This window comes from Puma concolor, chromosome A2, assembly GCF_028749965.1.
Source record: "Puma concolor isolate L17-30 chromosome A2, mPumCon1.1.hap2, whole genome shotgun sequence".
Taxonomy (NCBI): domain Eukaryota; kingdom Metazoa; phylum Chordata; class Mammalia; order Carnivora; family Felidae; genus Puma; species Puma concolor.
This window is the reverse complement of record NC_141668.1, coordinates 161,154,852-161,208,078: the sequence shown is the minus strand read 5'-3', so window position 1 is coordinate 161,208,078 and position 53,227 is coordinate 161,154,852. Positions and strand designations below refer to the sequence as shown.

Below are 53,227 nucleotides of genomic sequence, written 5' to 3'. Positions count from 1 at the left end.
ATGTTTTTTTTTTTATTTTTGAGGGAGAGAGACAGAGACGAATTATGAAGGGGGGGGGGTAGAGACAGAGGGAGAGACACAAATCTGAAACAGGCTCCAGGCTCTGAGCTATCAGCACAGAGCCCAATGCGAGGCTCGAACTTGGGAACCAGGAACATGACCCGAAGTCAGATGCTTAACCAACTGAGCCACCCAGGTGCCCCTGTGAAGAAATTATTCTTAAGAAATCCAGGCAGTTCCATGAGACAAATGAGAACTCCTAATTTTCTCATATCACAGCTTGTGAATCAATTTAGAAATAAAAGAAAAAGATGAAGGAAAAAATATGTGGATCACACAGAAGGGAAATCTTAATAAAATGAGGAACTAAGTTGTACTGAGTGGTTAAAAAACTAAAAATTCCAGGAAATAAATGGTAGACACAAACTCTATGTCTACAATCTCCTTAAAAAAACAAAACAAATTTCTGACGCTAAGACTTTGAGGCTTGCAATCCTGGGAAATTATTCAACTGCAGGACAATTGGACCTTTTCTAACTGCCATCGCAGAGAATCTCTTCAGAGGCCCCTTTATATCTTTGTTCCTCAGGCTGTAGATGAAGGGGTTCAGCATGGGCGTGACCACCATGTACATCACCGAGGCTGTGGCACTTGAGTGGGAGCTCTGGGTAGCAGCAGAGCTGAGGTACACTCCTAGACTCGTACAAAAAACTAAGGAGACAACCGAGAGGTGAGATGCATAGGTGGAAAAGGTCTTATACTTGCGCTGAGCTGATGAGATCCCTCGTATGGAGGAAACTATCTTGGAGTAAGAGTAAAGGATCCCAACGAAAGGACCACCACCCACTAGGATAGCTGCAAAATACATCACCACGTTATTAAGAAAGGTGTCAGAACAGGCAAGTTGGATCATCTGATTGAGTTCACAGAAAAAATGGGGGATTTCCACGACTGTACAGAAGGACAGCCACAATACCGTTGAAGTTTGCAACAAGGAATGCAGGACACTCGTGATCCAGGACACCAGGACCTGTCTACAGAGCTGGGGGTTCATGATGACCGTGTACTGTAAGGGGTGACAGATGGCCACAAACCTGTCATAAGCCATAATGGCCAGGAGGCAGATGTCCAATCCTGAAAAGATTATGAAAAAGTTCACCTGTGTGATGCAGTCCTCATAAGTTATGACTTTGCTCTGGGTCTGGATGTTCCAGAGCATCTTCAGGACGGTGGTGGAGGTGAAGCAGATGTCTACAAAGGACATGTTGGCCAGGAAGAAGTACATGGGCGTGTGGAGGCGGGAGTCAGAGCTGCCGGCCAGGAGGATGAGCAGGTTTCCAAACACAGTGATCAGGTACATGGAGAAGAAAAGCCCAAATAAGAGGGGCTGCAGTTCTGGACCGTCTGAAAAACCCAGAAGCAGAAATTCTGATATCCGTGTATCATTTCCTGGTTCCATGAGGTTGCACTGACCACGAGGAAAGACGAGGGGAGACACCATTAATTTTCAACTGAACAGTATCACTCACATTGTTGCAATGCTACGATTTGTATTTTGCTGTCAAGAAGTTGTAGTGAGGGTCAAACATATTCCAGGCATTGTGGAGGCAATGAGTCCGGGAAAATCAAAAGCCAGTATAATCCAGTGATGGAGAAGGAACAGAAGGAAATTAAAATATCAATAGGACAGCAGAGGGTGTCAAGTGCTGTGAAGAGAACAAGAGTAGGTGTAAAGGAGAGCGTGGATACAAGTGTCATTTTGTAATTGGTGTTCAGTCAAGAACAGTGAACAAGGTGACAATGAACAGAGACCTCAGGGAAAGGAAGGCAGGAGCCACGAGCATCTCTGGGGAAGTGTGTGCTGGCTGAGGGAATGGCCTCTGCTAAGGCCCCGAGGATGATCCTACTTTGAGCTATTTGGGTCCCAAACAGGAAGCATGTGTAGGAAGGGGAGTGAACAAGGGAAATCAGAGACGATGTCAGGCAGTTTCAAGGAAATGGGCTCTGCTGGTTAACCCTCAAGAAAACAGAGTCACTCACCCACACTATGTACTGTTTGTATTTTAGACTCTACTTGCAAAGTGTCCTGTAAATTGACATCGATCCCTCCTGAGTACTGTGTGTTGATTGAGTTCTGGCTTCTGTATTCACCTTAGAACATATTAGACCGTGTACCCCTGTTCTGAGGATGAATCCCACTCCAAAAAGCACGCACGCACACACACACACACACACACCACAAACGATTGTTTCTCTGGCTGTGTTCTTACCATGACTTCTCACCCCCAGCCCCCGTGATTAAGTTTGGAGGGAGTATAACTCAAGCTGGCCAGATCCATAATCATTCCCCTAAACAATGTAAAATGTTACCTGAATTCCAATGAACAAGCTTCCCGTGAAGAAATAACATTGACAAGTCAGACAGGCATGTTCATTTTCTTTCCTGTATTTGAAGTTTAAGGTTTATTTATTATTGAGAGAGAGAGAGAGAGAGACAGAGCGTGAGTGGGGGAGGGGAGGAGAGAGACGAAGACACAGAATCCTCAGCAGGCTCCAGGCTCCGAGATGTCAGCACAGAGCCCGACGCGGGGCTCGAACTCACAGACTGCGAGATCATGACCTGAGCCGAAGTGAGACACACACCATTCAGCCTTTTATAATACACAAAATCCCATGCAGGCTCCACGCTCGGCATGGAGACTGATGCATGGTTTGATCTCACGAACCATGAGATCATGACCTGAGTCGAAAGCAAGAGTCAGATGCTCAACGGACTGAGCCCCCCAGGCACCTCTGTATTCCAATTTAGTTGGTGAAGGTTGTTTCCTAAAGGCTGGCACAGGTGGCTATCCATCTGAAAGAAAAGAAGTTTTCCCTAGTATGCACATTTTAACAATTCAGAGGGATTAGAGATCTTGAAGTAAATGGAAACAGTACATTTTCAGTGAACGTGCATAAAAACGCAGATACAAGCCACAGGTGAGCAAAATCATTGTAATTAAGGCAGGAAAGTCAGAAGTAAGAAGATAGATACATTTAGCTCTATAAAATTTAAATCATTTTGTGGACATAATATCCAACCCAAGGCAATAAACTGTAATCCGTGAACTTCATGTGAAATGCTGCTAGCTGCAGAATAGGCATAGACTTTATGGACATATAATAACAACAGACATGTAACAATGAACCTGGTGATCAAACACGTACATATTGGCTCAAATTCAGTAACGGTTGATGAAAAGAAGATCTCTCGAGCTGACTGGGTTGAAATTTTTAAACAGGTAGAAAAAGAGATTCTCTAATTTTTCTGGGAGGAGTGTGAACCACTGCGATGTTGAGAAAACAACCTGAAGACAGCGACAAATGTGAAAACACAGATATGCTTTAACTCAGAGATTCTCAGTCTTGGCACCCTTGACGTTCTGATCCAGGTTGGTCTCTGTGCTGTGTGTCCTGGGCTTTGAATGTGTTTAGAGCATCCCTGGCCCTTCCTGAGCCGCCCCCCCCAACCATGTGACACCCAAATAAGTCGTGTCCCCCTGAGGGAGAGTGTTTCCTCCAGTGGAGAACCAGATTTTTCACATAACAATCTCAAAATATTTTTGTAGAATTGTCATAAGAGCAATGCATCGAGAAAAGCTAGGAAAAGCTTTCGAAGTGTGAGTAGCACAGCCTTATCATGAAATATTATGCAGACATTGAAATAAAGAATCAGCCTTTCCCTAGTCGGTTGGAGACAAGTCCATGAGGTAGTTTTGAGGAAGAAGGAAGAGTGGACGCACGTAGAAGAAAAGACTACCCTAAAACCTAAAGAGCGTTTATGTTGTCCACAGCCCGCTATTCATTCATCCGTCTGGTTATGAATGTGTATGTGCGCCTAAGATAGGAAGAGAAGCTTTATGAGAACTGAAAGAATAAAGACTTCCAGGAGGAGTGAAATTAGGGCAAGTTTCAAAACAACTGTGGGAAACAAAATTATGTGAGACTCTAAAAGCGACTTACAAAAGGCATAAAATAATTTAGTGGTATCGAGGTGGGCCACTGATTTCAGATCACACTTCCAAACACGTGGGAAGAAAAGATTGCGATAGAATCACCTTTATCACTGGGGAAGGGGCCGTCTCTAAATGATAAATATTTTCTTATAACGATACATGGATTCAAATATGCTTATGGAGGGTAAAGGTGATCTTCAGTCAAATGTAAAGAAGCCGTGGTAGTCAGAGATAACGCAACTTCCAGAAATAGACCTTTTCACAACGGGCCAAAAGGAACTGCAGGGAATAACAGAGATGGGAAGGCACGTGGAAATGTGTACAGACAGTGATTTGTGAGCAATGTACAAATTACCACGTATGCTCCTTTTTGTCTATAGCAAGAATTTGCAAGTGAAGAGTGTTAATGACAGCTCAGTATAGGAGAATGAAGTCAGGCAAATAAATAAATATGTAAGTAAGTAAATAAATAAATAAATAAATAACAAGAGAGAACACAGTATAACCGAGTGACAGATTTGACCCCATATTACTAATGAACACAGTCCTATATGTCTATGTCACAGTGCGTATATGTCTACATGTACACAATAGAACTCAATGGTAAAGGGCAAAGTGGGGAAAATAACACCGAACACCTCATCCACTTCCTTTTTAGAAAGAATGCAATCAGAAATGGAAGTAGCACCTCCTCGACTCCACTGTACAAATGCAAAGACCCGTTAGAGACAATGCGTAAATGAGGCAACCAAGGAATAACTAACCACAAATATAGTCAACGTCGTAGATAATGAAATCACTGCAAAGCAAAGCTAGGTAACCATAGTTTTTACTTATCACATCATGGCGGTCATACGAATACCCAGAGCAAGAGCACGCTGTGAAAAATATGTCTCATGAATTAATGTTGCGAGGTCGTATATGCAAGCAGTAAATTGGTCTAGATATGTCTCATCAATATGGAAAAGTAGCCCAGTATGCCCCATTTGTTTAATGTTTTGTTATTTATTTTGAGACAGGGTGTGTGAACGGGGAAGAGGCAGAGAGGGAGAGAGACACAGAATCCAAAGCAGGTTCCAGTCTCTGAGCTGTCAGCCAGAGCCCGATGCAGGGCTGGACCTCACAAACCATAAGATCATGACCTGACCCGAAATCAAGAGTTTGCAGCTTAACCCACTGAGCCACCCAGGCACCCCCCAGGATTCCTCATTTACACACAAAAGAGAAATGTCCTGACTTCACTGCGCATCCCTCCATCCCTAATTTTCCTACTCCCTTCAACTGCAAAACTCATTGGACGTGTTCTACTTTTACTGGAAGTATTTCCTGCCTCCCCTCCCATCACTTCACTGGCAACAATCACCCATGTGTGGCTGAGTTCAATGTGCAATCCTTTCTGTAACATCATCCACGAGGTCATTAAGTAATCAGGTAACCAAATGACCATAGAGATCTCCAGGTTCTGGGCTAGGCTGGTGCTTGTGTGGTGACCTTAGGTAAATGCACCTGGCTTTGATTCTCCCTAATCTTTTCCTGAAGATCCTGCCAGGTCTCAGACTCACCTGGATGGGAGCTCTGAGGGAGAGGTCTCCTTGTGGCTGTCTGAATTCCCTCCAGATGGTTATTGGTGGCGACTAAACTCTGTCCCCACACAAGATGACAGGAAGGAGGCTAGCATGAATCTCCCAGCCAAGCTTCAGACTCCAGAAGCAACAACCAGGTCCCATCAGCCCAAGGTTGTACAGGCAGAGGGACGGCACACAGGAGATATTTATAGTTTCCTCTGTCTGTTCATGAGGCACGTTCCTCTCCTGCCTCTCCAACCTACAGCACATGATTTCCCTGGAGGACACTGGTCTGGAGACAAAGGAAAGATTTTTGGAGATTCCATATTCCCAATAGACTGTGACCCCAGTGTTAAACACTCCTTCCTCTTGAACTCTGCTCCTCTCAGAGGGCAGACATCCCCGCATCTCATCCCAACCCTGATTTCAGCTTTTCCCCCAAGTCTAGAACTGAACAATCTTTGTGGATTAGATGCCTTGGATGTCCAAACACTTGGCCTGTGGTGGAGACACAGCTCCGCTATCTATGGAACATTCCTATTTCCATTTCAACGAGTTCCTTTGATATGAACCCCAAGTACTACATACCTCAGCTTCATGACACATTTTCCAAACATTTAGGAATTCCATAATATGTCACAAGTTAACAGCTGCCATGTAGCCCCTCTGTGTGAAGCATTTGTCAGTTATATAAAATATATTTAGATCATATTTTGCACTATGATATGAGCTTGGGATAGAAAAGTAAACAGATTCTTCCCTGTAGCTTCCAGAAGGAACCAAGCCTTGCAAACATCTTCATTTGAGACCCATGAGAACGACTTCAGGCTTTTGAGCCCCAGAATTGTAAGAGCATACATGTGTTTTAAAACACTAATGTAGTCATTGTACATTAGCATTAGGACTTGAACACAAACATTTGTCCAATAAAATTTTGTTAAGAACCTGAGACTAAGCTTCTCCTTTCATTCACTATAGCTCCCCCGGGTAAAGGCATTTTGTGTTGTAATCCCATCTTTAAGTAGAAGAATTTTAAAATCAATTGGGAGATATTCGTCCTCTTTAGCTGGTAGAGAATTTCTCAGGGCATAAATACAAACGTGCTCCAGATTTTATTGTCTTTGACGCATTAGCAGAAGAAAAGTAATTCATCATTTGAATGTATGTCTATTGTTTATACTAAATTGTTGTGTCTACATGTCTACATTCTCTCAATTGCATATTAACTCAAACATTTATTCTTTTTATATCAACACTCTTCAAATTTCACTCATTTCCTTTCAACATAAAATAAGAGGTCATAAATGAGTCTGTGTTCAGTTTTTAAATTTTTGTTTGAGAGTAAGAACATGTGTGAGTGGAGGAGGGGCAGAGGGAGAGATTGAGAGAGAGAGAGAGAGAGAGAAAGAGAGAGAGAGAGGATCCTAAGCAAGTTCCATGCTCAGTGTGGCGGGGAACCCAATTCCACGACCCTAGGGGAAATCAAGAGTCAGACATTCAGCCAAGTGAGCCACTCAGGTGCCCCATTGAGTCTGCTTAAAATGAATAAACAAGCATGCAAAACACCAGAATCCGATCCATAAATACAGAGAATAAACTCGTGGTTGTCAGAGGGGGGTGGGGAGGATGGGTGAAGGGCAGTGGGAGGTACAGGCTTCCAGTGGTGGAATAAATGAGTCACGGAAATCAAAGGCACAGCGGACAGAATATAGTCAATGATATTGCAATGGCCCAGTTGGCTGACAGCCAACAGCTGCCTTTGTGCTGAGACCGCATAATGTACGGAGAAGTTGAATCTCTACGTCGTACACATGAAACTCGTGTAACATTGTGTGCCAAGTACACTCAGATAATAATATTTTTAAAAATGATTCTGTGTTGGATACCCATGTGTAGGTGTGTTTATTTGAAATAGAAATGTATACAGAGAAACACATATATGCATAATACAACTTTACAGCTGAGCATTTTCTTCAGACTCAACGAAATATGTCCGCACACCTCATTTATTTCTTGCAACATCCATTTGAAGTTACGTTTACGGTCCCAAATTACTTTCAGAAATAAAGAAGCTGAGGCCCAGGGGGATTACATTTTAACAATTGGATTAAGAAGTCATCAAGGTTGTGCATTTTCCTGAAGAACATCAAATAGGAATGTGCAGTAGGTACTTTAGTTTTTGTATGGCTCCCTTAATTCATCAAATCATACGTTCCGAATAGATGCAGTTTATAGCACATGATTATACACCCACTAAATTAGTTAGAAGGGAAAAAAATCTAGCAGCGTACGGATCAGTGTGAAATATACAGCAGAGGTAGCTGATTCATACTGAGTCGTGACAGGAGCTTTTTCTTCTCAGTAGGAAGAAAGCAAAGTGTCATGTATGAATACAGGAACAGTAGATGTAAATTAAAATCATTCACTTTTGATATTCTTTTTTCCCCTGTAAAACAGAAGATAAAAATGCACTCGGAAATCGAGTTAACTGATCATATACTTGTTCAGAGGAGAAGTGCCCCATGGTCACACTTGACATCATGGATGAGCCTTAGGAACAATGTAGAGGAGAGGCGCCTGAGTGGCTCAGTCGGTTGAGTGTCCAACTTCGGCTCAGGTGATGATCTCACAGCTTGTGGGTTCAAGCCCTGCGTCAGGCTCGGTGCTGCCAGCTCGGAGCCTGGAGCCTGCTTCGGATTCTGTGTCTCCCTCTCTCTTTCTGCCCATAACCCACTCGCATCCTGTCTCTGCCTCTCTCAAAAAGAAATAAACTTTAAGAAAAAAATTAAAAAAAAAGAAACAGTGTAGGGTCTCACAGCTCACTCTAGACTCACGAGGAGACAGGCAGAGCTCAGAACAATCCCCAACATACAATATCATTTGGTAATAAAAGCATTACATTAAATCATTTTCTTTTAAATGGCTTGTTATGCAGCAATGGCTAACTGATTCAATGATCACGGTGAACAGAAGTAAGGACAATGATAATCTGCTGCTGACTGTTCTTGGTATTGATTCTTGTATTTGAAGCCTGCATTCATGGTACCTCTGTTATTTCAGTTTAGTTCAGACAACTGCATATAAAACCTCCCACTGAGAAGCACCTTAGTGGCTCAGTCGGTCGAGTCTCCAACTCTTGATTTTGGCTCAAGTTGTGCTCTCACAGTCATGAGATCAAGCCCCGTTCAAGTTGGAGCCTGCTTAAGATTCTATCTCTGTCTCCCTCTCTGCCTCTTCCCCTCTCTCCTGCTCACGCCCCCTCTCCCTCTCTCTCTCTCTCTCTCTCTAAAAAACAAACAAACAAACAAACAAACAATAACAACAAAAACAACAAAACAACTACCTCTCATTGAGGTTCATTTCCCCATAGCAGAAAAGATTGAAAATGTATGCATTATTGTGTTCGAAAACTGGTGTCCCTGATTCACATGACCAGACAGGAATGCAAGCTCCCTCTTATGTCGTTCCTTGAACATAGAAGATGAATAGAATCCTGAGCCTGAGAAACATGTATAATGGAGGATAATGACCATTCGACACCCCTTTCATGGTTATGACAAAATTTAGAAGGAAGGGGGATAGATTTCTTTTACAACAATGAAAGGAGTCATACCAAAGGCAGCGTAAAGATTTCAGGAAGAAACAAGGAGATAATTCAATAAAAGTAGAAAAATGTCAATCAGTCCTTCCCCCATTTGGATAAGCCGCCTTACACATGGCCACCAATCCTCCATACTCCAATGAATAGACATACAGCATGAAGAATAAATATTTTAAAGAGCACAATTTGCGATTTAAAATAAAATAAAATTTTGCTTCATCATATTAAAGGGCATCTGGAGTCTAAGGTCATATTCTAAAGTCAATCTATCTATTAAAGTTTGTTGTTCCATGAAGACTTCTCTTGGAGATGCGTATTTGGTGAATGCTTGAGTAAGCAAGTGACTGTCGTACACATTGTGGACAACAAGGTACTAAGAGACCAGGATCCTAATGAGGAGAATAAAACCCATCTATACGACACATTAATATATTAAGTGCCCACTATTAAGAAGAGCAGTTAAGATACTGATATACAAAGGAGCTTCAGACATATAAGCGAAAAAATATGCCTCAGATATTGTTCTACTTTAAAATCATATATATTTGTCATAAAGTGTGGTTGTTTCCATAGGTGGCGTATCAATCATGACAGTTCTTTTTGTTTGTTTGTTTCAAGTTTTTATTTAAATTCTAGTTAGTGAACATGTAGTGTAGTGTTGGTGTCAGGAGTAGAATTTAGTGATTCATCACTTACATACAACACCCAGCGCTCACCCCAACAAGTGCCCTCCCTAATGCCCATTGCCCATTTAGCCCATCACCCACCCAATTCTGCCCACCAATCCTAAGACATACAGAGAACTAACTAGTGGTAATCGTGACATTAAAAAAACACGTATGGAAGAAAAATTATTTGGTGTGACACAATTGTTTGAGAAAGATTATTTTTTAAAAACATCTATGTTGCCTCAAGGTAAATGAACATTTCCAAATAGTTCAGATCCATGGTTGGAAATAAAATGCAGAAAGTGGGAAATACAAGGGAAAAATCTGTAGGATATCAGAGAGAGAAGAGCTTCATAGAGTGACTTACATACATGGCATATGGAAGTTGAGGACAAGGAAATAAACAGAAAGAGGAATACTACATCTACAGTCTGAATAAAGACCACAATCTCTGACCCAGAGGCTTTGACCCCTGCAATCATAGGCACTTCTTCAATCTTATGACGATTGGCCATGTAAGGGTCTCCTTCCCAAAGAATGCTTTCAGAGCCCTTTTCATGTCTTTGTTCCTCAAGCTGTAGATGAAGGGGTTCAGCATGGGCGTGACCACCGTGTACATCACCGAGGCTGTGGCACTTGACCGTGAGCTCTGGGTAGCAGCAGAGCTAAGGTACACGCTGAGCGTCGTACAGTAAAATAAGGAGACAACCGATAGATGAGATGCACAGGTGGAAAATGCTTTACACTTTCCCTGAGCTGATGAGATCCCACGTATGGAGGAAACTATCTTAGAGTAAGAGTAAAGGATCCCAATGAAGGGACCACCAGCCAACAAGACAGCTGCAAGATACATCACCACGTTATTAAGAAAGGTATCAGAACAGGCCAGTTGGAGCATCTGATTAAGTTCACAAAAAAAGTGGTGGATATGCAAGTGTGTACAGAAGGACAGCCGCAACATCATTAAACTTTGTAACAGGGAATTCAGGACACACATGATCCAGGACACCAGAACCAGCAGCCCACAGAGCCGGGGGTTCATGATGATCGTGTAGTGCAGGGGGTGACAGATGGCCACAAACCGGTCATAGGCCATCACACTCAGCAGAAAGATGTCCAACACACCAAAGAGTATGAGAAAATAAATCTGTGTGATGCAATCCTCATAGGTTATGACTTTGCTCTGAGTCCGGATGTTCACCAGCATCTTCGGGACGGTGGTGGAGGTAAAGCAGATGTCTACAAAGGACAGGTTGGCCAGGAAGAAGTACATGGGCGTGTGGAGGTTGGGGTCTGTGCTGATGGCCAAGATGATGAGCAGGTTCCCAAACACAGTGATCAGGTACATGGAGAGGAAAAGCCCAAATATGACGGGCTGCAGTCCTGGTTCCTCTGAAAATCCCAGAAGCAGAAACTTTGAAATTTGTGTTTCATTACTTGGTTCCATGTGGTGGAGGTGGCTTCTGGGAAAGAGGGAAATAAAAAAACACAAATTTGTATTACTCACAAAATTGAAATGCGACTGTTTTTTTTTTCTTTTGCAGTCCAGAAATTCCTTTTAATATGTTGTGTACGGATATGGTCCCCTTTAGGGAATCATCGCTGCCACATCTGATATATTTTTATTATCAATCAGCTTCTTTCCTAAGAAATCATGTATTTTATCCTTTTCCTGAGAAATGCTTCAAGTATTCAGGAATCTAAATTGAGTGCTGACCAGCTTTCAGCCACTATCTACGCAATGAGTATAGAGTGCTGAAGAACAAAAATCCCTACAGCGATGGAGAAAAAATATGTAAGCAAAGAAGATAATTATTCAACTATCTTTGTGCTACAATTATCTTTTGATTATCTCACCTTTTTGATGGTGAGGTGTGCTGTGAAGAAATGGAAAACAGGGATAAAGCAGAGAGCAAATAGGGCATTCTATTTTAATGGCATTTAGGCAAATTCTGTACACAGGTGGCATTGGAACCCAGACATCATGCAAGACAGAGACATAGACACAGGATTCTGGGGGAAGTGTGTGCCTGGCAGGGGGAATGGCCAGAGCAAAGGCCCTGAGGAAGGTACTTGTTTCAAATGTTCAAGCGAAAAAGCAAAGCCAGCGCTGCAAGGGGAATGATCTTGAGGGACACTGATGACAGACTCTGTCACACATGTGAGGAGGGATGTGGCCTCTCTGCGACAACTGTGACCTCAAGGCACAGGGCCGTCCTTGTCCACACTGCTCCTCCCTCGGTATTCATCGTGCTGCAAAGCCATCCCATGAATTGACACAGATCCCCGTCTTGGTGCCTGCTCTTGACTGAGTTCTGGCCTGTCTATGGTGTCAACTTGGGATTGAGGAGTCCTGGCCCCTGTTGTGAGGACTGCTCACCCTCACAAGTCACACACGCATAGGACACCGTGGTCTTCTGGGTTGTGAATTTCCCTGTCCTCACAGCCCCCACATTCTTGGTTATGCTGGGAATGGATACAACCTAAGGAGACCCGATCAGCCATCTTTCCCCTGCAAAGTGTAGAAATGGTTCCCAGAAATGCTAATTCTTAAGCCTCCCATGGACCAATCACCATGGAGCTCCATACTGGAATGTTAATTTTCCGCTGTGATTTACACCAATGTAACAAAGTCTTCTCAGTAAATGAAAGAGACAGAGAGTGAGATACAGAGGGAATGAAATCGATGAGGGAGAGCAATGATCTCATAAGCTGGGGTGGTCCCTGAGAGACTGTGAGGAAGAACTATATCCCTTGCTTCTCCCCTGGTTACATCCCCTGATGCCCAGCAAAAATAATAAGAGAATGAAACAAACTTGTTTAAAAGACAGATAGTGATATATTCATGGTGTACTTGTACAAAACTATATAGATAAAAATATAAATAGATATAAATATTAACATATCCGTTTATATTATACATCAAGAAAAACGAACAAAGGGATAAACCAATACAATCAAAGTCGGGCATTTTTATATCAAGCCTAGAAGACATCTTCCTGTACCTCCTGCATCATTATATGACTGATTCATTTCTACGTGATTGATAGGGGATGGGGTTAGCTCCTTTCTCCCTGTCTTACGTGGCACCTTTTCATTGATATTCCTGGGCTTTGAGTAAAGATCTCTCTTTCTCAAACCCAGTGGACACCCTCTAATCCTCATTCTGGATCTCATCCAACAGGCAAAGGACTCCCCAGACCGTGCTCTGTAAATCCTGCCGACATCATGACAGTCTCAATGCTACACTGTAACATCCAGAAGAGCAGGGACTTTCCTCTCTGTTCATTTCTGTTTTTCTCCAACTTAGTTGAATATATGTTTACTATAAAAAGATATAAGACTATGAGAAGTTATAGAATGGAAAGAATGAAAGGTTCTGGAAACCAGGTTAAAATAGTACCTTGGAAACAACTGTCATAAGCAAAGTTGTATGAAAAATAAAAGCAAACTGGAACAGGTAAAAATAGCAATCATTAGTAATACCGACACGGATTAATAACTAAATTGTGAAACACCATGAAAGAATATGACATATAATGTCCCTAGAATGTTCTGGCCCATGGCAGATGCTCAGTTATTATTTGTTGAATGAATCAGGAATTAGGTCTCAGTGTATAAGGACATTTCCTATATGGCAAGGTCGTATTTCAGTTTCTTTGGGAAGAGATGAATTGCTAAGTAACAGCTGGAATAAATGGATATCTATCTGGAAAAACATTAAACTGGTCCCCTCCCTCAGACACATTACCGACACCAGAGGGATAATGACTTCAGTGGAAATGTAACCATATGATATATCCAACATCAAGAAAACTGCATATAACATTTACAGGTGGGAAAAACCACTAAAATAAAGCAAGAAACTCAGCAGTAACAAGATAGGAATATTTAAATCAAGTTAAACATTTTTATGGTCAAAGAATGTTTCCAAAGTCGACTGAGAAGCAATGATTTGAGGAAATCTTTTGAAATGCTAAAAAAAAAAAGCAGGGGAGGGGGAATAGCATATGGCCATATAATAATCAGAAAGGTAATCAAATATATGACATTTGCTGAAACTGAGGGATAGATTAAGAAACAACAGGAAATGTCTTCTTCACCCAGGAACCTAGGAAAAAACTTAGAGCAGTGTTACATTGTGTGTGGTTGGAACTTTTCTTTTAATGTTTATTTATTTTTGAGAGAGAGAGAGAGAGAGAGAGAGACAGAGTGCAAGTGGGGAGGGGCAGAGAGAGAGGGAGACACAGAATCCGAAGCAGGTTCCAGGCTCTGAGCTGTCAGCATAGAGCCTGGCACGGGGCTTGAACTCATGGACTGTGAAATCATGACCTGAGCCAAAGTCAGACGCTTAACTGACTGAGTCACCCAGGTGCCCCTGTGGTTGGACTCTTAAGCGGGTAGTCTTGGGGTGACACTGAATTTTCTGGTGGAAAAGTGGGTGTTACAGGTTGAAGGCAGGACCTGAAAGCAGCTATATTACAAATATTCATATTTTTAATGCAGGGTTTCTACGTCTCTGCCTATGGACATCCTGACCAGAGCCTGCCCAGTGCTGAGGTCTGTGTATCTTAGGATGTTTAGAGCATCCCTTTCATGGTAAAGAATATGAAGGACTCTCAAAAGTGTTCGTAGCAGCCATTCTGCGAAACTGGCACAGTCACTGAATAAATACATTCATTACCTCGCAAGCAAATAAACACAGTGATCACTTGCTATGGACCTTGTTGAATTGGCCCCCAGGTGATGATGGATTAATGTTCTCGGACAACCCTGTCATCCACGGTGCCCGGGGCTGTTGGACTCACCTGGCTGGGTGTCTGACAGGAAGGTGTCCGCGTGAAACGGAATTCCTCCCAGCACAGCAGGTAACAGGGACGAAGGCTCTGTCCTCAGCGGAGACAGCAGGGGGGACTGAAGCATCATTCCCAGCCAGAATTAGGACTCAGAACAAACAGACAAAACCCACTCGCCTTCCTGTCCAAGGTCGCACAGGCTGACAGGAGACCAGAGGGTATTTACACCTCCCTGTATCTGCTCATTAGGCGTGTTTCCCTCTTGTTACTCCAACCTCTAAGCCTATGATTCCCAATGGAAAGCTGCTCTGGACATAAAGGGTTTCTTCCTGATGAATCTCAGTTCCCAAAAGACTAGGTTAGAGATCAAGTGAATCCAGTTCTTTTCTTCTTTCTCCTTGTCCCTGAACTTGCCCTCTTCCTGTTATGTAAATCTCCTAGCACGTTATCTCAGCTCGGAGTTACACTTTTCTCCAGCTCTAAGAAGGAAGAACACACAGGGATTAGGTCTCTCTAACTTCAAAACCTTGACTGGTCTCGGGGACCCAGCCCTGCCATCTCCAGTGTCTGCTCTTCTCCTTCCCCTCCCCCTCTTCTTCTTCCTCCTCTTCCTCCTCCTTCTTCTTCTTCTTCTTCTTCTTCTTCTTCTTCTTCTTCTTCTCCTCCTCCTCCTCCTTCTTCTTCGTCTTCTCCTCCTCCTCCTCCTCCTCTTCTTCTTCTCCTCCTTCTCCTTCTCCCCCTCTCCCTCCTCCTCTTCCTCCTCATCCTTCTTCTTCTTCTTCTTCTCTTCCCTCTCTTCCTCCTCCTCCTTCTCCTCCTCCTTCTTCTTCTCCTCCTCCTTCTTTTTCTTCTTTTTTTCTCTTTCTTCTTCTCCTCCTTCTTCCCCTTCTTCTTCTTCCTCTTCTTCTTCTTCTTCATCTTCTTCTGCTTCATCCTCTTTGTCTTCTTCTATAGGAGAAAAAGTACCAAGGAGGGGCAGAGAGAGACAGGGAGAGAGATAATCATTAGCAGACTCCTCAGTCTCAATGCATAACTGATGGGGGCTCAATCTCCAGGTTCCTGAGATTGAGACCTGAGCCAAAATCAAGAGCGAGATGCTCAGCCAACTGAGTCACCCAGCAACCCTAGTGTCTATTCTTTAAAAAAACATTTTTTAATGTTTATTTATTTTTGAGAGACAGAGAGAGACAGAGCATGATCAGGGGAGGGGCAGAGAGATAGGGAGACACAGAATCCGAAGGAGGCTCTGGGCTCTGAGGTATCAGCACAGAGAAGCATAGAGAAATGGGTTCTTCTGGTAATAAACCTTGGGTTCTACACACACTGGCTTCAAGACACTTTTGCCAACACAATTAGGAATTTCTTACATTATCACAAGGTAAAAGCTGTCAGTTGGTCCCTTGTTATTAAATGTTTAATTATAACAGATGTATTTAAATATTTTACATACTACAATGTGAGCTTGACATCTCATAGGGATAGTTGGATTCAATTTTTATAAACATACCTAAGGAAGTACATTTATGAGCTCCATTCTACATTGCAGAAATGGCGCTTGGTCATGTCTAGTCATCTGTCTGATTTAATACCTGAGTATGTGGTGACCCTTGAGTTTGATTCTGTCAGGATGCTTCTAGTTCTCAAACTCTGGGGCACTGGTTCACAGCCAGAAATGAATTTTCCCCTGAAGATGTCTGTCAAAATCTGAAGGGAAGCTGCCAAACACCTACAATTCAAAGGGAAGCACCCCCTAAACTATTATCCTGCCACAAATGTCGATCATAAAAGGTGAGAAACCCAGCTACACCAGCCGTTCTCCAACTTCAATGCGCATGTGCATTCACACAGATCCCACTACAAATGCAGAATCTGATCTCGCACCCTGGGTGGCCCAGAGATTCTGCATTTCTACCAGCTCCTGGGTGATGCTAAACTGTGGGTCTGGGTCTGTGGGCCACTCTTTGATTAGCAAGGCTGGGATCTTGTGTTAAAGACAGGTGTAGGTATTTTTAAGTCTTCTGCACCAAATGGTGTCCTTGCATGCATGCAATTTTGAAGGAATAATGTATTCACTCTTTCTTCAGTCTGTGTCAATTCTGTGCTTATTGCTTTTCTAAGTGACAAAAATAATACATTTATGAAAAAGACTTTGTAGTGGGCAGAATAAGGCCCTTCCAAATATGTCCACATCCTAATTCCCAGGACCTTTCACATGTTATTTTTGATAGCAACGTAGGATTCAGGTAGCAGACTAAACAGGGCTGTAAATTAGCTGCCATGGAGATAAAAGGATCAGCTGGGATTCTCTAGGTGGGACTAGGGTAGTCAGGATGGTCCTCCAAATGTTGAGGATGGAGACAAAAGAGTTGATGTCAGAGATTTTGAGAATGCTCTCCTGCTGGCTATGAAGGTGGCGGAAGAGCCATGAGCCAAGAAATGCAGGTGGCCAGCAACAGAGACTGCAACTGGAAAGGAAACACATTCTCCTCTGAGCCTCCAGAAGGACCACAACCCTGCAGACACCTTGCTATTAGCCTGACGAGACTCCTTCGAAGCTTCTGACCCCAGAACTGTAAGAACCTGTATGTGTTTGTCTTCAGCAGCTAGTGTGGGAATGTTTTATAACAGCAGTAGGAATCTCACAGGGACATAGTCAATAAAATTATTTGAGGGAACCGAGTTTAAGCTTCTCCAAACATCAGCTTCCCCATTCATCAGCTTCCCTTGGTTAAGGTCAATTGACATTTAAAGAACCCACATTATGGAGAAGAAATTAAATCAATTTGGAGATATTCTGCCTAGCACCTGGTAGAGTGAATTCCTGGGGCATAAATGTGAGTGTGGTCTATGATGCTTTTGAGGTAGCAAGATAGGCAAGCAACTCCTGATCAAAATTTAGGTCACTCACATCTTCTTTATCCATTCATCAATCCACGGACATTTGGGCTCTTTCCATAACTGGCTATTGTTAATAACACTGCTATAAACATTGGGGTACATATGCCCCTTTAATGGATCAAGAGGATGTGGCATATATATATATATATATATATATATATATATATATATATATATAGTGAAATATTACTCAGTGATCAAAAAGAATGAAATCTTCCATTTGCAACAACGTGTTTGGAACTAGAGTCTATTATGCTAAGCAAAATATGTCAATCAGAGAAAGATAAATATCATATGATTTCACTCATATGTGAAACTTAAGAAACAAAACCAATGAACATAGGGGAAGGGAAGGAAAACTAAGATGAAAACAGAGAGGGAGGCAATTTATAAGAGACTCAAAAATACAGAGAAGAAATTCAAGGTTGCTGGAGAGGAAGTGGGTGGGGGGAGGGGCTAAATGGGTGATGGGCATTAAGGAGGGCACTTGTTGGGACGAGCACTGGGAGTTATATGTGAGTGATGTATCACTGGGTTCTACCTGTGAAACCAACACTCCACTGTATGTTAACTAACTTGAATTGAAATAAATAAATGTAAGGTGTGCTTGGGTGGCTCAGTCAGTTAAGCATCTGACTTTGGCTCAGGTCATGATCTCACAGCTCTTGAGCTCAAGCCCCATGTCGGGCTCTGTGCTGAGAGCTTAAATTCTATGTCTCTGCCCCTCTCTGCCCCTCACCAGCTCAGGCCATCTCTCTCTCTCTCTCTCTCTCTCTCTCCCCCTCTTAAAAATAAATAAAAATATTTAAAAATACAAATTGTTTGTTTTTTTATCTCTAATATTTTATTATGTGTCTCTAAAAGAACTCTATTTTTGGCATGCCTGGGTGGCTCAGTGGGTTGAGCGTCCAACTTTGGCTCAGGTCATGATCTTGCAGTTGACAATTTCAAGCACCTCATCAGGCTCTGCGAGATTATGTTTCTTTCACTTATATGTCCAATGTTCCTTTGATATCAGTATCTTAACTGCTCTTAATAGTGGACACTTAATATATTAATGTGTCTTATAGCTGGGCTTTATTCTCCTCATTAGGATCCTGGTCTCTTAGTACCTTGTTGTCCACAATGTGTATGATAGTCAGTACCTTGCTCAAGTGTTCACCAAATATGTATCTCCAAGGAAAGTTTTCATGGAACAACAAATTTTAATAAATAGATTGACTTTAGAATATGATCTCAGACTCTAGATGTCCTTTAATATGATGAAGCAAAATTGTATTTTATTTTATTATTTTCTTAATTTAAATTATAGTTAGCTTTGTTGAGTCCAAAGAAAATGTTCACAGGCAAAGTTGTACATATATATTGCATGTGTTTTTTCAAATAAACACATATATGCATATGTACATAAACACAAACTCACTTAAGAGAAATCTTATCTGAGTATAGTTGGCAAGAATGTTGCCTTAGTTTCGGGTGCACAACGTAGTGATTCAACTTCTCTGCCCATTACGCGGTGCTCGCCACAAAGGTAGCTCCTGTCTGTTATCATACAGACCCATCCAGTATCATTGACTGTATTCCATACCCCGTGCCTTTTTTCCCCAACACTCATTCATTCCATAACTGGAAGCCTGTATCTCCCACTGCCCTTCACCCATTCTGCCCATCCCCCCACAACCCTCAGGCAAACCATGAGTTTTTTTCTCTGTATTTGTAGGTATCATTCTGCTTTTTTGTGTGTTTGTTTATTCACCTAAAATTTTTTTTAGTGTTTACGCATCTAATTTTGAGAGAAAGGTGTGGGGAGAGGCTGAGAGAGGGAAAGACAGAGAATACCAAGCAGCCTCATGTCAACACAGACTCTGACATGGGGGTTGAACTCACAAAATGTGAGATTGTGACCTGAGCGAAAATCAAGAGGCAGGTGCTTAACCAACTGAGCCATCCAAGAGCCCCATCTTTATTCACTTTAAATGCAAACTCATACATAATCTCTTATTTTATGTTGAAAGGAAACTTAAGAGAAAGTTGCAGGTGTAGGTATTAAAAGAGTAAATGTTTGAATTAATATGCATTTAAAAGAATGAAGATGTGTAGACGCAAAGATTTCAAGATAGACATAAATGATAGGCATACATTTAAAGGATGAATTACTTTTCCTGTCATAATGCCTCCAAGACGTCAAAATCTGAAGCATGCTTGCAGTTACATACTGAGAAATTCTCTACCAGCTAAAGAGGATGAATGTCTGTAAATTGATTTTAAATCTCCTTTTCTACTTAGAGATGAGATTACGATGCAAAATGCCTTTACCCAGGGGAAACTCCGTGAATGAAGGGAGAACCCTAATCTCAGATTCTTAACAAAATTTCATTGGAACAACATTTGTCGTTAAGTCCTAACGCTGATGTAAAATAACTACATTGGTGTTTTAAAACGCATTTATGTTCTTACATTCGATGGATCAGAACCCAGAAGTGGTTCACCTTGGTCTAAAATGAAAATGATTGCAAGGCCTGATTTCTTCTCAAAGCTATTGGGAAGAACCTGTATACTTTTCTATTCCAAGCTCATATTATATTGCAAGAAAAAAAAAATCTCACCATATTTCATATAATTAAAAAATTCTTTACAAAGAGGGGCTGAACAGCAGCTCTTAATTGTGATGTGGAATGAAAGTCCTAAAAATGTGCAAATGTGTCATGAAACTGCGGTACGTAGTGCTCAGGGTTCGTATCAAGGGGCTGTTTTCTCCTCTTTGTTGAAAAGGAAAACCGGAATGTTGTGTAGATGGCAGGACTGTATCTCCAACACAAGCCAACAGCTTGCAGATCCAAGGGAGCTAATCCCCACAGATTGCTCAGTCCTAGACTTGGGCGAAACATTGACATAAGCGTTGGGAGTCGTTGCTGGGAGGTCTGAACTCTGAGAGCAGCGGAGTTCATGAGGAAGGAATACTCAACACTGGGGTCACGCAGGTATAACCTGGTCTATTGGGAACACAGAACCTCCAGAACAATTTCCTTTGTGTCCAGACCAGTGTCCCCCAGGGAAATCATGTGCTGCTCCAAAGAGGAGGAGGAGGGGAACGTGCCTCATGAACAGACAGAGGAAACTATAAATCCCTCCTGTGCACACCCACTGCGTGTGCCACTGTGGGCTGACGGGACCAGGTTGTTGCTGTGGAGTCGAAAGCTTGACTGGGAGACTCATGCTAGCCTCCGTTCTGCCGTCTTGTGTGGGGACAGAGTTTAGTCACCACCAATAACCATCCGGGAGGAATCCAGACGGCCACATGCACACCTCTCCCTCAGAGCTCCCAGCCAGGTGAGTCTGAGAGCTTGGCAAGACCCGGAGGAAAGAGCCAGAGAGAATCAGAGCCAGGCGCATTTACCTGACGTCACCTGACAGCCACCAGCCTAGCCCGGAACGTGGAGATCTCTATGGCCATGTACTTGCCTGATCATGCCCTTCTGAAAACCTACAGTGAACAAGGTCAGAGAGGGCCCCGCTCCTTTGGTACTTGCCTTATAATGGTGGAGTCATAGGACTATGAAAACAGTTTGTGTGGTGTAAGAGCCTCAGGCAGAAATCTTACGGAGATGGTGACTTAGAGCCAGAACGGTTGTCATGGTATGTGCAGAATTTTGTAGCGCAAGGTCTGAACAGAACTTTGCATGTTGTGCAAACCAGAAACAGGACCAGAGTGTGCCCAACACTCGGCCAAAAGATCACAGCACAAAGCCAAGGAAAAACAGAGGAAAGATGCCACGTCTAAAGAGTGAAAGGCACTTGTCCCACCTTCTCTAAGATCACAGGACATCCAGTTGGTCAAAGAAATAGCAAAGTCTCAAGGTGCTTTTTCAAAGAAAAAGCAAGTCTCTTACCTTCCATTATAACCTGCCCAACTTTTGCTGTGCTTTGCGTATTTCCTGTGCCGAATGGTTGATTTATTCCCTTAGCACACTTTTCTCTTGGAGCATTCACTCTGTAAGACGATGCACACCCTGAAGATCCCACTAATGTCGTCTCCTATGAATTTAATTTTGCTCCTTACTATTTTTGCTGGGCATCAGGGTGGTAACAAGGGTTGGAATGTTGTCAGAACCAGGGATGCGCTTTCTTCTTCATGGCCCCTCAGATTTCAGCGACCACCTGAGCCATTAGATCTTTTCTGCCACTTCCATTTTATTTCACTTTCTTGTTTCTCTCTCTCTCTCTGATTTTGAGAAGATTGTTTGTGTTTCGTTAAATACAGGAAAGAAAATGAGCATGCCAGTCTGACTTGTCAATTTTATTTGTTCATGGGAAACTTACGTCATTTGCAGGAATGATACTGGATCTGCGCATCTTGAGTTATACCCACTCCGAACTTAATTGTTGGGGTTGGAGTGAGAAGTCATGGTAAAAACACAGCCCAGGGATCACTAATTTGGTGTGTGTGTGTGTGTGTGTGTGTGTGTGTGTGCGCGCGCCTTGTGAAATGACATCCGTCATCAGAGCAGGGGACATGGTCCAATATATTCCAAGGTGATTCTTATAATACAGAAGCCAGAACTCAATCAACACACTGTATTCTAGAGGGCTCTATGTGAACTTACAGCAGACTTTGCAAGTAGATTCTAAAATACAAGCAGTACATACTGTGGGTGAGTGACTCCTTTCTCTTGAAGGGGAACCAGCAAGGAGGCCACCTATTTCTTTGAAATTGCCTGACACGATCTCTGATCAGTTACCTGCTCATTCCCCTTCCCATACATGCTTCCTGTTTTGGACTCAAATAGCTCCAAGTAGTATCATCCTCAGGGCCTTAGCTGAGGCCATTCCCTCTACCATCACACACTTCCCCACACAAGCTCTGGGCTCCTGCCTTCCTTCCCTGCAGGTCTCTGATCAAATGTCACCTGGTTTACTGGTCTTGACCAAACACTGATTACAAAATAGCACTCATATCCACGCTCTCCTTTATATCTGCTTTTGTCTCTTCATAGCACTTGACACCCTGTGATGTCTTATTAATATTTGTATTTGATTCTATTCATTCTCCATCACTAGATTATAGTAGCTTTTGGTTCTCAGAATCCTGTGCTCATGGCCTAGACAATACCTGGGACATGTTTGACCCTCAGTACATATTCCTCCAATGCAGGGAAGATATTCTTAGTAAAACAGTAAAATACATGACCTCTGCTGGGGAGTGTGGAGAATGAGACCAAAACACCTAATCTGAGATGAAACAGGAGGGAATCTCTTCAAAAGGACAATCCTTTGGGGACAAAAAGGACAAGATACGGAAATGAACTTCTTGACTGCACAATATAAATGGTAGCATTTCAACTATATGAGTAAACTGTTGATGTGAAAATTAATGATGCCCTTTGCCTCTTTCTGGGGGTCAGTGCAACCTCATGGAACCAGGAAATATCACACGGATATCAAAATTTCTTCTCCTGGGATTTTCAGAGAGACCAGAACTGCAGCCCCTCATATTTGGGCTTTTCCTCTCCATGTACCTGATCACTGTGTTTGGCAACCTGCTCATCCTCCTGGTCGTCAGCTCTGACTCCCACCTCCACACCCCCATGTACTTCTTCCTGGCCAACCTGTCCTTTGTAGACATCTGCTTCACCTGCACCACCGTCCCGAAGATGCTCTGGAACATCCAGACCCAGACCAAAGTCATAACCTATGAGGACTGTATCACACAAATGAACTTTTTCATAACCTTTGTGGGGATGGACGACTTTCTCCTAGCTGTGATGGCCTATGACAGGTTTGTGGCCATCTGTCACCCCCTAAACTACATGGTCATCATGAATCCCCGGCTCTGTGGGCTGCTGGTTCTGGTGTCCTGGATCACGAGTGTCCTGTATTCCTTGGTACACACCTTAATGGTGTTGCGGCTGTCCTTCTGTACAGAAGTAGTGATCCCCCACTTTTTCTGTGAACTCAATCAGATGATCCAACTTGCCTGTTCTGACACCCTTCTTAATAACGTGGTGATGTATCTTGCAGCTATGCTGCTGGGTGGTGGTCTGCTTGTCTGGATCCTTTACTCTTATTCTAAGATAGTTTCCTCCATACGTGGGATCTCATCAGCTCAGGGCAAGTATAAAGCATTTTCCACCTGTGCGTCTCACCTATCGGTTGTCTCCTTATTTTATTGTACGAGCCTAGGAGTGTACCTCAGCTCTGCTGCTACCCAGAGCTCACTCTCAAGTGCCACAGCCTCGGTGATGTACACGGTGGTCACGCCCATGCTGAACCCCTTCATCTACAGCCTGAGGAACAGAGACATAAAGAGGGCTCTGAAAAGAATCCTTGGGATCCAGTGATATAAGAACCAATCATCCAAAGGCTGGAGACATGACCATGATTGAAGGACTCAAATCCTCAGAGCCAGGAACTGCCACTCTTTGATCAGACTGTGGAAGTAGAATCTACTCCTTCTATTTCTTTCTTGGCATTTCCATTTGTTTGATCAACTTCTCTCTACATTTAAGGAACTCACTTCATTAAGCTTCTGCTGTGACTGAAATACAGACGGTTTCTCCTTTGTCTATTTTCAGGTGTCCCCAAAGTTTACCCCAACCTTGGGTCACGAATGCCTGAAGTTTCTGTATCTCACATGGGACTAGTTGGATTTCTTAAAATTAATTACATCTCAAATACTTATACCATGCCAGGTAAATTTCCCCTAGATTTCCTGAGATCATTATCATGAATTATACGCTTCATACGGAATAAAGGTACACTTGATCAGTAAGCCATTTCCATCATTTTACTGTCAAGGAGAATACAAAAGCACAGTTTCCACCTTGAGTCTCAGTCTTTTCCTTCACTTCTTTTAGGACTCCACCCGATGATGTGGACTCTAACATTGTTCCATTTAAGCCTCAGTCTATTGACACCCCGCTCTGGCTAGGAAAGCCCAAGGACACACCTGCGCCCATGTGCTTTCCACACTCCCACAGACCTTTCCCTGACCACAGCCTATGCTGTGGCTGCACCAGCCCTTGGGTTCTTATTGTGACTGCAGGACATACGTCAGCAACATCTATCAGAGAACTCTAATAACCCCAGGTTTATTACTCATGTATGCCGGAGGGCACATGGGATGGTCAAAAGCCATTCTGGGAGGTGTCAGAAGGGGAGAGAGAGTCAAGAGGAAGAGAGAGAGAGAGGAAGCTGTTGAGGGATCTGGCTTTCTCAAAGACCATGGCCAGGGTGGGTAGCTGGTGTTGGGCTCACACGTTCTTGGAGAATTGTACTGAGTACAATGTGTGGGCTGAAGGGGAAAACCTGATTCACTCATGTGTCAGTCTCTAGTCTATAAAGACTACGCTTTCTGAAGCAGTTCTTCGTGACTGGGGGTAGCCGAGGGCTTATCTGGTGATTGTGGAACACATCTGACGATATGTTTATTCAACATGGTTGTGTTCGAAATGGACCCAAGGAAAATACATCATTTCAGTCCCTTGCACTAAACATGCCCTTATGCTTTGTCAGCGGTCTCTTGGTTTTATTCTGTTATTCAGCTCGGGGTCCAGAAATTCTACCATAGTCACTGGGAAAACCTGTTTAGCTAATCTACATCTCCCAGTGCAGTGTACTTAGAAAGACAAATTTGAATAAACAGTTCGACCTGTTAAGTTCTTCGTATCGGCCTGACCAGAAATATGAGGAGGCAAACATTCCAAACACTCATTTCGTGACACACACAATATTTCTCTCATTTTTTAAAAAAATCACAGTTCGTGCTATGCACCTATTTATTAAAGCATGGAAGATGGTGTTCACCACTGAGGGAGTTTGTTCATCGAGGCGCAGGATTGCTTAGTGTCTTCTACGTTTCATCACTGAATTATCTTCCTGTTTCTGCTTGAAAACTTCTAATGCGATCCGCTCATATGATTCTTTCTGGTGTTACACGAAATAGCTTCCTTTTCCTGATATATGTCACAAATCCCACGCGATGGTGAATGCACAGTATCAGCACCATCTATAAAATACGTCCTTTCTGCTCTGAAATCTTTTCCATCTGCTTGATCAGAGGACGCTTCACGCAAGAACTGCATGTCCTGCTGGGGTGTGGTTCAGGGTTACCAGTTCTTCTGCACAAATGGGCACGTCCTTCAAAGTCGCCCAAGCTGACGAGCAGCCCTGTTCATTCTGCTGCATAAATCCCTCTTTGTTCTAAAAAAAATAATAACATGTGAAAGGGACTGGAGATTAGGATGTGGGCATATCTGATGGTGCCTTATTCTCCTTAGTGTAGAGCCTTGTTCATCAGGGTATTATTTTGGTCACTTATAAAAGCAATAAACACAGATTTCTCACAGCCTGAAGAATGAGCGAATACACGATCCTTTCACAATTACAGGCACGCAAGGACAAGATTTGGTGCAGAAGCCTTCATGCTACCTACACTTATCTCTAACACAAGATCATCTTCTTGCTAATCAAACAGTGGTCCACAGACCCAGACTTGCACATCAGCCTCACCCAGGAGCTTGGAGAAATGCAGAATCGCTAAGATTTTGCACTTGTAGTGGGATCCGGATGGATTCACAGGCACAGTGAAGTTGGAGACATGCTGGTCTAGCTGGGATTCTCACCGTTTATGGTGGACATTGGTGGCAGGATAACAGTATTTTGGGGGTGCTTTCCTGGGGATTGTAGGTGTTTGGCATGTTCCCTTCAGATTTTGACAGACGTCCCAGGGGAAAATTCATTTCTGGCTGAGAACCACGGCCCCAGGTTTGAGAACCAGAAGCATCCTGACAGAATCAAACTCCAGGGACACCACGTACTCAGATATTAAATTTGGATAGATGACAAGACACGACCAAGCACCATTTAGACATCATAAAATGTAGTTCATAATCTCAGGGATAAGATTTTATAAAGATTAAATCCAAACTCCCTGTGAGATGTTAAGCTCACATTGTAGTACGTAACTAGATCTCAATACATCTGTTATATTTAAGGACCATTTTATAACAAGGGACCAAATGACAGCTTTTAACGACTTATAAAACAAGTGACAGAAAAAGTGTCTGGAGGCCAAGCTCTGTGGCACCCAAGTTTTATTATCAGAAGTCATTTCTCTGCTGTATTATTTTTTCTTTTGTTTAATATATGAAATTTATTGTCAAAATGGTTTGCATACAACACCCAGTGCTCATCCCAACAAGTGCCCTCCTCCCTGCCCATCACCCACTTTCCCATCTCCCCCACCCCCCACCTACCCTGGGTTTGTTCTCAGTCCTCAAGAGTCTCTTATGGTTTGCCTCCCTCCCTGTAAATCTCTCTTCCCCTTCCCCTCCACATGCTCTTCTCTTTAGTTTCTCAAGTTCCACCTATGAGTGAAAACATACGGTATCTGTCTTTCTCTGCCTGACTCCTTTCACTTAGCATAACACTCTCTAGTTCCATCACGTTGCTGCAAATGGCAGGATTTCATTCTTCCTCATTGCCAAGTAGGATTCCATTGTGTATATAAACCACAACTTCTGTATCCTTTCGTCAGTTGATGGACATTTGGGCTCTTTACATAATTTGGCTGTTGCTGAAAGCGCTGCTCTAAACATTGGGGTGTACGTGCCCCTGTGCATCAGCACTCCTGTGTCCTTGGGTAAATTCCTAGCGGCGCTGTTGATAAGAACAGTAGACACTGGGTCGCCTCATGGGCTCAGTGGGTTCATCTTCTGTGTCTTAATGGCGGCTTAGGACATGACCCCATAGCCATGGAACTGAGCCCCCAGATTGCTTCTGCAGTGAGTGTGGAGACTGCTTGGGATTCTCTCTCTCCCTCTTTCTCTGACTCTCTCTCTCTTAATATAAATAAATAAACATTAAAAAAGCTTCTCTCTGTCCCTCTCTCCCTCCCTTCCACTCCCCCACTCATGCTTTCTCTCTCCTTCTCTCTCAAAAACAAACAAAGAGACAGACAGACATACAGTACTAGAAATGCTACAGCTGGGTCCCTAGGATAGGCAATGCTTGGAAGACAAAGAGGACTAATCCCGGAGGGTTCCTTGGTCTTAGACTTGGAGGGAAGTGTGTCCCAGCTGAGATAAGGTGCCAGACGATTTAGACATCAGGAAGGGGACAAGTTCAGGGAAAAGGGGAGGCAAAAAGAACTGCGTTCACTTGGTCTCTGACCTAGTCTTTTGGGAACAGAGATTCATTAGGAAAAAATACTTGTGTCCAGAGCAGTTTTCCACTTGGGAATATGAGATCAGAGGCTGGGGTACCAAGAGGGAAATGAGCCCAATGAGCGGATACGGGGAGCTGTAAATACTCTCCGGTCTCCTGTCAGCCTGTGCGACCTTGGATGGGAAGGGACAAGGTCTCCCTCTGTTCTTCCAGGCCCTAATTACGGCTGAGGGCTCATGCTTTACTCCGTCCTGCTGTCTCAGCTGAGAACAGAGCTTTAGTCCCTACCATCTGCAGTCCAGGGAGGCATTCAGACTTGTCACAAGGAGACCTTGTCAGACACCCCAGCCAGGTGAGCCCAACAGCCCGGTGCGCCGTGGATGAGAGGGTTAGAGGAATGGAAGTCAAGTTCATTAACCTGCCTTCACCTGAGAGCCAATTCAACTTAGTGCAGGACAGGCGATCACTGTGTTCATTTGTTTGTTTGATTAAGTGATGTATTTATTCAGTGGCTGTGTCATTTATTCAGTGGCTGTGTCACAGAGTGGATGCTCCCACTTTCGTTGATCTTCCATATTCTATTCCTTTAACTTACTATTAAGGCAATGGCAGTTTATTTTACCACCCGGTGTCTCAGGAACCTCACGAGTTTCTTAGATAATTGCTCTGCCTCATCCGTTTCATTCACCACCACCCCCACGCTCTGCCTCGATGTCTGTTGAACAGACTTTTTTATGTTTGTGTAAATCACAGCAGAAACTTGCCATTCCAATATGGAGCCTCAAATTCATTTGTCCAAGGGAGGCTTCAGAACTGGCATTTCTGGGAACCATTTGTATACTTTGCAGGGAAAGGATGGCTGATCTGGCCTCCTTGGGTCGTGTCCATTCTCAGCGTAACCGGGATGGTGAGGTCTGTAAAGATAGGGAAAAACACAACCCAGGAGGACATGGTGTCTTGTGACTGGTGAAGGGTGAGCAATCTTCAAAAAAGTTAGAGAGGGAGGGAGCCAAACCAGAAGAGACTCTTAAAAACTGAGGACAATCTGAGAGTTGATGGGGGGCAAGAGGAGGGGGAGGCTGGGTGATGGGTATTGAGGAAAACACCTGTGGGGATTAGCACTGGGTGGATGAGCACCGGGTGTTGTGACCAAAACACCTAATCTGAGATGAAACAGGAGGGAATCTCTTCATAGGGACACTCCTTTGGGGCAAAAGGGACAAGATACTGAAATGAACTTCTTGACTGCGCAATATAAATGGTAGCGTTTCAACTATGTGAGTAAACTGTTCATGTGAAAATTAATGATGTCCTTTGCCTCTCCGGGGGTCAGTGCAACCTCATGGAACCAGGAAATACTACACGGATATCAAAATTTCTTCTCCTGGGATTTTCAGAGAGACCAGAATTGCAGCCCCTTTTATTTGGGCTTTTCCTCTCCATGTACGTGATCACTGTGTTTGGAAACCTGCTCATCCTCCTGGCCATCAGCTCTGACTCCCACCTCCACACCCCCATGTACTTCTTCCTGGCCAACCTGTCCTTTGTAGACATCTGCTTCACCTCCACCACCGTCCCGAAGATGCTCTGGAACATCCAGACTCAGAAAAAAGTAATAACCTATGCAGGATGCATCACACAAATGAACTTTTTCATAACCTTTGCAGGGATGGACGACATTCTCCTGAGTGTGATGGCCTATGACAGGTTCGTGGCCATCTGTCACCCCCTGCACTACATGGTCATCATGAAACCCAGGCTCTGTGGGCTGCTGGTTCTGGTGTCCTGGATGACGAGTGTCCTGTATTCCTTGGTACACACCTTAATGCTGTTGGGGCTGTCCTTCTGTACAGAGGTAGAGATCCCCCACTTTTTCTGTGAACTCAATCAGATGATCCAACTTGCCTGTTCTGACACCCTTCTTAATAACATGGTGATGTATCTTGCAGCTATGCTGCTGGGTGGTGGTCTGCTTGTCTGGATCCTTTACTCTTATTCTAAGATAGTTTCCTCCATACGTGGGATCTCATCAGCTCAGGGCAAGTATAAAGCGTTTTCCACCTGTGCATCTCACCTGTCAGTTGTCTCCCTATTATATTGTACGATGCTTGGTGTGTACCTTAGCTCTGCTGCTACCCAGAACTCACGGTCAAGTGCCACAGCCTCGGTGATGTACACGGTGGTCACGCCCATGCTGAACCCCTTCATCTACAGCCTGAGGAACAGAGACATAAAGAGGGCTCTGAAAAGAATCCTTGGGATCCAGTATTATAAGAACCAATCATCCAAAGGCTGGAAGCATGCCCATGATTGAAGGACTCAAATCCTCAGAGTCAGGAACTGCCAATCTTTGATCAGACTGTGGAAGTAGGATCTACTCCTTCTATTTCTTTCTTGGCATTTCCATTTGTTTGATCAACTTCTCTCTACGTTTAAGGAACTCACTTTATTAAGTTTCTACTGTGACTGAAATACAGACTGTTTCTCCGTTGTCTATCTTCAGACGTCCCCAAAGTTTACCCCAACCTGGGTCACAAATTCCTGAAATTTCTGTATCTCACATGGGACTAGTTGGATTTCTTAAAATTAATTTCATCTCAAATGTCTTATACCACGCCGGGTATATTTCCCCTAGATTTCCTGAGATCATTATCATGAGTTATACGCTTCATACGGAATAAAGGTACACTTGATCAGTTAGCCATTTCCATCATTTTACTGTCAAGGAGAATACAAAAGCACAGTTTCCACCTTGTGTCTCAGTCTTTTCCTTCACTTCCTTTAGGACTCCACCTGATGATGTGGACTCTAACATTGTTCCATTCAAGCCTCAGGCAATTCACACCCCGCTCTGGCTAGGAAAGCCCAAGCACTCACCCGCACCCATGAGCTTGCCCACACTCCCACAGACCTTTCCCGGACCACAGCCTATGCTGTGGCTGCACCAGCCCTTGGGTTCTTATTGTGACTGCAGGACACAGGTCAGCAACATCTATCGGAGGACTCTAATAACCCAGGTTTATTACTCACGTATGCTGGAGGGCACATGGGATGCTCAAAAGTCATTCTGGGAGGTCTCAGAACGGGAGAGAGAGTCAAGAGGAAGAGAGAGAGAGAGGGAGCCACTGAGGGATCTGGATTTATGAAGGACCATGGCCAGGGTGGGTAGCTGGTGTTGGGTTCACACGTTCTTGGAGAATTGTACTGAGTACGATGTGTGGGCTGAAGGGGAAAACCTGATTCACTCATGTGTCAGCCTCTAGTTTATAAAGGGCTTTATGAAGAGGTACTTCATGACTGGGGGTAGCCGAGGGCTTATCTGGTGATTGTGGAACACATCTGATGATATGTTTATTCAACATGGTTGTGTTCGAAATGGACCCAGGGAAAATACGTCATTTCAGTCCCTTGCACTAAACATGCCCTTATGCTTTGTCAGCGTCTCTTGGTTTTATTCTGTTATTCAGCTCGAGGTCCAGAAACCCTACCATAATCACTGGGAAAACCTAATTAGCTAATATAGATCTCCCAGTGGAGCGTAGTTAGAAAGGCAAATTTGAATAAGCCGTTCGACCTGATGTGTTCTTCATATCGGCCTGACCATAAATATGAGGAGGCAAACTTTTGAAACACTCATTTCGTGACACACACAATATTTCTCTCATTTTTAAAAAAAAAATCACAGTTCGTGCTATGCACCTATTTATTAAAGCATGGAAGATGGTGTTCACCACTGAGGGAGTTTGTTCATCGAGGCGCAGGATTGCTTAGTGTCTTCTACGTTTCATCACTGAATTATCTTCCTGTTTCTGCTTGAAAACTTCTAATGCGATCCGCTCATAGGATTCTTTCTGTTGTTACACGAAATAGCTTCCTTTTCCTGATATATGTCACAAATCCCACGCGATGGAGAATGCACAGTATCAGCAACATGTATGTAATACATCCTTTCTGCTCTGAAATCTCTTCCACCTGCTTGACCAGAGGACGCTTCACCCAAGAACTGCATGTCTTGCCAGTCATTTGGGTCAGGGTTACCAGTTCTTCTGCACAAATGGGCATGTCCTTCAGAGTCTCCAGGGTGAGGAGTAGCCCTGTTCAATCTGCTGCATAAATCCTTCTTTGCTCTTAAAAAAAATAATAACATGTGAAAGGGCCTGGAGATTAGGATGTGGGCATATCTGATAGTGCCTTATTCTCCTTACTGTAAAGGCTTTTTCATCAGGGTATTATTTTGGTCACTTATAAAAGCAATAAACACAGATTTCTCACAGCCTGAAGAATGAGCGAATACACGATCCTTTCACAATTACAGGCACGCAAGGACAGTATTTGGTGCAGAAGCCTTCACGCTACCCACACTTACCTCTAACGCAGGATCATCTTCTTGCTGATCAAACAGTGGTCCGTAGACTCAGACCTGCACTTCAGCATCACCCAGGAGCTTGGAGAAATGCAGAATCGCTAAGATTTGGCGTTTGTAGAGGGATCCGTGTGGATTCACAGGCACAGCGAATTTGGAGACATGCTGGTCCAGCTGGGTTTCTCACCGTTTGTGGTGAGACATTGGTGGCAGGATAACAGTATTTTGGGGGTGCTTTCCTGTGGACTGTAGGTGTTTGGCATGTTCCCTTCAGATTTTGACAGATGTCCCAGGGGAAAATTCATTTCTGGCTGAGAACCACGGCCCCAGGTTTGAGAACCAGAAGCATCCTGACAGAATCAAACTCCAGGGAACCACGTACTCTGATATTAAATTTGGACAGATGACAAGACATGACCAAGCACCATTTAGACATCATAAAATGTAGTTCATAATCTCAGGGATAAGATTTTATAAAGATTAAATCCAAACTCCCTGTGAGATGTTAAGCTCACATTGTAGTACATAACTAGATCTCAATACATGTGTTATATTTAAGGACCATTTTATAACAAGGGACCAAATGACAGCTTTTAACGACTTATAAAACAAGTGACAGAAAAAGTGTCTGGAGGCCAAGCTCTGTGGCACCCAAGTTTTATTGTCAGAAGTGATTTCTCTGCTGTATTATTTTTTCTTTTGTTTAATATATGAAATTTATTGTCAAAATGGTTTGCATACAACACCCAGTGCTCATCCCAACAAGTGCCCTCCTCCCTGCCCATCACCCACTTTCCCATCTCCCCCACCCCCCACCTACCCTGGGTTTGTTCTCAGTCCTCAAGAGTCTCTTATGGTTTGCCTCCCTCCCTGTAAATCTCTTTTCCCCTTCCCGTCCACATGCTCTTCTCTTTAGTTTCTCAAGATCCACCTATGAGTGAAAACATAAGGTATCTGTCTTTCTCTGCCTGACTCCTTTCACTTAGCATAACACTCTCTAGTTCCATCACGTTGCTGCAAATGGCAGGATTTCATTCTTCCTCATTGCCAAGTAGGATTCCATTGTGTATATAAACCACAACTTCTGTATCCTTTCGTCAGTTGATAGACATTTGGGCTCTTTACATAATTTGGCTGTTGCTGAAAGCGCTGCTCTAAACATTGGGGTGTACGTGCCCCTGTGCATCAGCACTCCTGTGTCCTTGGGTAAATTCCTAGCGGCGCTGTTGATAAGAACAGTAGACACTGGGTCGCCTCGTGGGCTCAGTGGGTTCATCTTCTGTGTCTTGATGGTGGCTTAGGACATGACCCCATAGCCATGGAACTGATCCCCCAGATTGCTTCTGCAGTGAGTGTGGAGACTGCTTGGGATTCTCTCTCTCTCTCTTTCTCTGACTCTCTCTCTCTTAATATAAATAAATAAACATTAAAAAAGCTTCTCTCTGTCCCTCTCTCCCTCCCTTCCACTCCCCCACTCATGCTGTCTCTCTCCCTCTGTCTCAAAAACAAACAAAGAGACAGACAGACAGCACCAGAAATGCTACATCTGGGTCCCTAGGATAGGCAATGCTTGGAAGACAAAGAGGACTAATCCCGGAGGGTTCCTTGGTCTTAGACTTGGAGGGAAGTGTGTCCCAGCTGAGATAAGGTGCCAGACGATTTAGACATCAGGAAGGGGACAAGTTCAGGGAAAAGGGGAGGCAAAAAAGAACTGCATTCACTTGGTCTGTGACCTAATCTTTTGGGAACAGAGATTCATTAGGAAAAAATACTTGTGTCCAGAGCAGTTTTCCACTTGGGAATATGAGATCAGAGGCTGGGGTACCAAGAGGGAAATGAGCCTAATGAGCGGATACGGGGAGCTGTAAATACTCTCCGGTCTCCTGTCAGCCTGTGTGACCTTGGATGGGAAGGGACAAGGTCTCCCTCTGTTCTTCCAAGCCCTAATTACGGCTGAGGGATCATGCTTTACTCCGTCCTGCTGTCTCAGCTGAGAACAGAGCTTTAGTCCCTACCATCTGCAGTCCAGGGAGGCATTCAGACTTGTCACAAGGAGACCTTGTCAGACACCCCAGCCAGGTGAGCCCAACAGCCCGGTGCGCCGTGGATGAGAGGGTTAGAGGAATGGAAGTCAAGTTCATTAACCTGCCTTCACCTGAGAGCCAATTCAACTTAGTGCAGGACAGGCGATCACTGTGTTCATTTGTTTGTTTGATTAAGTGATGTATTTATTCAGTGGCTGTGTCAATTCACAGAGTGGATGCTCCCACTTTCGTTGATCTTCCATATTCTATTCCTTTAACTTACTATTAAGGCAATGGCAGTTTATTTTACCACCCGGTGTCTCAGGAACCTCACGAGTTTCTTAGATAATTGCTCTGCCTCATCCGTTTCATTCACCACCACCACCACTCTCTGCCTTGCTGTCTGTTGAACAGACTTTTTTATGTTTGTGTAAATCACAGCAGAAACTTGCCATTCCAATGTGGAGCCTCAAATTCATTTGTCCAAGGGAGGCTTCAGAACTGGCATTTCTGGGAACCATTTCTATACTTTGCAGGTAAAAGGTCGCTGATCTGTCCTCACTGGCTTATTTCTTTTTCGGGTGTGGAGTTGGAGAGTTCTTTATAGATTTTGGATACTAGCCCTTTGTCCGATATGTCATTTGCAAGTATCTTTTCCCATTGTGTCAGTTGCCTTTTAGTTTTGTTGATTGTTCCCTTTGCAGTGCAGAAGCTTTTTATCTTCATGAGCTCCCAATAGTTAATTTTTGCTTTTAATCCCCTTGCCTTTGGAGATAGAGACACAGAATCTGAAGCAGGCTCCAGGCTCCAAGATGTCAACACAGAGCCCAATGCACAGATCCCAATGTGGGGCTCAAACTCATGAACCATGAGATTATGACCTGAGCTGAAGTTGGAAACCCAACCAACTGAGCCACCCAAATGCCCCATCTGCAAGGCATTTAACAAAGAGTTCGTATCTATTCTCTTCAACCTACTCCAAAATATTGAATAGGAGGGAAAGCTTCCAAATACATCAAACAGCCCAACATTACCCTGATGCTGGAACCAGACAACGACACCCCCAAAAAGAAAACTATAGACCAGTATCCTTGATGAAGATAGATGCAAAAATCCTCAGGAAAATCCTAGCAAACCACACATGACAGTATATTAAAAAGATCGTTCACCACGATCAGGTAGGATTTATTTCAGGGATACAAGGGTGTTTCAATATTTTGAAAATCAATGTTATTCACATCAACAAAATGAAGGATAAAAATCATATGATCATCTCAATAGATGAAGAAAAATCATTTGACAAAATTCAACATTCATTCATGATAAAACCTCAGTAAAGTGGGGTTAGAGGCAACATACTTCCACATAATAAAGGCCACCTATGAAAATTGCATAGGTAGCATCATACTCAATGGTGAAAAGTGGGGAGCTTTTCCCCCAATGTCAAGAAGAAGAAAATATGTCCACTCACACTTATTCAACATAGTACTGGAGGTCCTAGCCAAAGCAATCAGACAAGAAAAAGAAATAAGGGATATCCATATTGGTAAAGAAGTTAAACTGTCACTGTTTGCAGATGACATGATACTATACATGGTAAATCCAAAAGAATCTACCAAAACCTTCCTAGAAGTATGGATAAAGAAGATGTGGTATATATACATACAATGGAATAATATTCAGTGATCAAAGAGAATGAAATCTTGCCATTTGAAAGAATGTGGATGGAACTAGAGTGTATTATGCTAAGCGAAATAAGTCAGTCAGAAAAAGACAAATATATCATTTCACTCATATGTGCAATTTAAGAAACAAAACAGACGAACATAGGGGAAGTGAGGGAAAATAAGTTAATAACAGAAGAAGTAAAACCATAAGAGACTCTTGAATACAGAGAATAGGCTGGGGGTTCCTGGAGGGGAGGTGGATTGGGGGTTAGCTAAATGGGTGATGGGCATTTATTTAAGGAGGGCACTTATTGGAATGAGCACTGAGTGTTCTATAGAAGTGGTGAATCACTGGGTTCTACTCATGAAACCAATACTACAGTGCATGTTAACTAACTTGATTTTACATACATACATACATACATATAAAATTACCAGATGTATTACATTAATTCAGTAAAGTACAAGATACCAAATAAATACCCAGTAATCAGCAACGTTTCTGTACCTTAACAACAAAGCAGCTGAAAGAAAAACATTTAAAAACACCATTTACAATTGCACCAAAAAGAATAAAATATTTAGGAATCAACTTAGCCAAAAAGTGAAAGACCTATGCTCCAAAAACTCTAATACACTGGTGAAAGAAATTGAAGGTAACATAAATAAATGGAAAGATATTCCATGCTCATGGATTGGAAGAATTATTCTTGTGAAAATGTCCATATTACCCAAAGCAAAGCAATCGACAGATTCAATGCAATCTCTATCAAAATACCAACAGCAGTTTTCACAAAACTAGAACAAATAATACTAACATTTGTATGGAACTATAGAAGACCCTGCATAGCCAAAGCAATCCTGAGAAAAAAGAACAGACCTACCAGATTTCAAGATATACTCCAAAGCTGTAGTAATCAAGACAGTATGCTTTTGGCACAGAAATAGACACATAGGTCAGTGGGACAGAATAAAGACCCCAGAAATAAAAGATGACTAAATGGGTTTAATCTATTACTTGGATGTAAATTTTTTAAAAAATTTAAAAAGGTGAGACTATGGGGAAAAGACAGTCTTTTCAATAAATGGTGCTGGGAAAACTGGGCAGAGACATGTAAAACAATGAAACAGGACAACTTTCTTACACCATACGCAAAAACAAAAATGGATTAAAAACCTAAATGTGAGGGGCGCCTGGGTGGCGCAGTCGGTTAAGCGTCCGACTTCAGCCAGGTCACGATCTCGTGGTCCGTGAGTTCGAGCCCCGCGTCGGGCTCTGGGCTGATGGCTCAGAGCCTGGAGCCTGTCTCCGATTCTGTGTCTCCCTCTCTCTCTGCCCCTCCCCCGTTCATGCTCTGTCTCTCTCTGTCCCAAAAATAAGTAAAAAAAAACGTTAAAAAAAAAAAAAAAAAAACCTAAATGTGAGACATGAAACTGCCCGAAAAGAACACAGGCAGTAATTTCTCTGACATCAGCTATAGCAACATTTTTCTAGACAAGTCCCCTAAGGCTAGGGAAACAAAAATAAAAATGAACTGTTGGGATTCCATCAAAATTAAAAGCTTTTACACAGCAACGGAGACAAGAAAACAAAACAAAACAAAACAAAACAAACCTGATCTATTGAATGGGAGAAGGTATTTGCAAATGATATATCTGATAAAAGGTTAATATCTAAAATACACAAAGAATTCATACAACTAAACAACAACAAAAATCCCAAACAATCCACTTAAAAATTGGGCAGAGGTTCTGAATTGACATGTCTCTAAAGAAGACATCCGGATGGCCAACAGACAAATGAAAAGATGTTCATCATCACTCATCATCAGGGAAATGTAAATCAAAACCACAAGGAGATACCACCTCACACAGGTCAGAAGGGCTAAAATCAGAAACACAACAAACAAGTGCTGGTGATGAAGTGGAGAAAAAGGCACCCTCACACACTGCTGGTGGGAATGCAGCCACTGTGGAAAACAGTATGGAGGGTCCTCAAAACTTGGAAATAGAACGACAACGTGATCCAATAAGTCCGTTACTGTTTCCAAAGAAAAGAAAAACGCCAATTTGAAAACAGATATGCACCCCTATGTTTATTGCAGTATTCTTTACAACAGACAAGATATGGAAGCAACCTATGTGTCTGTCAATAGAGGAATGGATAAAGAAAATGTGGCACACAAACACACACACACACATACACACACACACATGTTTATCTGATGTGTCATTTACAAACATCTTCTCCCATTCTGTAGGAAGCCTTTTAATTCTTTTGTTTTCTTCACTGTGCAGAAGCTTTTTACATTGGTGAGGTCCCAATAGTTCACGTTCGCTTTTGTTTCTCTTGCCTACGGCAACATGGGTAACAAGAAGTTGCTATATTTGAGGTCAAAGAGATAGCTGCCTGTGTTCTCCTCTAGGATTTTGGGTGGTTTCCTATCTCACATTTAGGTCTTTCATCCATTTTGAATTCACTTCTGTGAATGGTGTATGGTGTAAGAGAGTGGTCCAGTTCCACTGGCATGTTGCTCTCCATTTTGCCAATACCATTGTTTAAGAAACTGCCTTTTTCCCTTTGGACACTTTTTCCTTCTTTGTGGAAGATTGACCATATTGTTTTGGGTCCATTTCTGGGTTTTCTATTCTATTCCATTGTTCTATGGGTCCGTTTTTGTGTCAGTACCATACTGTCTTGATGACTACAGCTTTGTAATACACCTAGAATTACCCAATGTTTTATAAACGTCAACTTTAACCTGTATTAAACATATGAAACTCCTAGATGATTTGTCAAAAGGATATCAAATCCAAGGATTCTTAAACCCATGGTTGTATAGCAAAGGAACACACTTTTTCTTGTTGAAGAAAGAATAGGTATTTTCTAGACTATCAGGAGTTGTGTTCCCACCACAACTCAATGTTTCGGAGAGCCAAGGGGCATAGTCAAGACAGGTTCCTGAGTCCTAGATTTGGAAAAAGAAACTTTCACTCAGGTCTGTGAAAAGTTTCAATGTTAGACAAGCCAGGGAAGTTTGAGGAGGAGTAATAAAAATTGGATATGCCTGAATTCTAATCTGATCTCTTGGGAACAGGGAATCTACAGGAAAAAATTCCATTCTGTCCAGATAAGTTCCCATGGGGAGATGGGCTCAGGGGTTGGAGTAACAATGGGAAATGTGTCTAACGTTTCAGACACATTTTGCTGTGTCAGATGCAGCAAACATAAAGAGCTGTAAATATCTCCTCGGCTGCAGATCCAGAACATGTTTAATCCGAAGCCGGAGGAGACATGGTTTTTGCATTTGGATTCTTAAGTCTGGTTTGGGGACCAATGCTTCACTCCTTCCTGTTCTGGGAATAGAGCTTGCTTTCCATCATCAACAAACAGGGAGGAATTCTGACTTCCACCTGGAGACCTTCCTCTCAGAGACCCCATCTAGGTGAGTCTCAGAACTCAGCAGGTATTCCAGGGAAGGTTCCGAGAGAATGCAATCTGAAAGCTTTCCTCTGAGGTCACCTGACAGCCTAACCATCCTGGTCTCGCAGCCAAAAGAGCATTGTGTTTGATGGCACGGTGAACTCTTTCACTTTTTTAATGTTTACTTATATTTGAGCGAGAGAGACGGAGACAGAGTAAGAGTGCGTGAGGGGCACAGAGAGAGGGGGACACAGAATCTGAAGCAGACTCCAGGCTCTGAGCTGTCAGCACAGAGCCTGACGTGGGGCTCGAATTCACGAACTGCGAGATCATGACCTGAGCCAAAGTCAGACGCTTAACTTACTGAGCCACCCAGTCTCCCCCATTTATTTTTTTATGTTTATTTACTTTTGAGAAGAAGAGTGAGAGAGGCAGAGTGTGAGTGGGGAGGACCAGAGAGAGAGGGAGACATAGATCTGAGGCAGGTTCCAGGCTCTGAGCCATCAGCACAGAGCCTTCTGTGGGGTTGGAACTAACCAACTGTGAGATCATGACCTGAGCTGAAGTCGGACGCTTAACCGACTGAGCCACCCAGGTGCCCAACCCACTCATTTATCATCAATTTATTTAAGATGTGAAAAAAAGGAAGTGTCTGTTGAAATTAGCAATATAAGGATTATTGTTGACAATTAAGTGGTGGGAATAAAAGATCAGTTGGATGCGACTAACGAGGGAACGCCGGGTACTGTCTTTGTCTTCCAGGATAATCTGAACATTTCCCAAGAGGTTTGCAGTTAAAGGAAATATGAAAATACACTATTAGGTATGGAAGGAGATGAAGTGAGGGAATTTAAACAATATTTTTAAGATGGGGTATTTTGGAGCATATTCTGTATCTTTTAGAAAGGTCCAGACCAATGGAGGGAGCCACGACCTGGCAACTGCAGTTCTGGAGACATACATTTCACAGAATCTTCTCTCCATTAGGTCACTTAAAAAGTTTATTTAAAACTCGAACAGGCATATACTAGAGGGTTTTATTTTGTACTTATTTCATTACTTGGAGGACGAATTTATGTTTGGGTTTATTGGCCATTTACTTTCCCTGTCGTAAATTACCAGTGTAATTTCTTTGCCTTTTACACTGAGTCTGAGTGTCCTTATTCTTTTCTTTGTTTGTTGCTCCTGCTGAATCATTTTCTTCCGTCCTCTTGATTGCATTTTTTTCACACAAATAATTCTACTCCTGAAACCAATATTACACTATATTTTAACCAACTAGAATTAAATAAAAACTTAAAAAAACAAAAAAAATTGCAAATTTTAAGCCAAGTGTACTATTTGCTGTTTAATTCTTGTATGTATGTACAGGTATATTTTCTGGGTGGTGTGAGAGTTTATAAACTTTGAGTGGTCAAATCTACTAGTCGGCCATACTTTCTCCCCCACCCATTGCTCTCTATGTGCCTTGTAGTCATAAACCGCCTTTTGTATGTATTGCCACCTACCTCCCATCTGTGCTTCCTCGCTGCTACCTTTTGTTTTGTGATTGGATCTATTTTCTAAACTAGCAATCGTCCTTCTGCCGTCCTGTGGAAACGTGAATTTCTCTTGCATTCAACTTATATCTTTCTCACAAGTGTGTGTGACCCCACTTATGTTTGTAAAGGATGAAATTATAATTTTATAGTCTGCTTCCTGCATTATTTTTAAAGTCAGTTATAATCATAATTCTTGTTTTCCTATTCTTTTTTGAGGTTTTTGCCTATTCCATTTTGATTTTGAGACGTGTGTTCATGTGATGAAATTATATTTTAGATCTTCTCCTACAGAAGAGTCTTTTTAACTCAATTTTAATTAATAAGTTTATTTTGAATTCACTATTTATCCCAGTTTTCTTCTCCCTGCTATTCCTTGTATTTTATAAATTCCATTTTCTAAAAATGTGTTACTATATAAATGCACACCTTTATGAAACAGCAAAAAAAAGAATGAAAGAAGTGAGGTCCTGCTCATTTGGATCTTACATTCAATGAAGAAAGCAGAGTGGGGGAAATAAATGTGTATCTGACACAATGTTCTCAGGGATAGACATATGAAGAAAGGAAACACGTTTTTGCACACTCACATGCACACACATATAACTCAACAAGGAGAACCACGAGTGATTGTTCTGCACCCTGACCACGTACGACATGCTCTGATATTTTCTATTGTGCATTAGTTTTTCTATTCTAGTTTATTCTTGCAAACCACACCCTGACCCCACAAATGGTCCCAGTCTCAGAATATGGAAAACATTCATCTCCCTGGTTCTCTGTTCCTGTGCTAACAGCTCCCTGTTTGTGTTCTCTCTCCTTTCATTGACAACTCCTGTGAGCACAATCTCTCATTCGTTCATGCAATATGTATGTATTACCACTGTCCCCAACCAAACTATGTCTGGGGGTAAAGGGTGGGAGTAAGTATAACATGCCCAGGGCACCCACAGTTAGCAGGGAAGCATATATGGAATTAAATAAAAATTACAGAGATAACACCACATCTAAATTATCACAAAAGAAACTCTTTTTTTTTTCTTTTGGGGATGTGAAAACACACACACACAGTCACACACACACTCACACACATTCATGAAGGAGACGACTCCTTGCTGTCTGAAAGAGGAGATGGGAGTTTCAAGACAGAAGAGGCGAGAACTTCCAAATAGACCAGTGGATGATTCCAACCAGAGGGGAAGCAGGTGTGTAGGGGCTCGGAGTCTTGAGACTGGGGCTTGAGATGAAGCTACAACTCAAGTTCAGTGTCGGTAGAATTGATGTGGGTGAGGCAGCATGAGTGCAAAGCTGTTGGGTCAGTCAGGGGAGGCAAGCCAAGTGTTGGAAATATGGATGTGGGGTTCATTCTCCAGGGGGGAGTCAGATGAAAGCATTAAATCAGGAAGGTGGACAGTAACGTAATTGTAATAGAGAGAGATCTCTCTGGGGGGTAAATGTGAATATTGGCTAGAGGGGTGCTAGCCTGTGATGGGTGGAGAGAGGAAGAAAACTGAAATAAGGCTGTGGAATTGGGGCCCCAGAAGTGGGGAAATGATGGGGACTTTGAGAGAAGAAAAAGTCGGTCAAATCTCCTCACCAGTAAGAAGCACTCATGAGCCATTGAGGGAACTATGCTAAGTTGTTTATGACGTATTCACTAAATCTGCCAACCACCTGAGCAGGATAGATACCTCTAGCCCTACTATTTGGGGAAGGATATTAGCATTTACAGTAGTTTGGTTGGGAAGGTGGGGGAAAAGAAGAGAGGGAAACAAACCAGAAGAGACTCATAAAGATAGAGAACAAATTGAGGGTTGATGGAGGCAGGTGGGTGGGGGATGGGCTAGATGGGTCATGGGGATTAAGGAGGGTAATTGCTGTGATGAGCACTGGGTGTTGTAAGTGATGAATCACTGAATTCTACTCCTGAAAACAATATGTTGCACTGTATGTTACCTGAGTAGAATTTAAATGAAAAAAAGTGTAGTTTGGTTGGTTCTCCAAGTTCAAAAAGCAAACATATGTAGATCCAAAATTCAAAACACGAGTTTCTGATGATGAAGGTGTTGCATTTTATATCATTTATAAGAGGTGGGGTTTTGTTAGCAAATAATCTTTTAAAATCCGCCACTTTTGTTGTACTCTGTGTATTACCCTTAGAGAATTGTGGGGGTTTCCCTTGCTTGTTATTTAGCGGGATGTCTTGATAACTTAGACATCCTAACTTTTCCTTTTAGATAAATTGCTTTTTGCCGCTTTATTATTCTGGGCACCAAGGAGATGTACCTGGGGTTGGGGTGTCGCCAGAACCAGGGACACTTTCTCGTCATCACCACCAGGGGCCATCTGAGCTCATTAGATATTTCTCCCCACTTTTCTTGCTCTCAGTTTTTGAATTTGATTTTTGTTTCTGTAAATACTGGACACAAAATAATCACCTTAAAATCGAGACCCATATCTACATGCTCACTGGAGACTTATCTACTAGAATTTGGATGTTTTTGCAACTTATAGGAAAGACAATCTGATATTGCACAGCTTGCCTTGTATCATTGTTCGCCTAATTATTGTGACTGGAGGTGAGAATAGTCTGGTTGTGACATGGTCCAAGGAGGCTATAGAGCATGTGTGTGTGTGTGTGTGTGTGTGTGTGTGTGTGTGTGTATGGGATGAGCAGTTCTCAAGACAGAGGTCCTGGAACCCATACTTCCAGTACGCGACCCTTAAAATACAGGTGCCAGATTACTGCCAACATATGAAGCTAAGAAGGCCCATTTCTATTCAACGACTCCTTGGAAATGAAATTAATAAAGTGCAAGGACCTCTATGTGAAGGAGGAGTTCCTTGTGCCAGGAAGTTTCATCAGTGTCAGGAAGGCCACCTCATTCCTCCACATGTCCTGCCACCACCTCTCATCAGTCTTCCTCTCGCTCCTTCCCCTGGACACACTGGCTTTCTTTTGAGCCTGGGTCTTTAACACAATATGCAAACAACAAAAGGCAGGATGGTGAGGGGGAGTGGGAGACACTGGCTTCCGGTTAAAGAATTCCTTCCATGTTCAGGAAGGGGAGACTCAGAGGAGGTAAAGGCCCAGAGGAGGGAATACTGTCAGTGATGCTGTCACAGGCTGTGTGGTGACAGATGGCAGCTCCATGCCTGGTGAGCAGGGCGTGATGTTGACACTTGTTGAATCACTGTGTGGCGCCCCCCAAACTAACGTGACCTGGTGTGTCGACCACCCTCATGCTTTAAAAACTTAATTTAGAAAAACCCACGTCTTTCCTCAGAGCCGTCGCACTCATAGTTCCCTCCGATGGGCACGCTCTTCCCCAGAGGACCTTGTGTCTCCTGTCTCCTCGAGGGCTCTGTTTACATGTGTGCCGGTGTGCCCGAACAACCGGGAAGAGCCATCCCTCCATCCACGCTTCCCTTTACACAGGCTTTGTTTTTCTTCAAGGCACCTGTCACCTCCTGATATTTTATCTGGTCTTTATTTGCTTATCCCCTTTCTCCATCACTGAACCCTCCAGGCTTTTGTTTCTTGACAGTTATACTCTTTACCTGGAGGTTAGTGAGTGTTCAAAGTTATTCCTCAAACGCATGACAGCTTTCAGAATTCCTCATTAAAAATATATAATAGATGAGTAGTTGGGGAAAAAGCTAACTGGGGGATGTGAAGCCCTAGTTAGAGCTGGCTTGGGGAGGGGATTTTTCCCCTGAGATTTTTCCCTGAGAGGGGAAATTTCTGTAAAAAACTAGAGAAATTGATCTTTTGAATGCAAAATAAGAATTGTAGAATTTCAACGATATTTGCAATGTTCATTTTGAGAAAATTAGTCATGTTATTTCTTTGTTCCCCGGTAGTCATCTCCAGCATATGGAAACAGGAAATGATACACAAATTTCAGAGTTTAACCTTCTGGGATTTTCAAAGGGACCAGAGCTGCAGCCCCTCACATTTGGGCTTTTCCTCTCCATGTACCTGATCACTGTGTTTGGCAACCTGCTCATCCTCCTGGCCGTCAACTCTGACTCCCGCCTCCACACCCCCATGTACTTCTTCCTGGCCAACCTGTCCTTTGTAGACATCTGCTTCACCTCCACCACCGTCCCGAAGATGCTCTGGAACATCCAGACCCAGACCAAAGTCATAACCTATGAAGGCTGCATCACTCAGATGTACTTTTTCCTTGTCTTTGCTGGATTGGACAACTTTCTACTGTCTGTGATGGCTTATGACCGGTTTGTGGCCATCTGTTACCCCCTGAACTATATGGTCATCATGAACCCCCGGCTCTGTGGGCTGCTGGTCCTGGTGTCCTGGATCACGAGTATCCTGAATTCCTTGTTACAAACTTCAATGGTGTTGCAGCTGTCCTTCTGTACAGAGGTAGAAATCCCCCACTTTTTCTGTGAAGTCAATCAGATGATCCAACTTGCCTGTTCTGGCACCTTTATTAATAACTTGGTGATGGATCTTGCAACTGTGCTGCTGGGCGGTGCTCCCCTGGCTGGGGTCCTTTACTCTTATTCTAAGATAGTTTCCTCCATATGTGGGATCTCATCAGCTCTGGGCAAGTATAAGGCATTTTCCACCTGTGCATCTCACCTCTCGGTTGTCTCCTTATTTTATTGTACCAGCCTAGGAGTGTACCTTAGCTCTGCTGCTACCCAGAGCTCCCACTCGAGTGCCACAGCCTCGGTGATGTACACGGTGGTCACGCCCATGCTGAACCCCTTCATCTACAGCCTGAGGAACAGAGACATAAAGAGGGCTCTAAAAAGAATCGTTGGCATTCCAGCAATGCATGGGACAATCGTCCTGAAGCCAAAGACGTGCCCATGATTGCAGGGCTCAGAGCCTCAGAGCCGGGAACTTCTAATCGTTGATCAGTCTGGGGAAGTAGAATCTGCTCCTACTATTTATTTCCTGGCATTTTCGTTTGTTTGAAATCAACTTCTCTATACATTGAGGTAACTCACTTTATCAAGCTTCTGCTCTGTCTGATATACCATTTCATCTTTCTCCACTTACATACGTTCCCAGTGTTTTCCCAATTGTTGGATCACAAATGCCAGGAAATTTCTTTACCTTACAATTGGCAAGTTGGTCTCCTTAAAAATAATTTCATTTCAAACTGAAATGAATTTATATCATGATTTCTACCATGCCACATAAATTTCCCCTAATTTTCCCCAAAGAATAATCCCAAGGTGGGTTATTCATGTGGAAAAACACTACACTTGGCCCCTAGGCCCTCTACATAATTTTCTTGTAGATGAAAATACAAAACCACTGCCTTCACCTGGAGTCTGTCAATCTCTTTTAAGTCCCTTCCTTAAGAACTCTTTGACGATGTGGACTCTAGCAGGGGTCCATTTAAGCCTCAGGCTATTGACACCAATGCTTAGGTAGGAAACCCCAGGCATTTGCTTATGCCCTTGTGCTTGTGGACATTCCCCCAAGTGTTTCCCTGACCAGAGCCTATGCTGTGACTGCCCTGGCTTTTGGGTTCTTATTTTGGTCACAAGACACACCTCAGCAACACCCACTGGAGGACTCTAAAAACACAAGGTTCATTGCTCACAAACGTTGAGGGCACATGGGATTCCCAAAAGCCATTGAAGGAGGTCTCAGAGAGGGAGAGACTTTAACAGGGAAGGAAAGAGAGCACTATGAAGGATCTGGCTCTTGGGGGATCCATGGGGGGAGTGACTATGTTTTTCTGGGCTCAGTTTTTATGGATGAATTTAAAACATGAGTGGAGTTGGAGGATGGGCCGAATGGGCCAAGGAGAGGCGGGACGGAGTGATGGAAAGATCAATAATGAGAATGGAAGACACAGTGTGTGGAATATAGTCATCGATGATGTACTAGCGGTATAATGGGACAGGTGTCAGTACACCTGTGTGAGCCCCGCATAATGTATAGAGAAGTTGAATCACTGTATTGCAGACCTGAAACTAAGGTAACATCGTGTGTCAACTACACTCATGTAAACAGTTAAAGAAAAAGAATAAGAAAATATTATCCCCCAGTACTCAAAATAACAACAGCAAAAACCAGACAAAAAGCCCAGTAACGGAATGTGGGCACCGAACGGGAAAAGCGGGGTCACTCACAGTTCTTACCTAGATTACCAGGGCTTTCTAAAGGGGGAATTTGTGGGAGGGGGGGGCCTGCATGTTTGTGTAGTAACTGAATCACACGCCTGGCAGTGTGTTAATATGAATGGTGATCTTTGAAATGGGTGCCTCAGAAGTGAAAAGCCTAATGTCAGGCAATTACTGTACAAACACGCTTCTGTGTCTCATAACTGGACTCTGTTGTTGTTGTTGTTGTTGTTGTTGTTGTTTTTCTGTTATTCAGCCCAGTGTCCAGAGGCCTATCATAGCCACTGGCAAAAACTGATGAGCAAATGAAATGTGTACCTCCCCTGGAGTCAACATGGAAAGACAATTGATTGAATAAACAGATTGATCTAATATGTTCTTGGTGTCAGAGGAGACCATAAACCCGAGGAAGCAAAACACCCATTGTGTTCCTATGCAAAATATTTCTTTTTCATGCGCTGCCTCTGTTTATTGAAGCATGGAGGCTTTTGTCCGCAGCTGAGGTGGTTTGTTCACTGAGGTAAGGGGTTGCTTAGTGTCTTCTGTTTTATCTCCGAATTCGCTTCCCGTTTCTTCTGAAAGCTTTGCAACGCTACCTGCTATCATGAGTCTTCCTACCGTCGCATGAAATAGGTTCCTTTTCCCAGTATTTGTCACAAATGATGGCAAATGAACAGTATGAGCCCCACCCATTTCGTGCCTCCGTCCCTCTCTGAAATCTCTCCCACCTGCACGACCAGAGGATGCTTCACACGAGACTGGATGTCCTGCTGGCAGGTGGCTCAGGGTCCCCAGTTCTTCTGCACAAACGTGCATGTCCTTCAAACTCTCCCAGTTACCCAGAAGGGAGCCCACTTGTTCGTAACGTTGTGGGAAATAAACTTGAATCAGAGAACGATCATGAGTGCTCTCTTCAACGTCAGATCATTGCCACAAATAAAAATCAGCATATTTTCTAAGTGTCTATGGTCCGTTCGCTTGGGTTATTGTGTCAGTCAGCTACTGCTGTATAACAGGCGGTCCTTGTCAAATGAGATATCATAATACCTTTACAATCAAATGGAATCATGTGTGGGGGAGCGTTTCTGATCTCTGCTGGGCTCCTCGTGGGTCTGGGGTCAGGTGTGAATCTCTACATTGTGTTTCTCAGGCTCATGCGTGTGTTGGGCTTGGCTGTAGTGCTCTTCTGTCCTCAACCAACTTATGGTCAGATACGGTTCCCATATGGAGGTTAATCTTTTCTTTATGGAAACAAACTGCTTTATCATGTGAATTACTTAAATGTAATTCCATCGTTCATACATCCATATTAACATTTGGCTTCCTTCCCCATTAGAAGTGCTATCTCCCAGCTCTCTTAAGTGAGAATCAGCTACCCGTTCTCTAGATCCTAACCTCAGCCATGACCCATTCGATTTTTTCCACTGAATTAAATCATCGGAGTGTAATTACACACTATAACCTGCATATGTAAAGTGTGCGCTTGGGTGAATTAAAGGAGCCACATGCAAATGAACAGGAGATATTTCGAGTTTCTATTTCTGTATATTTTAATACTGTCACATAAGCTTTAACTGCTTTGTTGGAGAGTTTCTTTTCTAAGTTTATGTATTTATTTTGAGAGAGAGAGAGGAGAGAGAGAGAGAGGGATGGGGGAGGGGCAGAGACAGGGAGAATCCCAAGCAGGCTCCACAGTGTCAGCCCTGATGCAGGGCTCAGTGCCGTGATGTTAGGTAACTTCTAAACACTCAAGCATCCTGAGACTTTGCTGACTTCATGTATCAGCTCTAGCAGTTTTTTGGTGGAGTCTTTCGAGTTTTCCACGTAGAGTGTCATGTCATCTGCAAAACGTGAAAGTTTGACTTCTTTGCCAATTTGGATGCCTTTATTTCATTTTGTTGTCTGATTGCTGAGGCTAGGACCCCCAACACTATGTTAAACAGCACCAGTGAGAATGGACATCCCTGTCATGCTCCTGATCTTTGGGGGAGATCTCTCAATCTTTTCCCATGGAGGGTGATCATTAGCTGTGGGCCTTTTTTGTATGGCTTTTATGGTGTTAAGGGGTGTTCCTTCTATCCCGACTTTCTTGAGCATTTTTATCAAGAAAGATTCTGTATTCTGTTGAATGCTTTTTCTGCATCCACTGACAGGATCATATGGTTCTTGTCCTTTCTTCTATTAATGTGATGTATCACATTGATTTGCAAATATTGAACCAGACTTGCAGCTCAGGAATGAATCCCATGTGATCATGGTGAATAATTCTTTGGATCCACTGTTGAACAATTTGCTAGTATCTTGTTAAGAATTTTTGCAGGATATACAATCAATGTACAGAAATCGGTTGCATTTCTATACAGCAATAATGAAGCAACAGAAAGAGAAATCAAGGAATTGATCCCATATACATAGACCTGGAGGAAACTGTAACTCACAGTGGTGCTGTGAGTTTACTCATCAGGAAGGGGTCACATTCATGGAAAAGGAATAACAAAAAACCTAACTGCACTTAGTGCTTCCAAACTGGTCTCTTGGGATCAGAGATTCATTAGAGAAATGTCCTTTGTGTGCCAAAGGGTTGTCCACTTGGGAGCCATGCTGGAGTAAGAAGAGAGACATGTACCTAACGAGCAGATACAGGGTGCCGAAAATACCTCCTAGTCTCCTGTCTGTCAGTGTGTGCACCTTAGACAGGAATGGGTGTGGTTTTCGTCTGGTGTTCTGAGTACTAATAATGCCTGGGGGCTGATGCGTCTCTGACCTTCCTGCTTTCTCCATTGAGGAGAAAATGATCTATAATCTAGCATCCAGGGAGGAATTCAGCATCCAGGGAGGGATTCAGACTTCCACAAGGAGACCTTCCTGTCAGACAACTCAGCCTCGTCATCCGTGGATGAGAGGGTCAGAGAGAGTGGAAGTCGAGAACATTAAATGTCATCTCCTGAGGGCCAATCCAATTTAGCCCAGAGCATATCGCTGTGTCTGTGTGTTTGCTCCTTTAATTAAGTTATAATGTATTTATTCAGTGTTAATATCAGTTTCACCGAATGACTGCCGTTCACACTTTTGAAGATCTTTCTTATTCTATATCATTCAGTTGCTATTATGGCCATGCTAGAAAAAATATGTTGAGATTGTTAAATTCACTGTGTGTTTCTAATGGAGTATAATTTTGTCCCCCAGGGGACATTGATCAATGTCTGGAGACACTTTGTCTGTCACGCTGGAGAGGGGTGCACAGAGGTCAGGGATGCTCTGAACATCTTACAGGGCACAGGACACTCCCCACCACAGGGCAGGCTCTGGGCAGGATGGGTGCAGAGACTGGGAAACTCCTGGTGAAAGAATGTCTGTATCTGTAATACAGCTGCTTTCAGGTTCTGCCTTCAACCTTGTAACACTTGCTCTTAGGCCAACAAATTCAGAATAACCCTTTGGCTCCTATTTGAAAGTTTCAACCACAAACAATGTAACAGTCCTGTAAGGTTTTTTCCAGGCTGCTGGGTGAAAGAGGCAGTTCTTGTTATTTTCCTAAACCATCCCTCAGTTTCAGCCAAGGTCATATGTTTGATGACCATTCTGATTGGTTTTATTATTATTATATGCCCATAGGTTATTCTCTCTCTCTCTTTTATTTTTAAAACATTATCAACATTTCAAATGATTTCCTGAGATCATTGTTTCTCAATTGATTTTTGCAATATATTTTGATCATAAAAATTTTTAATTTTATTTAAACAAATCTATCTTCTTACTTCTGAGATTATGGCTTTATTTAGTGGGTTTGCTCACCTGTGAATGTTATATGTAGTTTCCTTGATGTTCTGCTATATTGTATGGTTCCACTTACACTGAGGTCATAATCCCTCTGATGTTGGTAACGTGTCTGCGGGATAGGACTAGTTTCATATTCTTCCAGATAGATATCCATTGATGCCAGTATTAGTTTAGATATCCCTTCATTCTAGATGTTATTTAGCAATTCAACCTTTTCCAATGAAATGAAATACAACCTTGCCAAATGGTCAATGTCCTTATACTTTGAGACCTAATTTCTGAGTCATCCAACAAATACAAACTGAGCGTTGTAGGAACATTATATATTACATTTTTTCGCGTGTAGGCCATTGACAATTTAGTTATGAATCCATGTTGATATCATTAACAATTTCTTTTTTATAGCCAATTTCAGTTAGTTTTTAGTTTTCACATAATTTTGCTGTGGACAGTTGTTTGGAAACTAGTCATTTTAACCTGGTTTCATTATCCCTTATTTTTTAAATTCTATAATTTTTCATATCCTTGGTTTTTTCATACTAACCATATATTCACATACATTGTGACCAAAACAAAAGTGAACAAAGAAGGTGAAATCCCTTCACTAGCGTATGTTTCTGTGTAGCACCAAGGACAGAGAACAATAATATAAATATACGGATGGCATCATGCGGTCAAGCATAATCATATGAAACAAGTTATTTGGTACGAAACTGGACTGTCGTGATGTCGGGAGTATTTACAGAGCATGGTCTGGGGAAGCCTCTGTCCACTGGCTGACATACAGAATGAGGATTCGAGGTGCCCCTTGGGTTTGTGAAAAAGAGACCAATACCCAGAGTCCAAGAGTATCAATGAGAGGACGTCACATAGGGAAGGGAGATGAGCGCCTGGGTGGCTCAGTGGGTTAAGAGACGTCTTCTTGGTTTCGGCTCAGCTCAGTTCTCACGGATTGTGAGATCCAGCCCCTTGTTGGGCTCTGTGCCCACAGCATGGAGCCTGCTTGGGACTCTCTCTGTCCCTCCCCTGCTTTGTGCTCTCTCTCTCTCACCCTCCCTCCCCTGCTTGTGCTCTCTCTCTCTCAAAGAAATAAATACTAAAAAGCAAAAGGGATAACAGGGCTGCCCTCACCTGCTGTCAGGCCCCATGAAGACGAATTGCCCAAGTAATGATGCGAGAGGCACGTGAAAGCGAAGTCTTCCGTGGTTGACCTTGTAACTGGGCACCTTGCAGCCAATCGTGTGTGCTTCCTTTTGTGAAGTGTTGGCTTACCCCTTGCTCATTTTTTCCCTTGGCCCCGCCATATGTAAGGTGTTTGACATTAGGAAGATATCGGCACTTTCGTCTTTGGGGGGAGGCAAATGTGTTCTCGCATGGTTTTTGCTGGGCATCGGGGGAGGTGGTCGGGTGCAAAGCTGCCAGAATCAAGGAGGTTACTGTTCGTCACAGTCCCTCCGGGACCCTCTGAGCTTCTTGGATCCTTGAATTTCAATAAATACATTTTAAAAAGTTGGGGTACTAACCTCTTTGGTTGTGTAATAGTTTAGCAGAAACAAGTAGGAATTTCATTATTAGATCACAAGTTACAAACTGTCATTTTTCCCTCCTAATGAAGTGTTTATTAATTATAAGATACATTTCAATTTTCTGCAGCATAGACTAGCTTAGCACACTAAAGGGATTCTATGGTTTAATTTTTACAAAAGTATAATCTATTATGTAGTACTTTCATGAGCTGTTTCTCTATTGTAGAAATGGGCTCAGAGGAATTCAATGTGCTGCTCAAAGGCACAAACCAATCAACATATAGTCTTCATTGGAATGATGTTGGGATGTTTCCAGTTCAGAAACTCTGGGAAGTGGTTCCCACCAGAGTTGCTCTTGGGATTTTTGTCCATGTCTGAAGAGGTGCTTCTGAATATCATCAGCCACAGGACAGCACTCACCAAAAATAGTTATCCAGCTCCAAGGGTCAATCGCGAGAAGGTGAGGAAACCTGTTCCACACTAACGTTCTCCACTTCACTGTGCACACAATTCACCAGGGACGGTAGTTGAAATGCAAATTCTGATTCCTCAGGTCTCCAGGGGCCCCGAGGATCCTGCTTGTCTAACAAGCTCCCTGGTGGGTTTGATGCTGCGGGTCCTGGATGTGGAGCCCAGACTGAGAGCAAAGCTGTGGTCCCTCGTTAGGAGAAATTTAAGTTAGAATTAAAGTTGTGAAGATGGCAATACTACCCCGAAGATGTACAGATTCAATGATAATTTGAAAATAACAAAAATGGGGTATTCTTGGAAAACATTTTTAAAACCATCCTAAAATTAAATAAAAAATCTTCCAAGCATGAGCACAGGAGGCCATCCCATTTATTTTTGTATTCTTTAATTTCTTTCAGGACCATTTTATTGTTTTTATTTATGAGTCTTTTGACGGCAATAAGTAACGAATCATTCACCCCAGCGAATAAATCCCCTTAAACACTGCCACTGCTCTTCCATACTTGATTGAGAGATGTACAGCTTGAGAAGAAATGTAGAGCATAGTAATACAAAGGAGAGTTTAAAATTTGCTTTATCATAGTCGAGGTCATCTTTGACTCCAGAGCCGTATTAAGTCATTCTACTTTTTTG

General features: G+C 42.9%; 4 protein-coding genes and 1 pseudogene across 4 annotated transcripts; 3 read left to right on the top strand and 2 right to left on the bottom strand.

Annotated features, from left to right (window-relative positions):
* Window positions 1–472: 472 nt before the first annotated feature.
* LOC112852331 (olfactory receptor-like protein OLF4) lies at window positions 473–1,459 on the bottom strand. The gene has a single exon (XM_025915821.1). The coding sequence runs from the start codon at window positions 1,457–1,459 to the stop codon at window positions 473–475; it is 987 nt and encodes a 328-aa protein (XP_025771606.1).
* Window positions 1,460–10,447: 8,988 nt separating this feature from the next.
* Window positions 10,448–11,276, bottom strand: LOC147583712 (olfactory receptor-like protein OLF4; annotated as a pseudogene).
* Window positions 11,277–22,934: 11,658 nt separating this feature from the next.
* LOC147583711 (olfactory receptor-like protein OLF4) lies at window positions 22,935–23,861 on the top strand. The gene has a single exon (XM_086684813.1). The coding sequence runs from the start codon at window positions 22,935–22,937 to the stop codon at window positions 23,859–23,861; it is 927 nt and encodes a 308-aa protein (XP_086540939.1).
* A 5,168-nt stretch (window positions 23,862–29,029) lies between these two features.
* On the top strand, window positions 29,030–30,001 carry LOC112852332 (olfactory receptor 7A17-like). The gene has a single exon (XM_086682725.1). The coding sequence runs from the start codon at window positions 29,030–29,032 to the stop codon at window positions 29,999–30,001; it is 972 nt and encodes a 323-aa protein (XP_086538851.1).
* Window positions 30,002–44,580: 14,579 nt separating this feature from the next.
* LOC112852335 (olfactory receptor-like protein OLF4) lies at window positions 44,581–45,549 on the top strand. Its single transcript, XM_025915824.2, has one exon. The coding sequence runs from the start codon at window positions 44,581–44,583 to the stop codon at window positions 45,547–45,549; it is 969 nt and encodes a 322-aa protein (XP_025771609.2).
* Window positions 45,550–53,227: the final 7,678 nt, after the last annotated feature.

Bases quoted from the DNA above. Each gene is read 5' to 3' on its own strand.
- LOC112852331 (XM_025915821.1), bottom strand. From the start codon at position 1,459: ATGGAACCAGGAAATGATACACGGATATCAGAATTTCTGCTTCTGGGT.
- LOC112852332 (XM_086682725.1), top strand. From the start codon at position 29,030: ATGGAACCAGGAAATACTACACGGATATCAAAATTTCTTCTCCTGGGA.
- LOC112852335 (XM_025915824.2), top strand. From the start codon at position 44,581: ATGGAAACAGGAAATGATACACAAATTTCAGAGTTTAACCTTCTGGGA.
- LOC147583711 (XM_086684813.1), top strand. From the start codon at position 22,935: ATGGAACCAGGAAATATCACACGGATATCAAAATTTCTTCTCCTGGGA.